The 72,089-nt window shown below is 43.2% G+C and overlaps 1 protein-coding gene and 1 pseudogene across 1 annotated transcript; one reads left to right on the forward strand and one right to left on the reverse strand.

Moving 5' to 3' along the window:
• The window catches only part of LOC140468663 (NACHT, LRR and PYD domains-containing protein 1-like), a 63,330-nt pseudogene extending 62,247 nt beyond the window's left edge, over window positions 1–1,083 (forward strand).
• A 20,613-nt stretch (window positions 1,084–21,696) lies between these two features.
• Window positions 21,697–50,849, reverse strand: LOC140468453 (uncharacterized). The gene is made up of 8 exons (XM_072564543.1): window positions 50,754–50,849; window positions 46,916–47,158; window positions 44,494–44,641; window positions 42,405–42,457; window positions 35,800–35,913; window positions 32,940–32,996; window positions 30,643–30,744; window positions 21,697–21,977 (listed from the first exon to the last, which is right to left on the reverse strand). The coding sequence occupies exons 1-8, from the start codon at window positions 50,760–50,762 to the stop codon at window positions 21,861–21,863; spliced, it is 843 nt and encodes a 280-aa protein (XP_072420644.1). The 5' UTR covers window positions 50,763–50,849; the 3' UTR covers window positions 21,697–21,860.
• Between the last annotated feature and the right edge of the window lie 21,240 nt (window positions 50,850–72,089).

Consider the following 72,089-nt stretch of genomic DNA (forward strand, 5'->3'; position numbering starts at 1 on the left):
AGATTCTCGTTATCTCATTTCTGAAGGCTACTTATTTTCCAGCCATCCCTTTACCTGTGAACATCTGCCTCCAATCAGTTTTCGAAAGTTCTTGCCTAATACCATCAAAATTGGCCTTTCTCCAATTTAGAACTTCAACTTTTAGATGTGGTCTATCCTTTTCCATCACTATTTTAAAAGGAATAGAATTCTAGTCGCTGGCCCCAAAAGCTCCCCCACTGACACCTCAGGAGAAAGTGAGGACTGCAGATGCTGGGGATCAGAGCTGAAAAATGTGTTGCTGGAAAACCTCAGCAGGTCAGACAGCATCCAAGGAGCAGGAAAATTGACGTTTGGGGTGTAAGCCCTTCTTCAGGAATCCACTGACACCTCAGTCACCTGCCCTGCCGTATTTCCCAAGAGTAGGTCAAGTTTTGCACCTTCTCTAGTAGGTACATCCACATACTGAATCAGAAAATTGTCTTGTACACACTCGAAATTCCTCTCCATCTAAACCTTTAACACTATGGCAATCCCAGTTGACGTTTGGAAAGTTAAAATCCCCTACCATAACTACCCTATTATTCTTACAGATAGCTGAGATCTCCTGACAAGTTTGTTTCTCAATTTCCCTCTGACTATTGGGGGGTCTATAGTACAATCCCAATAAGGTGATCATTCCTTTCTTATTTCTCAGTTCCACCCAAATAACTGCACTGGATATATTTCCGGGAATATCCTCCCTCAGCACAGCTGTAATGCTATCCCTTATCAAAAATGCCACTCCCCCTCCTCTCTTGCCTCCCTTTCTATCCTTCCTGTAGCATTTGTATCCTGGAATATTAAGTTGCCAGTCCTGCCCATCCCTGAGCCATGTTTCCATAATTGCTATGATATCCCAATCCCATGTTCATAACCATGCCCTGAGTTCATCTGCCTTCCCTGTTAGGCCCCTTGCATTGCAATTTATTAGTTTAATTTATTACTCCTACCTTGTCCCTGACTGTTCTCAGCTGTACCCGTCTCCAGTCGATCTCTTTCCTCACTATCTCCCTGTGTGTCCCACCCTTCCCCTTCTCTTCGCCCCCCCCCCCCCCCCCCCCCCCCTCCAACCACCACCCGTTCGACTTTAGGTGCAATCCGTCCTTCTTGTACAAGTCACTTCTACCCCAAAAGAGATTCCAATGATCCAAAAATGTGAATCCTTCTCCCATACACCAGCTCCTCAGCCATGCATTCATCTGCTCTATCCTCCAATTCCTGCCCTCACCTAGCTCGTAGCACTGGGAGTAATCCAGATATTACTACCCATGTGGACATCCCTTTTTAAATTTCTGCCTAACTCTCTGTAATCTCCCTTCAGAGTCTCAACCTTTTCTGTTCCAATGTGGACAATGGCCTCTTGCTGGCCCCTCTCCCTGTGAGAACATTCTGCACCCTCTCTGAGACATCCTTGATCCTGGCACCAGGGATGCAACACACCATTCTGCTTTTTCCCTGCTGTCCACAGAAATGTCTGTCTGTACCTCTGACTACAGAATCCCCTAACATAATTGATCTCTTGGAAGCCAACGTATCCCTAGTTGCATTAGAGCCAGTCACACTACCAGAAACTTGGCTGTTTGTGCTACGTTCCCCTGAGAATCCATCACCCCCTATATTTTCCAAAACAGAAATGGGTATATCCTCAAAATGGATATATCCCTAAGTGCTGACCTCTCTCACCCTTCTTGGAGTTGACCCATTTATGCGACTGTATCTGAGACTTTTCCCCCCTTCCTGTAACTATGACAGTCTCTTATTCAATATGCTTTGTTCTATTTATGAATTGTATTTTATTAACGTTGCTGGGTGATCCGAGGTATTTGTTCCATCTCCCTGATGTGGGATTACATTACCTGTCACACAGACAATCACGGCATGATCCCCTCTGCTGAGGATTGACATCCATAGAGTCCAGCAGAGGGCGATTACTTTTGGTAGTGTGCATACTGTAATTGACTCTGTCCTGAGTCTAAGCATGTTGAAAACCATTTGTGTCAAGCAGCTATTTCTCGGCATTGACTATCAATGAGCTATTAATAACAAAAGCAAAACAGCCTTGAAGTATCACTTGGCATATTCCTAGAAATGAAGTACGTTGTTCAAAAGTGTTGTGTTCAATTCCATCATACACTTCTGTTCAATTTTGTAAACACCAACTTGTATCTATTTGTTTAATAATCTTTGTGATCAGTTGTAAATATGGTGTGTTAATTATATACTCTACTTATCATGATTTTGGCTGAAGCTCAGTCATTAAGCTTGCTGACATGTTTGTTTTAGTTTCATAACTTTATGCTAAGAATCTTTTGCTCAATTGTCCAAGAATTTTTTGTGTTCATTTGTGAACTAAACTTGTACCTTACTTGCAAAAAGCTTGATGTTTGTTTGCGGAATAAACTTGTTCTCATGAAGAAGTGCTCGCTCATTTGCTGTCACACTCTCACACGCGTGCACACATTCGCTCACACAGTTACACAGGCACATGGAATGACCAAATATATTGGGATTTTGAAATATTAAAGCTCCATGAAAGAATCCCTGTGTGCCAGATGAACATAGGCCATTCACACAACTGGGTCACTCTCAGGACTCCCTTCCTCTATTGGAGTCAGATCCTGTGCTTGGGAGCATGACATGGCACAGGGCATGAGGAGGGCAGTCCATGTGGCTGTTCACACCCAGCAATCGAGCAGGGGGTCAGAACAGAGAATCAAACCAAGACCTTGGTGTTGAATTTTTGGAGTGAGTTGAAATCTGCATCTCTCATCAGATTATACCTGCTGTTATTTTTTTTTCTGAGTGTGATATAATTAAGGAAACATTGAGCTTGATAGAGTAATGTTTTACTTGAGCAGGGAGGGAATGATGAGGGCAGTGTAGAGGGAACTTCATTCTGTATCTATCTCCATGATGCCCCTTTCCTGGAAGTGTTTAATGGAAATACAGTAAAGAAAGCTTTACCGTGTACCTAACCACATACAATCCCTGTCCTGAAACTGTTGATGGGAACAGTGTGGGATTTAACCTGAACAATTGATCCAGGTATGCTATTTTGGAAAATGTAGGGGGTGATGGATTCTCAGGGGAGCATAGCATGAACAGCCAAGTTTCTGGTCGTGAGACTGGTTCTAATGCAACGAGGGGTACGTTGGCTTCCAAGAGAGAGTTCCAAACCTCTCCCTCCCTTTGTGATTGAAAGTGATTCCTAACACCTCCCCTGAATGCTCTAGGCACACATTCTCAGACTCTGTTCTCTCTTTTTCTAGAATCTCCAACCAGTAGGAATCATTGCTTTGACCTACCACTTGTCCTTTTCATATCTTGAAGCTAACGACCAGATCACTCCTCAAGCTTCTTAATTCTAGAGGAAACTGGCCACATTTATGCAATCTTTCCTCCGAATGCAACTCCCGAGGTCCAGGATAATTCTTGGAAATCTCCTTTGTGCTCCCTCTTTGTTCTCCGATCTGATAGCTACACACTTGCTTGCATTGAACTCCATCTAACACAGTTTTCCCCATTCACCCAGTCTATCAATCTTCCTTTGTAGTTGGTGGTACTATCTGCACTGTCTACAGTGCTGCCTAACGTTGTCACAGAGTCATTGAATCAGAGTCCTACAGCACGGAGATAGACCCTTCAGCCCCAACTGGTCCATGCTGACCAAAATGTCCATTTACACGAACCCCATTTTCTGCATTTGGTCCATATCCTCCTAATCCTTTCCTATCCATATATCTGTCCAAATGCTCTTGAAATACATTACAAATACATTAAGGGCAAAAGAGTAACTGGGGAGAGAATAGGGCCCCTCAAAGATCAGCATGGCAGCCTTTATGTGGAACCACGGGAGATGGGGAGATACTAAACAAATGTTTTGCATCAGTGTTTACTGTGGAAAAGAACATGGAAGATGTAGAATGCAGGGAAATAGATGGTGACATCTTGAAAAATGTCCATATTACAGAGGAGGAAGTGCTGGATGCCTTGACACATATAAAAGTGGACAAATCCCCAGGGCCTGATCAGGTGTACCCTCGAACACTGTGGGAAGCTAGGGAAGTGGTTGCTGGGCCTCTTGCTGAGATATGTGTATCATCAATAGTCACAGGTAAGGTGCCAGAAGTCTGGAGGTTGGCTAAGAGGGTGCCACTGTTTAAAAAGAGTGGTAAGGACAATCCAGAGAACGAGAGGCCAGTGAGCCTGATGTTGGTGGTGGGCAGGTTCTTGGAAGGAATCCTGAGGGACAGGATATACATGTATCTGTAAACTCAAGGAATGATTAAGGATAATCGACATGGCTTTGTGCATGGGAAATCATTTTGACAAACTTGATTGAGATTTTTGAAGAAGTAACAAAGAGGATGGATGAGGGTAGAGTGGTGGACATGATCTATACGGTCTTCAGTAAGGCGTTCAATAAGGTTCCCCATGTTAGACTGGTTAGCAAGGTTAGATCTCATGGAATACAAGGAGAACTAGCCATTTGGATACAGAACTGGCTCAAAGGTAGAAGACATAGGGTGGTGGGAGAGAGTTGTTTTTCAGACTGGAGGCCTGCGACCAGTGGAGTGTGACAAGGGTCGGTGCTGGGTCCACTACTTTTCGTCATTCATAAAGATGATTTGGATGTGAGCATAAGAGATATAGTTAGTAAGTTTGCAGATGACGCCAAAATTGGAGGTGCAATGGACAGCAAAACAGGTTACCTCAGATTACAACAGGATCTTGATCAGATGGGCCAATGGGCTGAGAAGTGGCAGATGGAGTTTAATTTAGATAAATGTGAGGTGCTGCATTTTGGGAAAGCAAATCTTAGCAGAACTTATACACTTAATGGTAAGGTCCGAGGGAGTGTTGCTGAATAAAGAGACCTTGGAGTGCAAGTTCATAGCTCTTAAAAGTGGAGTTGCAGGTAGACAGGATAGTGAAAAGGCATTTGGTATGCTTTTCTTTATTGGTCAGAATGTTGGGTACAGGAGGTGGGAGGTCATGTTGTGGCTATATAGGACATTGGTTCGGCCACTTTTGGAATATTGCATGAAATTCTGACCTTCCTATCGGAAAGATATTGTGCAACATGAAAGGGTTCAGAAGAGGTTTGCAAGGATGTTGCCAGGGTTGGAGGATTTGAGAAATAGGGCAAGGTTGAAAGGCTAGGGCTGTTATTCCTGGAGTGTCGGAGGCTGAGGGGTGACCTTACAGAGGTATACAAAATCATGATGGACATGGATAGGATAAATAGACAAAGTCTCTTCCCAGTGCTGAGGGAGTCCAGAACTAAAGGGCATAGATTTAGGGTGAGAGGGGAAAGATATAAAAGAGACCTAAGGGCAACCTTTTTATGCAGAGAGTGGTACATGTATGGAATGAGCTGCCAGAGGAAGTGGTGGAGGATAGTGCAATTGCAACATTTAAAAGGCATCTGGATGGGTATATGAATAGGCAGGGTTTTGAGGAATATGGGCTGGGTGCTGGAAGGTGAGACGAGATTGGGTTGGGATATCTGGTTGGCGTGGGCAAGTTGGACCGAAGAGTCTTTCAGTTGCTATACATCTCTATACCTCTTAAATGTTGTTAACGTACCTGCCTCAACCACTTCCACATCTGCATACACCCTCTGTGTAAAAATGTTGCCCCTCAGGTTCCCTTTTATTCTTTCCCCACTAACCTTAACTTGAGGCCCTCTAGTCCTCAATTCCCTAACTCTGGGGAAAAGACTGAGTGCATTCACCCTATCCATGCCTCTCTTGATCTTATAGATCTCCTATGCTCTAAAGAAAACAGTAATGGCTTGTCCAACCACTCCCTATAACTCCATCTCTTCAGTTCTGGCAATGTTTTTGTAAATTTCTTCCCATTCTTTCCAGTTTAACAACATCCTTCCTATTGCAAGGTGACCCAAACTGAACACAATACTTCAAGCGCAGCCTCACCAACGTCCTGTATAACTACAACATAACTTCCTAACTTCTATACTCAATACCCTGACTGATGAAGGCCAGTGTACCAAACGCCACCTTCCTGTCGACTTATGACTCTCCCTTCAGAGAACCATACACCTGAACAGCAGAGTCCCTCTGTTTCCCTGCACACCTTCAGGCCCTACTATTCAACATGGAACTCCTACCTTGATTTGACTTTCCAAAAATGCAAGACCTCGCACTTATCTATATTAAACTCCATTTGCCATTTCTCATCCCACTACCCCAGCTGATCAATATTCTGATGTAGTTCAGATATTCACTATCCACAATACTGCCTATTTTAGTGTCATCTGTAAACGTACTAATCATGCCTTGTGCATTCTCATCCAAATCACTGATGTAGATAACAAACAGCAATGAGCCCAGCACCGACCCTGAGGCACTCCACTAGTCATAGGCCTCCAGTCTGATAAGCATCCTTCCACGATTACCCTCTGCTTCCTACCATCAAGCCAAGTTGTATCCAATTTGTCAGCTGCCAAGAGATTCCATACGCTCTAAACTTCGAGAACAGCTTACCATGTGGAACCTTATCAAAGGCCTTACTGTAATCCACAGTAGAACTAGTCTACCATCCTGCCCTTGTCAACCTTTCTTGGTCACTTCATTAAAGAACTCTAACACGTGTGGGGCATGATCTCCCATGCACAAATCCGTTTGTACCTAACCCCATGCAGTCCCTGTGCTGGGAATATTTGATGGTGGGGGGGGGGGGGGGGGGGGGGGGGGGGTCAGTTTAGAGGGAGCTTCACTCTGGATCTAACCCCGTGCATTCCCTGTCCTGGGAGTGTTCGATGGGGACAGTATAGAGGGAGATTTACTCTCTATCTAACTCAGGGCTGTTCCTTATCTGGGAGTGTTTGTTGAGTTCAGTGCAGAGGCATCTTTATTTTGTAAATACTCACACTTGGAAAGAGGATTTTTCTTTCTGGTAAAACATGTTCAGTTTAATAATGACAGAACAGGGCTGCTAAATCTTCAATATATCAGAAGAGGAGACACCATGACAGACATTGCCTGCCGATTTGTTTTCAGCGGTTAAAAACATTATTCAATGTGGCTCATGTTCAGCGACCATAAAGGCTCATAACTGGGTGGGAACTAAAGTGTCAAATGTTAGCGGTAAGTGTTTGTTGACGGTGTCAGCTCTTTGCCGTGTAAAACCACATCCTGCACCGAGCTGTCCTTTCGCAAAGGAAGTTGTGCATTTCTCTGCAATTAATTTTCTTGCTTTCCCTCCCATTTGTCTTGAGATGCCATTTATGTGCAAAACAGGGAAAAGTGAACCATTCACTCCCATGTGAGACACTCCACTGTCTATGTGCTTCTTATTCAGAACTGGGTGTCTGCCCGATACGTAGTGAATGATTCACCCTCGATCTCCTCGTGCCAGCTCCGGTAACTCAGAATCTAGCAGTGTATACAGGGTTGTTTTGCTGTGTGTGGTACTGGCTCCATTTACGTGCAAGACAACTATTCCACTTCCCTATTTCTTTCTGTGGCCTTGTGCTTATAGGGTCATACAGTTGTACAGCATAGAAACAGATCCTTCAGTCGAACTTGTCCATGCGGACTGAATATCCTAAAGTAATGTAATCCCATTTCGCCCATATCCCTCCAAACCCTTTTTATTCATGTACTCAGCCAGATGCCTTTTAAATGTTGTCATTGTACTAGACTCCACCACTTCCTCTGGCAGCTTGTTCCAAATACACACCACCCTCTGTGTGAAAGAAATGCCACTTCAGTCCCTGTTAAATCTTTCACCTCTCAACCTAAACCTATATCCTCTAGTTCCAGTCCTGCCTGCTCCAGAGGATTGTCTTAACATCTCTGAATTGGGTTGAACTTTGTTGTTGAAAATCTGAATCCAGGATCTAGCCCAAACAATATACAATTTAAAACATATCCTGGTGTTAAAATGTACATTAAATACGTACAGTGGATTGACCATTTGCACAAAATTCCTTTATGAGTCTGGTCGCTCACAGTCATAAGAAAACAGAAATTGTTACTTGGTCATTAATTCAGCTGCTGGGCAATATTAGGAACACAGGGTTGGACAAGCACCAATGTTCGTTCCAAAGTAGATATTATTGTTGAAAACAGTGGCTGAAAATGCTTAATATTCACAGAAGACGTCTGTTATAAAAGCAAATGTCAGAAAAATGCTGTAACTTTCACTTCTGCCTTACATGCAGTGGTTAGAAGCACAGCATATGATAATTGCATTTAAAACCACAAAGGGCTTATATGCTGTGTGAATAACAATAAAAAGTATACGTTGTAAATATCTTGCGTTGTTGATTTGAAACCACATCCTTATCACAGCTGCAAATATTATGCAGCCGGCAAAATCTTCTCATCTATGACAGAGAGTAAAGAGCACTGAGATGTTGCATGTTGGTTGAGATTACTTACAGTGTGGAAACAGGCCCTTCGGCCCAACAAGTCCACACCGCCCCGCCGAAGCGTAACCCACCCATACCCCTACATCTACATTTACCCCTTACCTAACACTATGGGCAATTTAGCATGGCCAATTCACCTGGCCTGCACATCTTTGGACTGTGGGAGGAAACCGGAGCACCCAGAGGAAACCCACGCAGACACGGGGAGAACGTGCAAACTCCACACAGTCAGTCGCCTGAGGCGGGAATTGAACCCGGGTCTCAGGCGCTGTGAGGCAGCAGTGCTAACCACTGTGCCACCGTGCCACCCAGTCTTTATTGACTGCCTTTCTCTCTGTGATATCCATATTAGGATCACTCATACTGTGGGACATGGCATGTTGCTCGCAATGATTGTAACTTTGACAGCACCAGTTATGTGGGTACATTTCCAGCCTCAGGCAACTGGCTGGATGGAGCTTGCATGTTCTCTCTCTGTCCATGTAGGTTTCCTCTGGGTGCTCCAGTTTCCTCCCACAGTCCAAAGGTGTGCAGGTTAGGTGGACGAGGTAAAACTGAGGATTGCAGTTGCTGGAAACCAGAGTTTAGATCAGCATGATGCTGGAAAAGCACAGCAGTTCAGGCAGCATTAGAGGAGCACGAAAATCGACTTTTCAAGCAAAAGCTATCAGGAATAGAGGCAGGGAGTCTTCATGGTGGAGAGTTAGGTGGACTGGCCTTGTTAAAATGCTCATAGTGTCCAAGGGTATGTATGCTATGTGGGTTGGAGGGTTAGTGTTGGCTGAATGGCCTCCTTCTACACTGTAGAGTTTCTATGAGATGCTCAGTACCTCTATTCATGAAGCTCAAAAGCTCATGTGCTTTGTCAGGGGCATGTCCTCTTGTTTTCTATCTCTTTTCACATGTTTATACTTGCCCTATCAAGTCTACCACACTGCCCTTCTGCTCAATGCAGCAATGTGCATTTCCCTGTAATAACTGTCATCCTTTGGATGTACATCACATTCAGCTTCTCTATATGTACAACAGGGAAAATGGAGCAATTTACTCCTGTGTGTTACATCATGTGGCACCTTGATAGTTTGTGATTTTGTTCACTATATAGGCGAGTAAAGTATTATTATTGCAACCATTCTTTTTATTTTTATTCACTCATGAGATATGGGTGTCATTGGCTGGGTTCAGCGTTTATTGCCCCGTCCCTAGTTGCCCATTGAGAAGATGGTGATGAGCTGCTTTCTTGAACTGCTCCAGTCCATCTGTGTAGACAGACCCACAATGTGCTTAGGAAGGGAATTCCAGGACTCTGACCCAGCGACACTGAAAGAATAGCCGATATATTTCCAAGTCAAGATGATGAGTGGCTTGGAGTGAAAATTGCAGGGGTTGGTGCACCCATGTATCACCTGCTCGATGGAAGTGGTCGTGGATTTGGAAGTTGCTGCCTAAAGATCTTCGGTGACATCTTGCAGTGCATCTTGTAGATAGTACACACTGCTGCTATTGAGCATTCACGATAGAGAGAGTGGATGTGGATGTGGTACCAAACAAGCGTGCTGCTTTGACCTGAAATGCATTGAGCTTCTTGAGTGTTGTTGGGCCTGCGCCCACCGAGGGAAGTGGGGAGTATTCCATCACACTCATTACTTTTGCCTTGTAGATGGTGGACTGGATTTGGGGAGTCAGAAGGTGAGCTATTCATTGCAGAATTCCTCACCTCTGAACCACTGTTGAGGACACAATATCACAATTCAGTGATGGTAACATCACTGAATATCAATGGGCTGTGGTAAAATTTGCTTTAGCTGGAGATGGTCATTCCCTGGAAGTTGTATCCTCTGAATACTACTTGCCATTTTTCATCTCATTCCTGGATATTTTCCGGATCTTTTTGCATTTGAATATGTTCTGTTTTAGTATCTGAGGAGTCACGAATGGTGCTGCATATTGTGCAATCATTGCTGAAAATCCCCACCTTTGATCTTATGATGGAGAAAAAGTCATTAATGAAGCAGCTGAAGATGGTTGGGCCTAGTGCACTACCCCGAGGAACTCCTGCAGAGATGTCCTGGAGCTGATTTAACTGACCCCCAACAACCACGACCATCTTCCCAAGTGTCAGGTATAACTCCAACCATCCAGTTAGACCCATAACCAATACTTAGACTCTCACCCCCTCTCTTCCATCCCATGACATCGATTGGGTTCCCCTTCTCCTCACCTACCATGTCATATTCAGGACATCATTACCGCTATTTCTATCACCTCCAGTGAAATGTCACCACCAGACAGATATTCCTCTCCCATCCCTTGTCTGCCTTCCACAGGGGCCATTCCGTCTGGCACTCCCTGGTCCATTCTTCCTTCACTCCTAACAAACCCCACAGCCCCAAGACACCTTCCCCTGCAACCGCTGAAGGAGTAAAACCTGCCTATTTACCTCCTCCCTCCTCAGTACCCAAGGACCCGAACATACCTTTGACGTGTAGCAGAGATTTACCTGCACTTGTCACAATCTAGTCTACAGCATTCGCTGCTCATATTGTGGGTGACTGCTTCACAGAACGTCTACGTTCTGCCTGCAAAAATGACCCTGAGCTTCCAGTTGCCTGTCATTTTAACACATCACCCTGTTCCCTGGCCAACATTTCTGTCTCGAGCTTTCTGTAGTGTTCCATTGGAAGAACAATACCTCATTTTCCATTTGGGACCTTGCAGCCTTCTGGACTCAATATCGAGTTCAATAATTTTAGGGCCTTACATCTCCCACGTCCTTTCCCCTACCCAACATACCAGGCCTTGTTAACTAATGGTGTACTATTATACACCACCCATTGTAAACCACTAACAGTCTCCAGTAACAGCTATTCATCCTCCCAGCCAGATTATAATCCACTCCCATGTCTGTCCAAATCTTCTTCTCTCTTTTTGCGCTCATTCCGAGCATTTACTCCTTATTCTGCCTCCTATAGCTACCTAGACTACACGTCTTCCCATCCTACTTCCTGTAGTGACCTAGACAACACCGCCTCCCCCCCCCCCCCACCTCCTGTAGCTATCTAGACTACACCTCCTCCCAGCTTACCTTGTGTAGCTACATAGATTATACCTCCGCCCAGGAGAAAGTGAGGACTGCAGATGCTGGAGATCAGAGCTGAAAGTGTGTTGCTGGAAAAGCGCAGCAGGTCAGGCAGCATCCAAGGAACAGGAGAATCGACGTTTCAGGATGCTGCCTGACCTGCTGCGCTTTTCCAGCAACACATTTTCAGCTTATACCTCCTCCCACCCTGCCTCCTGTCGCTATATAGACTACACCTCCTCCCATCCTACCTCCCTTAAGAACACCATTCCTTATTCCCATTTCCTCCGCCTCCACCACATCTGTTTCCAGAATGACCAATTCCACCACATAAAGTCCCAGATGGACTCCTTTTTTCATGATTGCAACTTCCCTTCCCATGTGGTTGCCGACCACACGATGTGGTCTCCTTTACATCGGAGAGACAGGATGCTTTCTTGTGGATCGTTCCAGAGAACATCTCTGGGACACCCACACCAACCAACCCCAACGCCCCATGGCTGAACACTTTAAATTCCCCTTCCACTCCATCAAGGACAGGCAGGTCATAGGCTTCCTCCATCATCAAACCATTACCACCCGATGTGGGGAGGAGGAACACCTCATTTTCCGCCTTGAAACCCTGCAAACACATGGGGATAAACATGGATTTCAACAACGACCTCATTCCTCATCCCCCCCCTCCACCCCCCCACATTATCCCAGTCCCAAGCCTCCAACTCAGCACAATTTTTGGTCCCGTCCATCACTGCCCCCCTGACCTATCACCTTCACCTCACCTTTTACTGGATTGGTGGTGCTGGAAGAGCACAGCAGTTCAGGCAGCATCCAACGAGCAGCGAAATCGACGTTTCGGGCAAAAGCCTTTCATCAGGAATCATTGTCCACCTATCACTTTCCCAGCTACCTCCCTCCAACCCCACCCCCCTCTCATTTATTTCTGAGCCCCTACTCACAGGCCTCATTCCTGATGAAGGACTCATGCCCAAACTCCTATTCTCCTATTCTTCAAAAGCTGCATGACTCGGCTGTGCTTTTCCAGCACCATATTAACTCTGATTTCTCTTCACAGACGCTGCCAGACCTGTCGAACCTTTCCAGCAAATTTTGTTTTTGTGGACGGAGAGTTTGTCCCTTTTTCCATCAACTCCTGTTTTGTTCTGGATCCTTGATCCAGTTGTTGTCAAGGCATATCACTCTCATCTCTGGCTCTTTTCTCCATGTTTATGTTAACTCTGTAATGAAGTCAGGAGTAAAGTAGCTCTAACAGAATGCACACAGAGTATCCATGAGAAGGTTTCTGCTAATCCAATCTTGCTTCATAACACGAGAAGCATGTTTATTAATCTATATTTAATCATACAACAATCACTGAATACCACACATAGCCATCTCCCCACACTCAGCCATGATTGAATGGCGGAACAGATTAGATGGGCCGAATGATCCTTTATGTCAGGGGTGGCATGGTGGCTCAGCGCTTAGCATTGCAGCCTTACAGCACCAGGGACCCGTGTACAATTCCAGCCTCGGGCGACTGTCTTTGTGGAGTTTGCATGTTCTCCCTGTGTCTGCTTGGGTTTCCTCTGAGTGCCCCGGTTTCCTCCCACAGTCCGAAGATGTGCAGGCCAGTTGAATTGGCTATACGAAATTGCCCATAGTGTCAGGTGCATTGGTCAGAGGGAAATGGGTCTGGATGGGTTACTCTTTGGAAGGTCGGTGTGGACTTGTTGGGCTGAAGGGCCTGTTTCCACACTGTAGGGAATTAAATCTAATCTTGGTCTTCTCATCACTGGAAATATCACCGAAATTGAACTGCACGAGCCATATATATATTTTGTTTACAAGAGCAGGTCAGAGGTTGGGCATCCTGCAGCGAGTAACTCACCTCCTGACTCCCCAAAGCCTGTCCACCATCTAAAAGGCACAAGTCAGGAGTGTGATGGAATAATCCCTACTTGTCCTGGATGAGTGCAGCTCCAACAACACTCAAGACGCTTCACACCATCCAAGACAAAGCAGCCCACTTCACTGGCACAACATCCACAAAAATTCAATCCCTCCACCACCGATGCTCAGTAGCAGCAGTGTGTACTCTCTACAAGATGCACTGCAGAAGTTCACCAACGATCCTCAGCCAGCACCTTCCAAGCCCATGGCCACTTCCCCGTAGAAGGACAAGGGCAGCAGTTACATGGGAACATCACCCCGTTCAAGTTCCCCTCTGAGACACTTCCCGTCCTGACTTGGAAATATATTGGCCGTTCCTTCAGAATATCTCTCAGAATCCCGGGGCACTGTAGCTGAACATGTGTCTGTGTGGGTGCCCCCAGACACAAAGGAATGTCATGATAGAAGAAGGAAACTCATCACAACCTGCCAAAATGTCAACTGGGTATTGCTAATAAGAATTGTAGGAGGGTCACTTTGAGAACTCTTCACATCTTGTTCTATCTCACTCTTACTCTCTCGTTCATCTATGACTACTCTCACCACTGACACATTTGGTCTTCCTTATCCTCTTCCCTACCATGATACCTTTTCAATATGTTTATGAGTTCAAGGTTTACATAAAGATTTCTACCCTGGCTGATGGTTGCCATGATTATGGATATGATCGCCGAGCTGGGGAGTTGGTTTGCAGACATTTCATCCTCTGTCTAGGTGACATCTTCAGAGTTTTGGACCCTCGTTGTAGCAACTGTGAAAGCACTGAAGATGTCATGAGACAGGGGACAAAACGTCTGCAAATCAACTTCCCAGCTCAGCTAACATACCACAACCACGGCATGTTTATGTGTCCTAACTGATTCTTATTCTTAAACAATTATCAGTCACTTTACCATGACTCTTGATTAATTTGCATGGGCCTCTGAAATTTGCTTTCCAAGCTTATCTGAACTGAGCCAGGTCTTTATGAAGTCTATGCATTGTGAAATGCTTGGTTATCAATGCCTACATTAGTCCTATACGCCCTACCATTGGAATTTTATATGCTTCTCCCAATTCCTCGTTACTCTGTCTGAGCCGTAATGCTACTTAATGAATACCGTCTTTTCTTTGTTTGTATCTGTGAGGATATCAGTACTTGCACATCAGAATTCCTTTTTTCTGACACAGTCCCAAACTGGATCTTCTCCAGCATCAGATTCAGTATAAGCTAACCATACTCACTTATTCAACTCGGGATCAGCATTCAAGTAACACCGACTTATCAAACACTTCTTTTGAATTACCTTCAAGTCTTAATAAAGTTTCAGCTACCCGAATAATGATATTACTGTGGTCACTGCCGATAGACTTTGTTTAGCCATTGCTCTGGTCACTACACACAAATAACTAAAGATTCTTCCATCTCTTTAGCCTCAGCTGGATTTACTTTTGTGACTGAAGACGCAGCTATAATCTTCATTTCTGATAAATCATTCCTCAGAAGTAAACAACGCTGACCACAGACAATTTCTAAACTTCCTGGATGACAGCAAGTTGCACTCTAATTGGACTTTGTACAGTGGAACTGGGATACACTCTCCATCCATTGCATCCTTCCTGACCCTGTGTAGTTCAGTAGTTCTTTTATCTTGGAGTATAGTTACAGGATGTTTTCTTTGATGGAAAGATATGTTATCGTCCCTTTCGACCAAATTTCATATTTCTCATCTCCACTCTATGTACTTCTTCTGCACTCACAGCAGTGCTTATCTCCTGTCTCTTAATTGTCAGTAAAGGTGCAATCTGATCCATGGCCGTTTCCTTTAGAGTTTCCTTTTTGGACTCATCATTATGAACACCATTAAGTCCCATGAGTTTCCCTCATAATTTCCATCATTCTTAACAACTGTGTCCCACATTGTTACAACGTGGCTCCAGATTTCCGTCTCCATCCTCAGTGCCTCCTTCTCCAATCTGAATATGAGACCGTGGCGCGTTCCCAGCTCTCCATTCTTTACTATGGCTACTAGCCTTCCTTTCGCTCCCCCCATTTGCAGTCACTTCCGACTGCAGGAGGGTGACTGAGAAAAAAAAACAATTTTCTTTATTAGCTCCGAATCGTTAGCCATTATCGCTGCCTGCCTTCCAGTGACCTCAATGTAGATCTTTAGAGCGGGAGGTTAATAAATGGCTTCAGCTTTCAATGTTTGGGTCCTCTTGTCCAAATTCTTCAGCATCGTGATGAGTCTGGCCCACGATTCCCGGGTCGAGGAGGTTTTGCTCATGTATCTTTTACACAGGTAACTGAGAGGGCACTATAAGTAGCAACTCGTAATCTTTTCACTGCATTTGTGTCAGCCCTTGTGACAATAAAGCTAATTCAATTCAAAGTACCTTGTTTAATCCTTTCAAATTCAATATCATTTCTCCTGACTCTTTCTTTAATTTCCAGATGCTTTGTCTATATGCCTCAGGCACCATTTCCTTTGCATCTATTACAGTTTTCTTTTCAGCTCTATAATCCCAAGCAACAAAGAAGTATAAATGTTCTTGTGTTTTACCTGTTAACCTACTCAGCACGAGCAAGTGCAGCTCTATTTCGCCTAATTACTTTGTCTAAATATTTTCTCAATTGAAATGAGTTATACCTCCACATTGTTTTCATCAACTAGGTAACCATGCAAACTTCAACATTTCTTCCTGGACTTCAGTGTATCTACAGTGGAGCATACCTTAGCAAATGACATCTAATGTTAAGTTTATATTCATGTTCTCCCTTTACAAATCTGAATCTAATTTTCTCCTATCCCTGTCTCTCTCCGGTCTTTTTGTTTCGCCTGCCTTTCCTTGTCTTTATCTATCACCTCTCGTTTCTTCATTCTTTCCTCAAGCTCAAACTCCTTTAACAGTTATTGAAAATGACCTTACTCTGAAGTGTCACCGAGCAGAGTGCTCAGTCTTTCTTGCATTTCCGCTCAAGCCAGAAGCTGTGCTCGTACCTGAATTATTTTTGCATTTGGAGCCATTGCAAAAAATTTTTAAAAAACTGAGCTCAGTGTTCATGTGTTGTAAGTTCAATATCATAGCAACAAATTTGGCACAAAACAGGTTCACATTTTCTGTGACACGGAAAAAGAGACATGGTAAAACATTTCATCGTTATTACAGGCGATACTGGTTTTCAGGGGTATGTCAATGTCAGTGGAGCCGTTTTACTTGGATCATGGGAGGAGGTAATGCTTTAATAATGGCACCAGAGCAGTAATCCTCAAATTCAGGCGAACACGAGGAGTGGGAGATGGAGTGTAATTTTGATTAATGCGTGGTGCTGCATTTTGGGAAAGCAATTTTGAGCAGGACATGTCGACTTAAAGTCTGAGACAATGTTGTTGAGCAAAGAGACCTTGGAGTGCAGGTTCACACTTCGTTGAAAGTAGAGTCACAGGTAGATAGGATAGTGAAGAAGGTGCTTGGTATGTTTTCCTTTATTGGTCAGAGTACTGAGTATAGGAGCAAGCAGGTCATGTTCTGGCTGTACAGGACATTGGTTAGGCCACTGTCGGAATATTGCGTTCAGAAAAGATTTACAAGCATGTTGCCAGAGGTGGAAGATTTGAGCGAGAGGAAGAGCCTCAACAGGCTGGGGCTGTTTTCCCTGGAGAGTCAGAGGCTGAGGGATGACTTTATAGAGGTTTACAAAATTATGAGGAGTATGGATAAGATAAATAGACAAAGTCTTTTCCCTGGGTGGGGGAGTCCAGGACTAGAGGGTTTAGGGTCAGAGGGGAAAGATATAAAAGAGACATAAGGGACAGCATTTTCTAGAGGGTAGTGCGTGTATGGAATGAGCTACTAGAGGAAGTGATGTAGGCTGATACAATTGCAACATTTAAAAGGAACCTGGATGGGTATATAAATAGGAAGGGTTTGGAGGAATATGTGTCGGGTGCTGGCAGGTGGGACGAGATTAGGTTGGGATACCTGTTCAGCATGGGCGAGTTAGACCAAAGGGTCTGTTTCCGTGCTGTACATCCCTGATTCTGACTCTGACTGTGTGGGCAAGAGTGAAAATCCTGCCGCGTGAGTCATAAGAAAATCTGCAACTGAAAACTAGTCTTAGAAATAGTATCGAGACAATCAACCACCTCTTGGAGAGCTAAAATCGTTCCCAAATGGGGAAAGTATGCCATTTACTTGCTGGGTGTATGTGTGACCTGGTCCATGGTAATGCGATTGACTCCTCTCAGCTATCATTGGCAGCTCGAGCTGGGCAGGTGGTGGTAGATTTGATGGTTATGTTCACATACCATGAAGGGATAAAAAAGAAGCCATGTTTTTGCAAGGTGAGGATCACATGAGGTAAAAATGAGCCACCCTAATGAAAAGATGGATTGCAAAATGAATTGTGCCAAGAGTGACAAACTGGAGCTCAAATCAAGCCTATTCATAAAACGGGACAGGAAATTAAGTGTAATAAAAATGTAAGAGATCGGAACAGGAGGAGGCCATTCAGCCTCTTGAGCCTGCTCCAACATCAAATACCATCATGGCTGATCTCTACCTAGCCTGAACTCCACTTTCCTTTCCCTATCCCCATAACCTTTCAAGGTATTACTAGTTAAAAATCTGTCTATCTCCTACTTAAATTTGTTCTGTGTTCCAGCATTTCTACGGGAGTGAATTCCACAGATTCGCAACCTTTTTAGAGTAGGAATTCCTGCTCATCATTGTTTTATATTTGTCAACCTTTAAAACTATATGATCTCCAATTCTAGAGTGGGGACACATCCTCTCTCCATTAATTTTGTCAATTCCTTTTAGTTTTTTCCATACTTCAATTAGATCTTCCCCAATTCCCCCTAGTAAATCTGGGTCTAAACTGTTCAGTCTCTCCTCATAAGATAAGCCTTTCATCTCTGGAATTAACCCAGTGGATTTTCTCTGAACTGCAGTCAGTCTTATTCCAGTTATGTCCTAGTGTTCAGGAATGCCATGTAAATTACATTTGAATGGTTGGAATCGATTTGAACTAAACTTATTTTCCATATGCCATAGAATTGCTTTATTTATTTGATGCACATAGAATTTATTGTAGAATTGAAAGATAATACGCTACAAGATCACTTCACATTTGCCTGGATTGAACTCCATATCTGCGACTTCTCCGCCCAACTCCCCAGTCTATCTATATTCTCCTGTATTCTTTGACAGTAAAACCATAACCCTCACCCTAATGTTATGCGTAATTGGCACAGAACCACTCTGTGATCATAGATTTCAAATCTATTGAGGTATATATTGGAATAGCATGATTTAAAATAGCAAGAGGAAACAACAAATTCCCTTGTGAAATAACTCAGAGAAGAATCAACAACTAAATTTCATGCTGAAACCATTCAAAAGGAAAGAAATACTGGTCAAAAATTGATCACAAATGGAATGATAAAGAACATGTCTAACTCTGAACTGTACACTTTCAAGAGTTAAAGCAATACCCTCACTTCTCTAAAATTTTGTAACTATCTTAAAAAGTGCATTCTCTGGTTTATTAACAATCATTTCACATTGTGTAAACGCTGGCACAATTGTGGAGTCTGTAATATGTAGGAAACGGTGGAGAACATATCAATACACAGGTGATCAGTTCAGAATTTGCAGTAGACTTAACAAAAATTACGCTGCAATGAAGCAATCAAGGAGCTCACAGAATTCATTACATAAGCAGGCATTTTTCCCTATCCCCATAACCCTTCAACGTATTACTAGTTAAAAATCTGTCTATCTCTGACTTAAATTTGTTCTGTGTTCCAGCATTTCTACGGGAGTGAATTCCACACATTCATAACCTTATTAGTGGAAGAATTCCTCTAAGCAATAACATAAGCAACAACATTGTTGATTTTGAACACATAATCACAGTTCAGGAGAGGTGGTGAAAATCTTGTTTAAAATCTGGGTTTCGAATGGAGAATGGAGGTGAGACAATGGGTGGTGGAAGGGGAACCTTATAACTTAGGTCACATGCCTGGGCAATGGTGGCACAATTAAAATCTGGGACTAAAACACATAAGATGTAGAGAACTGCAGAAATAGTAGAACAAAGAACAAAAACAATTTACAGCCCGGGAGCAGGCCCTTCAGCCCTCCAAGCTTGTGCCAATCCCAATCCATGTCTAAACCTATCTCCCAATTCCTAAGGATCTGTATCCCTCTGCTCCCCACCTATTCATGCATCTGTCCAAATGCAAGTTAAATGAATCTACCGTGCCTGCCTTTACTACATCTGCTGACAATGCATTCCAGGCACCTTCCACCCTAAATGTAAAGTACTTTCCGCGTGTATCCCCGTTAAACTTTTCTCCTCTCACCTTGAATGCGTGCTCTTTCGTTATTGGATCCCCCACCCTAGGAAAAAAAGCTTATCTCTATCCATCCTGTCTATACCCTTCATGATTTTGTAGACCTCAATCAGGTCCCCCTTCAATCTCCTTTTTTATTAATGAAATAAGCCTAACCTACTCAAACTCTGTTCATGGCTAGCATCTTCCATAGCAAGTAACATCCTTGTAAACATTCTCTGCACCCTCTCCAAACGACCCACATCCTTTTGGTAATGTGACGACCGGAACCGTACACAGTATACTAAATGCAGACTAGCCAATGTCATGTACAATTTTAACATGACCTAGCAACTCATAGAGGCAATACTCTGTCCGATGAAGGCAAACATTCCATCTGCCTTCTTGACCACTCTATCCGTCTATGCAGCCACCTTCACGGTACATGGACCTGAGCTCCCAGATATCGTTGCTCATCAACTTTTTCCAAGGCTCTTCCATTTACAGTATAGTTCGCTGTAGAATTAGACCTTCCAAAATGCATCACCTCACATTTGCCTGGATTGAACTCCATATATGCGACTTCTCTGCCCAACTCCTCAGTCTATCTATATTCCCCTGTATTTTTTGACAGTCATTATGCTTTGTGATACTCCACCAATCTTCGTGTCATCTGCAAACTTACCGATCAGACCACCAATCCCAGATCATTTATGTATATCATAAACAACAGTGGCCCCCCTGGAATGATCCCTGTGGATCACCACTGGTCACCTTTCTCCATTTCGAGAAACACCCATCAACTACTACTCTCTATCTCCTGTTGCTCAACCAGTTATGTATCCACCTAGCTCGAACACCTTGCGCATCACGTGACTTCACTGATCCAGGGTTGGACAATTTTACAGGGATTAGCAGTGGTGGAAATAAAAAGGGATATGTCAACAAGATTTCTTTAAGCATGATTGGTCCCATGACTGGTCAGTCTAGTAAGCCAGTGGGCAATAATTTGACAAGTGAACAGGACATTTTAAATGTTAGGATACAGTGACTGAGATTCTGGTGAACTGGGAAAGGTTTTGATGTAGGTGACATGAGAAAGACAACAGTATATAATGTGATGATGCTGCTCCTTTATGAAAGTTATGTTTTCCTTGTTGTTGTTTTTTCAAAAGGGGTCTTAAAAGGCAGAGGTGCTGATTTGTCTGAAACGATGCCTAACAGGATTGCCTAAGGTAATAATCAGAAAAAAAACATTTTCGGTTCTTCTTAAAAAAAACATACTGGTACAATGAAACGGGAGTGACCAGTTCTCCCGGTTCAGGGGTTTTTCTAGTTTGATTTAGTTTTCAGCTGGGGACCCAAAGAAACAGCTACAGTGAGAAGAGGCTCCATGCTGATTCTCTCTCTGACATCTCTCTTATCGGAACGTGTATTTGAATTTACCTTTTTTGCTAAGGGGTGTGTTTATGGGGATATTGTAGGAAATTAGAACAGCATCATTAAGTTGCGATAGAGTCAGTTGGGCTTTCAGATAGGTTTGAAGTTATTCCATATTCTATTCTGTTTTGTTTGTGTTTCATCTGCTAGTCTGTGAACAAATTCTGTTTTGTTTAAAGCTGAGTCGTTTAACGAGCTGCATCACTCCTGGAATATCCACTATACACATGCTTAAAACAATTGGAAACACGAGGGCCTCAGCTACATTGTTGAAACGTTGGAGGGAGTCTGTTCTGGTCCCTAATAATAAGCATTTTAGCATTATACGTCGTAATATGTTAGATGGGTGACATTCTGGGGAAAAAAAAATCTCTTTTTCTTATAAGAGAACTGACTCACTGGACAAGGTTATAACTTGGAGTTTCAGGGAAGCTATGCATCAATGGCTAATATAACACAGCACATCAAACCAATACTCCCCACACTGGAAATTGGAAAGAAAAATGGCAAGACTTGGAAAATATTCAAAAGGCAGCATTTGCGAAGACAGAATATTGGTGACCTTTCAGCAGAACAATGCAGAGCCTGGAGCACTTTCATCGCAAACGTATATTGACTGAATCACTTCTGATCAGGGAAACGGAAACCTTCAATTATTGAATTCCTTCTCTAACCAGAAGCTGGTGAGACCGATGTTCCAGCCAGAGAGGGACACTTGAAAGGCAGCAAAGAAAATTATTATCCAATGATAACTGGCCATGCAAGTCTGTAAGAGAACAGAAACATTGCCATGAACGGTGTGACTATTGCGTAATTACCCATCCCGAATAAACCAGAGGGCAGTTAAGAGTCAACCACATTGCAGGGGGGGAGGGCTGGAGTCACATAGAGGTCAGACCAGTTAAGGATGAGTTGATAAAACATGGCGCTGGAAAAAGCACAGCAGTTCAGGCAGCATCTGAAGTGCCAGAGAGTTGACATTTTGGGCATAACCCTTTTTCAGGATGAGGTATGGGAAAGAGGGCTGAGAGATAAATAGAGGGAGGGAGAGTGGGGCTAGAGAAAACGTAGGTGGGATGGGAAAAGGTAGATGATTGTGATAGGTTGGTGGGAGGTGTGGATCGGATAGGTGGAAAGAAAGATGGTCAGGGCAAAAGGGCGGAGCTTGAAAAGAGGTTTGGAGGGATGGGTAGATTTGGAAACTGGTGGATTCAGTGTCAAAGCCATGTGATTGTTGGTTCTCGAGATGAAAGATGAGGTTTTCCTCCTTCAGTTTGTGGGTTGCTTTGAGTAGGCGGCGAAGGACGCCCAGGATGGACATGCCATCGAGGGAGTGGGAGGGGGAGTTGAAATGGATGACTACAGGAATCTAAGGTTAGTCAGTTGTAAGGATCAGGGATGGTCCCTGACCTGTTCTGCGATTTCAGCAAACAAAAACAAATTACCACAGAAACCCAGAAGGCCTGTCAGCATCTGTGGAGAGAGAAACAGAGTTAACGTTTCAGGTCGTCGTTCTGAAAACGGGTCACAGAACTCTGAAAGTTATTTTCTCTCCCCACAGATGTGGCCAGACCTGCTGAGTTTCTCCAGCAATTTTTGTTTGCATGTTTCAAATCTCCAGTTCCTGATTTTGTTTCAGGTAAAGTAAGTCGACGTTTACCCGAATAAACCCTTCTTCAGGAATGAGGAGGGTGTTCCAAGCAGGCTAAGATAAAAGCTAGGGAGGAGGGACTTCGGGGAGGAGCGTTGGGAATGCGATAGGTGGAAGGAGGTTATGGTAAAGGTGATAGGCCGTAGAGGGGGTGGGGGCGGAGAGGTCGGGAAGAAGATTGCAGTTCAAGAAGGTGGTGCTGAGTCTGAGGGTTGGGACTGAGATAAGGTGGAGGGAGGGGAACTGAGGAAATTGGAGAAATCTGCATTCATCCCTTGTGGTTGGACGGTTCCTAGGCGGAAGATGAGGCGCTCTTCCCCCAGGCGTCGTGTTGCCATGGTCTGGCGATGGAGGAGGCCAAGGACTTACATGTCCTTGGTGGAGTGGGAGGGGAGTTAAAGTGTTCAGCCACGGGGTTGATGGGATGTTTGGTGCGGGTGTCCCAGAGGTGTTCTCTGAAACGTTCCGTAAGTAGGCTGCCTGTCTCCCCAATGTAGAGGAGGCCACATCGGGTGCAGTGGATGCAGTAAATGAGGTGCAGGATATGGAAGGATCCCTTGGGGCCTTGGGGGGGAGTGAGGGGGGAGGTGTGGGCACAAGTTTTGCATTTCTTGCGGTTGCAGGGGAAGGTGCCAGGAATGGAGATTGGGTTGGTGGGGGGTGTGGATCTGATGAGGGAGTTATGGAGGGAGTGGTCTTTCCTGAATGCTGATAGGGGAGGGGAGGGAAATATGGTGGTGGGGTCTGTTTGGAGGTAGAGGAAATGACGAAGGATGGGTACAATGTATCTGGAGTTTGGTGGGGTGGTTAGTGTGAGGTTCTGTCCTGGTGGTGATTGGAAGGGCGGGGTTCAAGGGCGGAGGAGTGGAAAAAGGAGGAAATGTGGTGGAGAGATCCGTCAACCACGTCTGTGGGAAAATTGCGGTCTTTGAAGAAGGAGGCCATCTGGGTTGTTTCGTATTGGAATTGGTCGTCCTGGGAGCAGATGCGGTGGAGGAGAAGGAATTGGGAATATGGAATGGCGTTTTTACAGGGGGCAGGGTGGGAGGAGGTGTAATCTAGGTAGCTGTGGAAGTCAGTCCCAGGAGGACCAATTCCAATACTGAACAACCCAGATGGCTTCCTGCTTGGCACACCTTCCTCATTCCTGAAGAAGGGCTTATGCCCGAAATGTCGATTCTCCTGCTCCTTGGATGCTGCCGGACCTGCTGCACTTTTCCAGCAACACATTTTTCAGCTCTGATCTCCAGCATCTGCAGTCCTCACTTTCTCCTCAGGTAAAGGTAGCAGTTTCTGGCATGAGTGAACTACTTTTTTCCCTGATGATCAACAACGTTCTTTGGCCCTTCCCCATTTGACTTAATTCCGGGTTTTTATTCAGTTCCATTCAACCATGACGGGTTTGAATGCAGTTCCCCAGAACTTTACCTTGGTTTCTGGTTTCACAGTCTAGCAATAATGTCATTAACTCATCACTTGCCCAGTCAGTGAGGAGTTTAGCTTTGTTGACAGTATTCACTGTATAGGCAAAAGTGAGTACTGCAGTTGCTGGAAATCAGAGTCCAGATTAGAGTGTTGCTGGAAAAGCACAGCAGGTCAGGCAGCATCCGCGGAGCAGGAAAATCGATGTTTTTGGCAAAAGCCCTTCATTCTGTTTCCCTCTTGACAGTTGCTGCCAGACCAGATGAGTTTCTGTGAGCAATTTCCATTTTGATTCCAGATTTCCAGCATCCACAATTCTTCATTTCACTCCAGAAATTACACACCTCTGAAGCATGTGGGATTTAACCCTGGGTCTCCTGATGCAAGGGTAGGGACACTATCACTGCATCGTAAGTGTTCTCAGCCAATGATGTACAATGCTAGGCACACTGAGATTAATCGATTTGGCCAGAAAATCTGTCCACCTTTCATTATTCACCATCAGCTGTCGGCATCCCTTGATTCTCGAGAGAAGGAATCTTGTTTCTTCTTATGCTCATTTTACTTCATACAATAGCAGAGACGAAAAGATTAAAAGTTAAGCTGCAAACCATTTGATGACGTTCTCCCGTAGCCAACAGGTTACAGAGTGAGATGTTGAACCAGAATTGTCCTAGAAGAATAGAATCCTTACTGTGCGGAAGCAGGCCATTCAGCCCATCAAGTCTACACTGACCTGCCAAAGAGCATCATACCGACCCTATCCCTGTAACCCCTGTATTTGCCATGGACAATCCACCTAGCCCACATATCCCTGTACCCTATGGGGCAATTTCGCATGGCTAATCCCCCTAACCTGCATGGCTTGGGACTGTGGAAGGAAAGCAAATGGAACCCACATAGACACAGAGAATGCGCAAACCTGCATGCAGGCAGTCACCTGTGGGTGGAATTGAACCTGCATTCCTGGTGCAGTGAGGCAGCAACACTAACTTCTGAGCCACCATACCAATTACGCTTGAAGTATGAGAAAGAAAGTCAGACAGCAAGCCCAGAATTATGTATCAAAAACGAATTTGGATGACCTCATTCACAAAAATACAAAGCATCTTTCGACATTAGTAGGAAATGTAAATATGGTGGCGTTTTGTTTCCTGTACTCTTCTGGCAACGGATTGGGGTGGTCCTTTGAAAAATAACAATTGTGAAAGGACTTGCTGGGGTTTTAGAAACAAGTTACTGGTACACATTGGTTTCATGTTCACACCATTGGTTTTGTTTCAAACAGCAGTGAAAGCCCTTGGTCAGTTTTCCTCGAAGGAAAAATGAAGCATGAATCCAAGGATGTATTTTTACTGGAAGCATAAAAAGGGGTGGCATGGTAGATCAGTGGTTAGCGCTGCTACTACACAGTGCCAGGGAGCCGGGTTTGATTTCAGCCTTGAGCGACTGTCTGTATGGAGTTTGCACGATCTCCCAGTGCCTGCGTAGGTTTCCTCTGGGTGCTCTGGCTTTCTCCTGCAGTCCAAAGATGTGCAGGTTAGCGTGGAGTGGCCAAACTAAATTGTCAATAGTGTTCAGGGATGTGTAGGTTAGGGTAGATTGGCTGTGCTAAACTACCCATGGTATTCAGTGATATGCAGGTTAGGGTGGATTGGCTATGCTAAATTGGCCCGCAATGTTCAGGGATGCATAGGCTAGTGCATTTGCCAGGGGTAAATGTTGAGTAATAGAGTCAGGGAATGGGTCGAGGTGGGATACTCTTCGGAGGATCAGCGTGGAGTTTTGGGCGGAGGGTTTGTTTCCACACTGTAGGGACTCTATTTAAGGGCATTGGTGGGTCCATACCCACAATATTATGTCCTAATCTGGGCCCTATACGTTTTTGAGGAATGACTGGTGGTATGGTTTTGAGGAACTGCAAAGTCTGATTATTGACTTCAGAAAGAAAGCAGGAGAGCAAGACCCACCTACAACAATGGAACCGAGGTTGAGAACATCAAACTCTTGGGAGTGACAATAACTGTCAATCTGTCCTGGACTTACCAAGTAGATGCAATAGCCAAGAAGGCACAACAAAGGCTCTTCTTCCTCAGGTGGCTCAGGAAGCTCAGCATATCCAAAGGATCCTCACCAACTTTTACAGATGCACCATTGAAAGTACAGTGTCCAGGTGAAGAACAGCCTTGTATGGCAACTGCTCTGTCCAGTACTGTCAAACACTACAGAAAGTTGTGTGCACCAGCCAGACCATCACAGAAGCGAAGCTCCTCCATGGACTCTATTTACACTTCTCGTTACCGTGGAAAGGCTGCCAACATCGTCAAGGAGTCCTCCCACCCCCCATTGGTGCTCTCCTACACATCTCCTCTATCAGGCGGAAGATACAGAAGCTTGAACACACGCACCAGCGGGCTCAGGAACAGCTTCTTCTGTGCTGTTGTTAGACTGCTGAATGGATCTCTCTAACTTCATATAATGTCAATTTGGCTCATATTGATCTTGCTTGAGACACGTCCCATGCAGTGTAACTTGTATGACTAACTCTGGAGAAGCAGTCTATGATCTGTATGCAACCTATGATCTGTCTGTCCTGCTCGCAAAACAAAGCTTTTCACTGTACTAAGGTTCATCTGAGTACAATAAATTAAAATCAAAATTCAACGTCTGAGCATATTGAAGCAATACTGCTTTGGTATGTGGGTCTGATTTTACTGAAACATTCGGAAGAAATGCAGTGAAACATAATGAGATAGAGAAGACAATTCTACTCTTGGGTGAATCCAGAAATAGCAGGCACAGATTTGAAATAAGCATTTGAGATCGAAATTAAGAGAAGTAAATCTTAGAGAATGGCATCAATATATGGAATTCCCTACCCCAGAGAGCTGCGCAGATTGAGTCACTAAATGTATTAAAGGCTGAGAATAGATGGCTTGCGAAACCATACAGAAAGTAAAAGCCTGGGGAACAGGGTGGTTGATAGAGTTGAATTCAGTATTATGGCTTTCTTGATCCTATTGAATAGGACATATTGGCCGAGCCCAACTCCTAACTATAATGGTCTTCTCTTGTCACAAAGCTGGTCCTTTTTTTTTACTAAAAGCTGCTCCTTTTCTTTAAGATGCTGCATCTTTGTTTTTTCTTAGATCGCTCGTACAGGTTCCAGTTCCAATTTGACTGGTTTGGTACAGAGATTAAAGGGTATTGAGAGAACTTTTTGTTTGTATGTAAACAGATGCGACTTCAGGCCAAAGTGGTCATGTTTTAGAAGTGACCTGTATAATGTTAGCGGAGTGGTCAGCTCTCTAGCAGAGCAGTTCAGTCCAGCAATAGTTAGTAGTTCAACAGTGAGCTGTGGGGAAACAGGCTCTCTCCCCCTGCCTGCCCTTCTAACTTCAACCTGTAAGCATCTGTTCCAGTTTTAGTGTTTTTTTGGGGGTGGGGGTGGGGGTTGCTTATTGGGACTGTTGTGCACATTCAGAACAGCTTAATTAAGTCTAATTTGGATAGACTGATTTCTGTAGGGGTTCTTGCTATTTAATTGCGTAATTTTGTGAATAATTTTTTGTCTGTTTTAAAACCTGGTAGTCAACCTAGATAACCTACTCCAGGTAATTTTCACTGTACACTTACCGAAAGAAATAGCAAAGCTATGATCTGGGATGCTTACTTAAGAATATTTTGAGCAGTCTGGCCTAATCCAAAACACTCTCCTGGACATTGTGCAATTGTCTAATATGTGTGATCGCAAATATTTATCTCTTTCATTTACTTGACTTGAGTGAACGCAAAATGAGCTGAGATGTAAAGCAGTTTGCATGCTTACTATTGCCTTGTTAATAGCATGATCATGAGACCTCGGAGCATAGAGTTATATAGTAGGGAAACAGACCTTTCTGTCCAACCCTCCATGCTGACCAAGTTTCCCAAACTAAACCATTCCCACTTGCCTGTGTTTGTCCCATATCCCGCAAAACCTTTCGTATTCATGTTCCTTTCAAAATCTCTTTCAAATGTTGTAACTGGACTTGCATCTACCACTTCCTCTGTATGAAAAAGCTGTCCCACAGGTCCCTTTTAAATCTTTATCCTCGCAACTTAAAAATATGGCCCCTGGTTTTGAACTCCACCACCCTAGGGTAAAGAAAAAAACCTTTGCTATTCACCTCACCTACACTCCTCAATTTTATTAACCTTGGTAAGGTCACTCCTCAACCTCCTGTTCTCCTGCGAAATAAGTGCCAGCCTATTAGTTTAGAAATCAACCCTCCAGTCCTGACAACACCTTGGTAAATTTGTTCTGAACCCTCTCCATTGACTCATCAAGTCTTTCCACCATTCAATGAGATCATGGCTGATCTGGCAATCTTCAGTTTCAAACTCGTGCTTTTTTCCACAAAGTCCATAATTTCTACACTGATTCAAAAAACTGTTTGTCTCAACATTCAGTAATGACGCATGGGATACAAGGAAATCTGGCTTTCTGGATACAGAATTGGCTGGCCCATAGAGGGTGGTAGTAGATGGAAAACAATCAGCCTGAAGCTCAGTGACCAGTGGGTGCGCCAAAGGGGTCTGTTATGGGACCTCCGCTCTTTGTGATTTTTCTAAATGATTGGATGAGGAAATGCAAGGATGGATTCATAAGTTTGCCAACGACGTGAAGGTTGGTAGAATTGCAGATAGTGTGGAGGGCTGTTGTAAGTTGTAACGGGACATTGACAGGATGCAGACCTCAGCTGATAAGTGGCAGATGGACTTCAACTTGAAAAAAGTGTGAAGTGATTCCTTTTGGAAGATTGAATTTAAATGCAGATTACAGGGCTAAAGATAGGATTCTTGGCAGTGTACAGGAACAGAATGATCTTGGGATCCACATCCATAGATCCTTCACAGTTGCCACCCGAGCTGATAGGATTGCTAAGAAGGCGCATGCTATGTTGACATTCATTAGCAGGGAGATTGAGTTTAAGAGTTGCGAGGTTATGCTGCAGGTCTATCAAGCCCTGTTGAGACCACACTTGGAATATTTTGTTCCGTTCTGGTTGTCATATTTTAGGAAGGATGTGGAAGCTTTTAGAGAGGGTGCAGAGAAGATTTACCAGAATGGCTTTCTGAAATGGAAGGCTTGTCTTATGAAGAAAGGTTGAGGGAGCTAGGGCGTTTTTAATTGGAGTGAAGAAGGATGAGATGTGACTTGATAGTGGTGTACAAGATGATGAGAGGCATTGATAGAGTGGACAACCAGAGACTTTTGTCGAGGGTAGAAATGACTATCACGAGGGGACATAATTATAAGGTGATTGGAGGAAGGTTTGGGAGATGGCAGTGGTAGGTTCTTTACTCTGAATGGTGAATATGTGGGGAATACACTGCCCGCAGAGGTAGTACAGTCAGATACATTCGGGACATTTAATCAACTCTTGCATAGGCACATGGATGTTAGGAAAATGAAGGGTAAGTAGGTTAATTTGATTTTAGAGTAACATAAAAGGTCGGCATACCATCGAGGGCCGAAGGGCCTGCACTTTGCCAAACTGTGATATATTCAATGTACTTCACAATGTAACTCTACAGCAGTTTGCAGTGAGAAATGGCACAGATTTACTGTCTCCTGAGAGATGAAATATATCTTTATCCCTGCCTTAAATGGGCACTCCCTTACTCGGGGGTAATGGAAACTAGACCTAGGCTGTCTGGCAGGGAGAAGAAATGCCTCAACATCAAGTCCTGCAGCATGAAATCAGGCTGATATCTAGAAGCAGTGTCTATTAGGATAGGAAGCTGCATGTCAAAGAGGAGAGATTTAGTGTCAACAATGCTACTGTCAGGCAAGAGTTACTGTTTACAGGCATCTCATCATTGCCCAGCAAGAATCTCAGTTCAATACCTCCAGCTTCGGTGGAAAATGTAGCTTGTTCCTCCAGACCTTGAGATAGGCCTCGTTGGCTGTGGGAAATAATCTCCCAGATTATTTCCCACAGCCCTTATCAGTCAGGCCCTTATCAGACGCCACCTTTAGGGAGAGGGAAGACCAGGGGACAATTATAGGATGATCAGACCTATCATCAGATTTGGAAAAATGCTGAGATAGTGAAGTTGTAAGGCAAGACGTGGTCACAGAGACAGAATGAAAGGCATTTAAGGTGAAGAGGTTTGCATTCAAGCATTTGATATAACCAAATACAACAAACGTAAGTAAATATATTAACTGCAGAGGACAAATACACCCGATTAGGAAAGTATTTAACAAGACATTCTGCTACTAATATCAATAAGCATCAATAATATGTATTTAATTTAACGAAGGAGCTTCACACTTTAGGAAAATGCAATCCGTATTGAACATTCTCACCTTAATGTCTCTAGTCTGTTCAATTCCATTCCAGATTGATAATCCAATTGACGCTAAAGCAATCAGCAAACCTATGATGTTCGAGACAAGTACAATACGTAACTGGAAAGGAAAGGTCAATCATTGGTTAACACGAGTCATTGAGTCGTGCAACATGAAAACAGAACCTTCAGTCCAACTAGTCAATGACGAACATAATCCCAAACTGATCTAGTCCCACCTGCCTGCTGTCCACCTGCCCATATCCCTCCAAACCTTTTCTACTCATCTACTTGTCTTTTAAATATTGTAATTGTATCTGCATCCTTCATTCCACACACGATCCACTCTCTGTGTAAAATATTTGCCCCTCATGTCCTTTTTAAGCCTCCCTGCTCTCACCTACTGTTTCTTATGACCCTGCCTCAGTAGTTGCCTGATGAAGGAGCAGCGCTCTAAAAGCTATGTTATGAACTAGGCTAGGCCACTCAAAACATTCTTAAGCAGGCAGCGCAGACCATAACTTTGCAATTTGTTTTGGTAAATGCACAGTTAAAATTACCCAGAGGAAGATAGCGAGGTTGACTACTCGGTTAAAAACAGATAAAAATGTATTCACAAAATTGCACAATGAAACACCAAGAGCAAAATTAGGAACTGCTACAGAACTCAGTCTATCAAAATGAGGCTTCATTATGCAGTCCGGATACGCACAACATTTGCAATAAGCGAACACCCTTAGAAACCAGTATACATAAATGGAACAGATGTTTAGATGTTAAAGTTAGAAGGGGAGATAGATAGATAGATAGATAGATAGATAGATAGATAGATAGATAGATAGATAGATAGATAGACAGACAGACAGACAGACAGACAGACAGGCAGGCAGACATACAGACAGATAAACAGATAGACAGATAGACAGACAGACATACAGACAGATAGACAGTCAGATAGATAGATAGATGGATAGAGAGAGATTGCTTCCAAACAGCTCACTCTTGAACTCCCAACTAGCTGGAGAGCCCTTTCATTCTCGAGGTCACTTCTAAAACAGTGGCCTGAAGTCTTATCTGTTTATATATAAAGAAAAAGGCCTATCAATACCATTTAATCTCTGTACCAAACCAGTCTAATCAACACCGAGAGCGGCTTATTACCCCTTTGAAAAAAAAAACAAGGATATAGCATCCTTGAGAAAAGGAACAGCTCTTAGAAATAAGATACAAGCCTTGTGACAGCTAGTGCTTCCAAATACACCTGTTGGACCATGACCTGGTGTTGTTGCACTTTTAACTTTGTTCACTTTAAAGGCGTGACCCCTAGTCTTAAAAATGTCTTTCCTATGGAAAAGACAACTATCATTAACTCTATCTGTACCACTCATTATTTTATAAATGTGTAGAAGGTCGTCTCTCAAACTCTTACACTCCAGTCAAAAAAGGTCCCAGCCAACCAGCCTATATTATAATTCAAACCCTCCATTCCTGGCAACAGCCTGGTAAATTTCTTTTGAACGTTCTCCAGCTTAATAATTACCTTCATATAACAGGGCAACCAGAACTGGAGACAGGACTCCAGAAGAGGCCTCACCAATATCCCATACACCCACAATCCTATACTTCCCAAGTCTTATATAATGAACTGAGCAATGAAGGTAAAAGTGACAAATGCCTTTTTATCCACACTGTCTACATATGACACGAACTGTAAAGAGGTCTACAGATGCAAACAGCCCTTATCCCTGCTGCCCAGTATTCACAATTAAACTACTTCCATTTAGAGTCATAAAGATGGCAGCTTGTTCCATACACACACCACTCTCTGCGTGAAAATTATGTCCTTCAAATCTTTGTCATTTCACCTTAAACTTCCTTTGGACTCTCCTACCCTGGGATAAAGACCTGGGAAATTCACCCTATCCCTATCCCTCTCACGATTTTATAAACCTCTATAAAATCGCCCCTCAGCCTCTGATGCTCCAGGGAAAACAAAATCCCCAGTCTATTTCTGCCTGTCCCTGCAGCTCAAACACTCTATCCTTAAAATATTTTCTGAACCCTTTCAAGTATTATCTTTCCGACAGGAGGGAGATAAGAATTGAATGCAGCATTCCAAAAGTGGCCTAAACAATGTCCTGCGCAGCCACAACATGACCTTTCAACTTCTATAGTCAATGCGCAGGCCAGTAAAGGCTTGGGTGTCAAACACTTCACTAAGGATAGAAAGAAGGTCATTTATGAAGCACCTGAAGATAGTTGGACATTATTTTACATTAAATAAACTCGACCACTTAATCACCAAAGATACAATACCTTAAATTTTTCACTTTTCCTGAGGGGTACCAAAGGAATCATTCCTATGACACAAAACTGCAACAGAAAAGAGGAAACACACACAAATTAGATAAAAGAATTGTGATCTCTTGTGTGTCAGACAGAAATCCTCCCTCATATAAATTGTCTCAGTCAATGCAACTGCAGAGTTTGCATTTAAAATTGTTTAAAACAAGGTATGTCATTAATCAGAAGAAACATTGCCCATTCTGATTGCTTGGTTTCAGCTCAGTCATTCTTTTGAGAGATGCATGGTTACAACTCCTCAGATACTGAAGAAGTTTATGTCCAAAAGCAGCAGGAACTGAACAATAGCTGGACTTGGAATGGAAAATAGCAAGTATAAAGGTTTATAAAATCTTGAGGGGCATGGATAGGGTGAATCGACAAGGTGTTTTCCCTGGGGTGGGGCAGTCTAGTACTGGAGGGCATAGGTTTCGGGTGAGAGGTGAAAGATATAAAAGAGATCTAAGGGCAACTTTTTCTTACACAGTGGTTGGTGCGTGTATGGAATGGGCTGCCAATGGAATACGTGGAGGCTGGTACAATTAAAAGGCATCTGGCTGGGCGTATGAAAAGGGGGTTTAGTGGGATATGGGTCATGTGCAGGCAAATGGGACTAGATTAGGTTACGATATCTGGCCGGTATGGACGAGTTGGACCAAAAGGCTTGTACCTGTCTCAGGCTCGAAGACTAAGTAACATTCAAGCATCAGTCAATGACTGGGCACTGCATGTTGGCATAAGGTTAAGATTATATTTCAAATCAACTTGGTCAACATGCCACACCAAAACGAGATGTTTGCACTTCTCCATTTAATAGTGCAGCAAATTATAGAATTACAGAGGAACACAGCAATAAAGGTAAGCCTACACTATCAGAGCAATTCCAAAGTGATGACACTACCTCGAGGACTCCCATTAACATGAACCCATGTCAATCCTATCCAACTCCTACTGATCAGCCCTGAATCAAAGACCAAGCCTACTTCTTGTTTCCTTCCAAAGTCTCCCACAACCCCGCATCAACTCTACAGCAAGAGTATTGTGTGCAGTTCTGGAATCCACATTGTAGAAGGGATGTGATGGCATAGGAGACGGCGCAGAGGAGAATTTTACCTGGACTGCAATCACCAACAACAATTGGACATACTTGGGTTTCTTTTCCTTAGAGGAGACCAAGAGAGGATGTGTCAGAGGTGTGTAAAATTATATTGGATACAGACAGGAAGGAACATTTCCGGTTGGTGCAGGGGTCAATGACTGGAGCATAGATTAAAGATAGCATGTTCAGAAATGATGCGTGGAAATCATTTTTTTACCAAGAGGGTAGTGGGAATCCGCAACTGTACGAGTGGTAAAGGCAGAAACCGTCATATCTTTTAAGAACTATTGATAAGGCATGCAAGCCTGTGAGCTAAGTGCTGCAAAATGGGATCATTATAGAATCATCAAGTTGTACAGTTGAAACAGACCTTTTGACAGTGCTGACCAGATATCCTAAATTAATCTACACCTGTTTGCCAACTTTTGGCAAATATCCCTCTAAATATTCTATTTATGTACACATCCGGAGGCCTTTTAAATGTTGGAGTTTTCCTAATCTCGATAACTTCCTTTGGCAGCCCATTCCATACATGGACCACCTCTGTGTGAAAAAGTGATGACTCAAATCCCTTTTAAAATTTTTCCCTCTCACCCTAAGCCAATGTCCTCTAGTTCTGGACACCCCCACTCTGGACAAAGACCTTGGCAATTCACCCTATGCATGCCCCTCAAGATTTTATAAACCTCTATTAGCCTCTGACGCTGCAGTGAGAACAGCCTAAACCTATTCAGCGTCTCCCTGTAGCTCAAACCCTCCAACCCCGGCAACATTCTTGTAAATCTTCCCTGAACCATTTCACGTTTAACAACATTTTTCCTATAGCAGGGAGACTAGAATTGATTGCAGTATTCGAAGTGCCCTGTACAACCACAACATGACATCCCAACTCTTCTACTCAATTAGGTGCTTCTTTTTGACTGGTGTGGACATGATGTGATGATTGGCTGAAGGGTCTTTTTCTGTAGTAGATATCAATGAATCTATCACTATATTTATCACTATAAAACATAGCTTCTAATGATATGTGAGATCCTTGACACAAGTAAATCTGTCCTGCTCCACCCTGTATCTCTGTATCAGTCCTAACCCAAATCACCGTCCAGTTTGCTACCATTAGACCCCTTTAATTTTTCTTTAATTAATTTGATTTATTATTGTCACGTGTACCTTGGAAAAGTTTTATTTTGCGTGCAGTACAGGAAAATCATATCATACGAAGTGTATGAGTAATAGAACAGAGCGAGGAATACAACATTACTGCTGCAGAGAAGATGCACAAAGACTGAGACCAGCATGCCATTTAAAACTCGAAAGGGTCCAATCCGAAGTACAATAACAGCAGGGAAGAAGCTGTCCTTGACTCTGTTAGTATGTGTGTTTAAGCTTTTGTATCTTCTGCTGGACGAAAGGGGTTAGAAAAGATTATAACCGAGTGGGAGGGGTCATTGATGTTAGCTTCCTTCCTGGAGTAGCAGGAAGTATAGGTGGAGTCAATAGATGGGATGTTGATTTATGGATGAAGAATGTTTTTCCCATTTTTTTCTATAGCTCTAAATCAATTACAAAGCAAACCTATCCCAGTAGTCCCATAATAGTCGTTACTGAATCCAAATTAATCCTACTGCCCTAATTCCTCTTCTTAGTTCTGTATCAATGCAAATTAAGTTCAATATCAGGGTCCAGTCTGAGACCCTGATCAATCCGCAATAGGACCAATTTAAAGACTCTTACCAGAATGCCAGTCCACCATGGAATGCGGGTTTGTGCAAATGGGCTCTGGGGCGTTAAAATCGCCGATGCAGCTCCCAAAACACTGATTGTGAAGCCCAAGTACATTTGGCTTATCTGAAGGCAAGTACCAAAGCAATGAACAGACATAAAGGTTTGGTGATTAGCAGACAATCAATAATTCAACGGTTTTCTAAATCAACATCAGGCACATGGTATTTCTAACTGAATAGACACCAAAAGCCCAAATTTGAATGGTTATGCTCCATATCGGAACAGACATTTAACAAGCATTTGGAGGTAACGTTCTTGAGGTTTTGTGACTGGCCTAACAATTCAGAAGTCCATAACAAAGTTTGGGATATAGAACATAGAACATAGAAGAATACAGCGCAGTACAGGCCCTTCAGCCCTCGATGTTGCGCCGATCAAAGCCCACCTAACCTACACTAACCCACTATCCTCCATATACCTATCCAATGCCCGCTTAAATACCCATAAAGAGGGAGAGTCCACTACTGCTACTGGCAGGGCATTCCATGAACTTACGACTCGCTGAGTGAAGAACCTACCCCTAACATCAGTCCTATATCTACCCCCCCTTAATTTAAAGCTATGCCCCCTTGTAATAGCTGACTCCATACGTGGAAAAAGGTTCTCACTGTCAACCCTATCTAACCCCCTAATCATCTTGTACACCTCTATCAAATCACCCCTAAACCTTCTTTTCTCCAATGAAAACAACCCCAAGTGCCTCAGCCTTTCCTCATAGGATTTTCCTACCATACCAGGCAACATCCTGGTAAACTTCCTCTGCACCCGTTCCAGTGCCTCCACATCCTTCCTATAGTATGGCGACCAAAACTGCACACAATATTCCAGAAGCGGCCGCACCAGAGTCTTATACAACTGCAGCATGACCTCAGGACTCCGGAACTCAATTCCTCTACCAATAAAAGCCAGTACGCCATATGCCTTCTTCACTGCACTATTTACCTGGGTGGCAACTTTCAGAGATCTGTGTACATGGACACCAAGATCCCTCTGCTCTTCCACACTACCAAGTAGTCTACCATTAGCACAGTAATCCATCTTTTTATTACTCTTACCAAAGTGAATCACTTCACACTTAGCTACATTGAACTCCATTTGCCACCTTTCTGCCCAGCTCTGCAGCTTCTCTATATCCCGCTGTAACCTGCCATATCCTTCCTCACTGTCTACAACTCCTCCGACTTTCGTATCATCCGCAAACTTGCTCACCCAACCTTCTAACCCTTCCTCCAGGTCATTTATAAAAATGACAAACAGCAATGGTCCCAAAACAGATCCTTGCGGAACACCGCTAGTGACGGCACTCCAAGATGAACCTTTGCCATCAACTACTACCCTCTGTCTTCTTCCAGAGAGCCAATTCCTAATCCAAACCTCCAACTCACCCTCAATGCCATATCTCTGTATTTTCTGCAGTAGCCTACCATGGGGGACCTTATCAAACGCCTTACTAAAATCCATATATACCACATCTACCGCTTTCCCCTCATCTACCTCCTTAGTCACCTTCTCAAAGAATTCAATAAGGTTTGTGAGGCACGACCTGCCCTTCACAAAACCATGCTGACTATCCTTGATCACATCATTCTTATCCAGATGTGCATAAATCCTATCCCTTACAATTCTCTCTAAGACTTTGCCCACAACAGAAGTGAGACTCACTGGCCTATAGTTACTAGGATTATCCCTACTCCCCTTCTTGAACAAGGGAACCACGTTTGCTAGCCTCCAGTCCTCTGGCACTACTCCTGTCGACAAAGAGGACACAAAAATCAAGGCCAATGGCTCTGCAATCTCCTCCCTTGCTTCCCAGAGAATCCTGGGATAAATGCCATCAGGCCCAGGGGACTTATCTATTTTCACCCTTGCCAGAATTTCAAACACCTCTTCTCTACATATCTCAAAGCCATCCATTCTACTTATTCGTGCCTCAGTATTCATATCGACAACAATGTCCTGTTCCTGAGTGAATACTGACGAAAAGTATTCATTCAGCGCCTCCCCAATCTCTTCAGCCTCCACACGCAACTTCCCATTACTATCCTTGATTGGACCTATTCCTTCCCTAGTCATTCTTTTATTCCTAACATACCTATAGAAAGCCTTAGGGTTTTCCCTAATCCTACCAACTAAGCACCTTTCATGTCCCCTCCTTGCTGCTCTTAGCTCTCTCTTCAGGTCCTTCCGGGCTACCTTATAACTCTCAATTGCCCCTATTGAACCTTCACGCCTCATCTTTACAAAGGCCGCCCTCTTCCATTTAACAAGGGATTCCAACTCCTTATTAAACCACGGCTCCCTCACACGACCCTTTCCTCCCTGCCTGATAGGTACGTACTTATCAAGGACACTCAATAGTTGCTCCTTGAACAAGTTCCACATATCAATTACGCTCTTGCCTTGGAATCTACTTTTCCAATCCACACATCCTAAGTCATGACTCAACGCATCATAATTTCCCTGCCCCCAGCTATAACTCTTGCCCTGTAGTACACACTTATCCCTCTCCATCACTAGAGTAAAAATCACCGAATTGTGGTCACTGTCCCCAAAGTGCTCACCTACCCCTAGTTCTAATACCTGGCCTGGTTCGTTACCCAGAACCAAATCCAGTATGGCCTCACCTCTTGTTGGCTTATCTACATATTGTGTCAGGAAACTCTCCTGCACACATTGCACAAACACTGACCCATCTAACGAACTTGAGCTATAGCTTTCCCAATCAATATCAGGAAAGTTAAAGTCTCCCATAACAATCACCCTATTACTGTCACTCTTCTCCTGAATCATCTTCGCAATCCTTTCTTCAACGATTCTAGGACTATTAGGAGGCCTGTAAAAGACTCCTAACTGGGTGACCTCACCTCTCCTATTCCTAACCTCAACCCAAACTACCTCAGATGGCAAATCTTCGTCCATCTTCCTTTCCACCGCTGTAATACTATCTTTGACAAGCAAAGCCACACCCCCCCCTCTTTTGCCCCCACCTCTGACCCTACTAAAACATTTAAACCCTGGAACCTGCAACAGCCAATCCTGTCCCTGATCTAGCCACGTCTCCGTAATAGCCACAACATCGAAGTCCCAGGTACCAACCCACGCTGCGAGTTCACCTACCTTATTTCGTATACTTCTGGCATTAAAGTATACACACTTCAAGCCACTCTTCTGTTTACAGGCACCCTCCTTTAAGATTGATGCCATATTCCTAACCTCCCTACACTCCAGGTCCTGCACCCTACAGCTACAGTCTGGGTTCCCATGCCCCTGCAGAGTTAGTTTAAACCCCCCCCAAGAGCACTAGCAAACCTCCCCCCAAGGATACTGGTGCCCCTCAGGTTCAGGTGCAGACCATCCTGTTTATAGAGGTCCCACCTTCCCCAGAAAGAACCCCAGTTATCCAAGTACCGAAATCCCTCCCTCCTGCACCATCCCTGTAGCCACGCATTTAACTCTTCTCTCTCCCTATTCCTCGACTCTCTATCACGTGGCACGGGTAACAAACCAGAGACAACAACTCTGTTCGTTCTAACTCTGAGCTTCCAACCTAGCTCCCTAAAAGCCTGTCTAACATCCTCAGCACTCCTCCTACCTATGTCATTGGTGCCAATATGGACCACGACTTCAGGCTGCTCCCCCTCCCCCTTAAGGACCCGGAAAACACGATCAGAGACATCACGTACCCTTGCACCTGGGAGGCAACATACCAAACGTGAGTCTCTCTCGTTCCCACAAAACCGCCTATCTGTGCCCCGAACTATCGAGTCCCCAATTATTATTGCTCTGCTCTTCTCCACCCTTCCCTTCTGAGTAGCGGGGACAGGCTCCGTGCCAGAGGCCTGAGCCCCGTTACTTACCCCTGGTAAGTCGTCCCCCCCACAAGTATCCAAAACGGTATACTTGTTCTTGAGGGGAACGACCACAGGGGGTCCCTGCACTGGCTGCTTCCTCCCAGTCCCCCTCACTGTCACCCATCTATCTGCCATCTTTGGAGTTACTACTTCCCTATAGCTCCGATCTATGACCCCCTCTGCCTCCCGAATGATCCGAAGTTCATCCAACTCCAGCTCCAGTTCCCTAACACGGTCTTGGAGGAGCTGGAGATGGGTGCACTTCCTGCAAGTGTAATCAGCAGGGACGTCCATGGCATCCCTCACCTCATACATGTTGCAGGAGGAACATTGCACTGCCTTCACTGCCATCCCTCTAAAGCTAACCTTTATTTTAAACAAAAAACTAGCATATGAATGCTAGTCCCACCAGGCATCTGTAATGAAATCATGAAATCATAACCGATTGTTGTAAAAGCCCAACTGGCCCGTATATGCATTTTAAAGGAAATAAAATCAATCTTCCATTCCTGTAATGACCTACTACAACAATGTAGTCGCCTCTGACATGCCTGTACAAGACACATCCATTAAGGACAATAAGGGATGGGTAAAATTAGCAATGCCCTTGAAAGGAAATATTTTATTTGGTTTACTTTAAGAGAAGCTGCTGAATACACCATGGATAGTGTGAACTTATTGTGGTATTAAAGCGTGCACTTTTTTTCCCTGTTTTTTTTGAAGAGAGATTTTAAGGCAGAGGTGATGAGCTGTCTACCACAGTCAAGAGGATAAACAGCCCAGCGAGGCGTTGAGTTTTTATTTTTAAAAAAATGGAACCATAGAAGCAGCCTGAAGGGGTGTGGGAAAACTCCCATTGAACCAAAGCTTTCTGGGTTAGCTTTCTGCAGTTGCCACTGGGGTCTTGAAGAAGAGAAAGCTATTTTTTCTCCCCCTCTTTCAGTTACAGTCAAAAGCTGGGCTGTTCTTTTATTGCTACAGGAGTTGCATGTGACACCGTCTGTTTTTGAATTTACCTGTTTTTACAAAGCGTAAGTTTGTGTGACGTTATTTACATTGGAACAGTTAATTCGTAATAGTTACTGATCTATCATTCTATTAAATTTTCAGGTGGGGTAATGTGAACCCAATTCCTTCTTAGTTTGTTGCATTTTAACAATAGTGGATGAATAAAGTGTGTTTGCTTAATGTCAAGTGTATGACAAATCGAATTGCATCTAGAGCGTAACACCTCACATGTATCTTTAAAAAAGAGGAAATGGTCTAGACTTCCTTCTGAAAAGTGTGAGGGGTTTTGGTCTGGTCGACAATAAGTTGATAACATTATTAATGGAATGGAGTTTTCCTTCTGCAACTGATTAGCGATGCTCATGACAAAGAAGTGCTATGCTACAGTAGTACGGTGGCAATTTTAGTTTTATTGAAAAAAAATGGGCACTGAAACATTTATAATGTTTTTATGGACATGGCACAAAATTAAAATGGTAGAGGCCTTTATATATCCTTCTGCTCAGAAGTCTAAAACGAATTAAAAATATTCAGTCTGTAATGGACACCGGAACACAATTGCATTTATACTGGAATGGGATAAAGTACGGAACACATACTACGCTGATAATCTTTATTAAGATTTGTTTTCATTCATTCACAGGATGTGAGTAGTAATGGCCAAGATAGAGTTTGTTGGCTATGCCTAATTGCCAAGAGGGCAGTTCAGAGTAAACCACATTGCTGAAGCCACCTGAAGGCCAGACCAGGTACGGACAGCTGTTTCCTTCCCTATTGGACAATACAGGACCAAATGGGTTTTCCTGACAATGTTCCACAGGGATCCGTTCTATGTCCTCTCTTGTTTCTCATGTATATAAATGATTTGGATGAGAATATCCAAAACATGACTAGTAAGTTTGTGAAATGTTGTGTACAATTCTGGTCTCCTTCCAATCTGAAGGATGTTGTGGAACTTGAAAGGGTATAGAAAAGATTCACAAGGATGTTGCCAGGGTTGGAGGATTTGAACTACAGAGATAGGCTGAATAGGCTGTGGCTGTTTTCCCTAGAGTGTCAGAGGCTGAGGGGTGACCTTATAGAGGTTTATAAATGGTGAGGGGCATGGATATGATAAATAGACAAGGTCTTTTCCCTGGGGTGGTGGAGTCCAGAACAAGAGGGCATAACTTCATGGTGAGAGTGGAAAGATTTAAAAGGGACCTAAAGGGGCATCTATTTCATGCAGAGGGTGGTGCATGTATGGAATGAGCTGCCAGAGAAAGTGGTGGTGGCGGCCACAATTATAGCATTTAAAAGGCATCTGAATGGGCATATGAATAAGAAGGGTTTGGAGGGATATGGGCCAAGAGCTCGCAAATGGGACTAGATTAGGATATCTGATCAGCATGAACGTATTTGACTGAAACAGCACTGTTTCCGTGCTGTACATCTCTATGAGTCGAAGACAAAAAGGTTGGCGGCATAGTAGAAAGTGAAGAAGGCTTCGTAAGATTACAATGGGATGTTGATCAAATGGATCAATGGGCCGAAACATGGCAGATAGAGTTTAACCTGGATAAATGCGAGATATCCCATTTTGATACAGCAAACAAGAGTTGGGCTTACACTATTATTGATAGGGGCAAACGTTGTAATTAAATTCTCATTGAGCACCAGTGGGACCTTTTTGCATCCATCTTTTGGAATACTCACAGAAGGATATCGTAGCTTTCCATTACGTCCATAGTTTTTGGCTTTATTTTTACCTGAGAGAGATCAATGTACATCATCAGAAAATCAAAATGGGTTTTTAGTATTCTATCAGCAATGTTCCAGCGCATTATTTGATCTTGCTTTAAAGCCCTATCTCCCGCCCAGATGAGACAAGAGTTTACTTCGAGGCATACAACATAGACAGAACACTTTGGTCCATCGTGTCTATGCCAAACACCAAACATTTACCTGGAACTTGGTCGATAACCTACTGCACCCTGAAACTTGAAGTGCTCAGCTCAATGCTTCATAAATGCTGCAAGAGTTTCTGCCAGTTCCACTCTCTCTGGAACATCTGCATATTTCTTCAACCCTCTAGGTGAAAAAAATCTGCCCTCAGATCCCAATTACACATTACTTTAAACTTATACCCTCTTTAGGTACCTCTGCCATGGGGCGGTAATTTCCATGATGCACTCTGTGCTGCCTTACATACATTCTATTTCTGGGCCTGACCTTCAATGGAGAGCTCTGCCTCAAAATTCTCACAGACAGCACTTCCATAGCAGTCACTCGGCACTTCCTGTCACAAGACAGGAAGGTTCGAAGGACACAAAACTTCAGTGAGAGGCGACCAAATGAATGCATGTGTGTGAGTAAGATGTGTAAGCAATTTGATAGAGTAACAGGACAGCTTGTCAACTGAGTGAGGGGCCAGGATGGTAACGTGTATGAGAGGCTTTAGAGTCATAGACATGTACAGCACAGAACCAGACCCTTCAGTCTAACTCGTTCATGCTGACCAGATAACCAAAATTATTCTAATCTTGTTGGCCAGCACTTGGCACATATCGCTCTAAACCCTTCTTATTCATATACCCATCCTGATGTCTTTCAATTGTACCAGAATATTCATACACCCAGATGCTTATAAATGTTGTGCCAGTCTCCACCACTTCCTCTGGCAGCTCATTCCATACACACAACCCACTCTGTATGAAAAAGCTTCCCCTCAGTTCCTTTCTAAATCTTTCACTTCTCACCTGAAACCCATACTCTCTAGTTTCGGAATTCCCCACTCAGGGAAAAAGATCTTGGTTATAGACTCTAACCAGGCCTCGTATGACTTTTATAAACCTCCATAAAATCACCCCTTCAACCTCTGACACTCCAGGGAAAACATCTCTAGTCTATTCAGCCTCACCCTGTAGCAGAAACACTCCAACCCTGTCAACATCCTTGGCAATCTTTAGAAGGAGTGTGAAGTGAGGACAAGGGGAGAATAGAGGGGATGAACAGGGGAGGCGGCGTGGTTGATGAAGAGAAGGAGAGGGGAAGGCGATAAGTGGGGATGAGAGAAGTGGAGGTTAGAGGGAAAGGGTTGAGGAGAGGAAGTGGGGCGAGGTGGAGAGTAGAGCAGAAGAGATGAGAAGTGGGAAAGTAAGAGGTAGAGGGGAAAGGGAAAGGGATGAGCAGGGAGAGAATTGAGTGTAGAGGGAAAGGGATGATGTGGGGGAAATGGCGGAGGGGAGGGGAGAAGGAAAGGGGTGAGTTTGGAGAAAGGTTGAGTGTAGAGGGAAATGGATGAGGTGGGGTAAAGGGAGAGGTGGAGGGTGAGTGAAGGATGAGGAGGGCAAGGGATTGGATGAGGAGAGTCATAGGGAGGGGAAACGAAGGTGAGGGGTGGGGATGGAAGAGGAGGGAAAATAGGTAAAGGAACGGGGAGGAAGACTGAGTTTGGATTGTCGGTTGATGGTGTTTGACATACTTTCATGCTCTAACTTTTCCTGGGTTGCTCTCCAAGTAATCGTTTTTGAATCCTTCGAAGCTCCCTGACTCCAGCCTTTGATTTAATGGTTTCTGATACAGAGTAATCTGCCAATCATAAGAACAACTGTCAGGCCATCTCCACGTAATCAGTGCATTGGAACCTTGGTGGGGCTAAACCTCCATCATTCCTTGGCGTGATTGTTTTTCCAATCAGCTGGCTGTGTATCCGAATTTTGACAAGTATGGCCAATACATTTTTTTGCTCACCAGACAAGTCCCTCACAACTTGAGATGCTGACCAGAATGTTTAAATACTCACAGACATTTGCTTCTACATTTCCCTTATTGATTGGCTGCTTTAACTCTGAATCTTGGTCATGATCAGGGCTCGCTCCTGACAATGCTTGTTTTTGATGACATAAGTAGTCCATTGATTGTTTCCTGCATCCATCAAGTTCATCAAGGTCCTGCACAGATAGGAATATCACTGAAGCTCTGTAACAGTATTCTGGATGTAAAACCACCACATGAACTACAGAAACTGCAGGGAGATTGATTATGCATTCCACATTCTCCAGAACAATGAAGGATGGGAAAAAATTGAATTCCTCTCTCCCACACCCACCAGTCCGACCACCCACCCCCCACCCCCACCCCCACCACACACACACACACACACACACACACACACACACACACACACACACACACAAGCAAAGAGTTCTGAAAGGCAAATCTCTGAGGTGTGGAAGGAAAAAGATAATCTGAACAGAATTCATAAGGCAAGATCTTGTCCAACTCGTAGAGTTGAATGTTTGAGAAGTTTAAAGGGAGAGTTGGTGGAGGCAATGCATTTGATGTGGATGTTCTAAAATCTATTGATAAGATTCCACTAGTTTGGAAAATAAAACCTTACAAGTCAAGAGAACAGAGCAAATCAGATTGGAAGTTGTCTCAAGTCTACACAGCTACCTGCATACTTGACATACTTCCCCATTTCAACAGCACTAGGTCAATGTTCCACACACTCAGTGACTCATTCATTGATATCAGAACTGAACCTATTAAAGGTATTTCCATGAAGAAGCATAACTGGTCTTCCCTGTGTTTTACTCTACTCCTTCGGAGGTTTCCAATGGATGCTGTACACCATACTTGTGGCGAGGTGGAGCTCATAAACATAGTGTGAAGTGGGGCTGGTGGGAAATCAAAGTGAATTGAACATAATGACAGTTGACTCAATTGTAACTGATTAAATTTGAATACGGCTTGATGTAGGAGGCAGAGAGAGGTTGTTGGCTCTGGTTTTGGAATAGTTGATGAGGATGTGGGGACGTGAAACTGTAAGATTGGGATTAAGTCATTTATGACCAAGCTGAGGAAATATTTCTTCATTGAACAGCTTTGGATTTGCCTCTGTCAGATTGTTGCGACGCTATTTAATTTTATCCATTATCGATGAATTAGTGCCTGTCAGGAAATTCTTAACTGTACCATGTTGTCAGAGACCCTTAGTCAGGATCTTGACGGAACTGGTTAAAGGAGCAATATGATGTGCTCCTACTCATATCAGTTATGTGCTTTGCATTTGTTTCTTTTTCTGGAAAGAGGCACAAATTCACAGGAAATGTTAACCAGCTTCACCGAATTGGTTTCTGTCACTAAGATCTTTGCTAGTTGCAGTAAATAATTGAATGAGACCTGTTTCTGGAGAAGGATAAACTGCTGGAAACCCATGAAATCCCAAGGGTTTTCACTGTATTGAAATTGCTTCCAATTAGTAAGGCACACAGACCAAGGGATACAAGATCATAAAGACCACAATATGTAGGAGTAGAATTAGGCCTTTCAGCCCATTGAGTAAGCTCTGCCATTCGATCATGACTGATATGTTTCTCAATCCGATTCTCCTGCCTTCTACCCGTAACCTTACTAAGCATGAACCTATCTATCTTTGCCTGAAATCCAATCAATGACTTGGCCTCATCAGCATTCTGCGGCGATAATTTCGATGGATTAACCTCCCTCCAGCCCTGGATGTTCCTCAGAAACATTCCTCAGCCCCATGGGACCGAAATTCAGAAACCTTTTCTCACGGAGAAGGTTGAATTACATCCTCCAGCAACCTCTTATATTCAAGAGACAGCTCGGATGTATGAAGAGAATGTGAAAGAAATGGAAAACCTGAAAAATGTGGAGTTGATCCACACATCATTATGACAACAGGAAATGGGAGGTCACAATGAAGAGAATCCGTACAGCATGGAAACTGACCATTTGGCCCAACAAGTCCACGCCAACATTCCGAAGAGCATGCCCCCCCCCCACCCCCCGAAACACAGTCCCCACCTACCCTAACTCTGTCGCCCTGCATTTCCCAATGGCGAATCTACCTAGTCTACACATCCCTGGACACTATACCCTGTTTAGCGCGGCCAATCCACCCAGCCTGTACATCTTTGGATTATGGGACAAAACCAGAGCACCTGGGGAAAACCCACACAGACACGGAGAGAAGGTGCAAGCTCCACACAGACACTTATCTGAGGCTGGAATTGAACCCAGGTTCATGGTATCGTGAGGCAGCAGTGCTAACCAGTGAGCCCACAATACTCTGCGGTGTTAACTTAGCACAGAGCAATCTACAGTTGCAAAGCAATCGCTTAGCTCAAAATACTCAAAACCTCCGGCTCTGGAAAAAACACCAGTTGAGTTTTTGAGGAAGGAAACTTGAAATTTACCTCTTTCCCGATGAGCCTTTCCACCAGATCCATTCGTGGAATGGTTCTCAGAATATTCACAACCACGTTTAAAGCTTTCTTCTTGTCGCGGTAGAATTTCTTCAGCAGCTCCGCCACCTTCCAAGAATTGGCATTTTCTAGTTTGCCAGCTGGTATGCGATGATCGCCCAATAAGTACCTGAAGTGTTTCATCTCCTCGTCTGTCAAATCCTCTAAAATTTGCTGAACTTTCTCCATGACTTCCTGAAAGAAATAGGATGACGCACTGTATTTGTCATACAATATCATATTGTATAATTTTCAAAGGGGATAAATAGTAGACTGAGAGTTGGCAAATTAACTTCAAAGCTTGATTCAATGTGACTGTGTCTAATTTCCAATCGCCCTGTGCACATATCTCGCACCCACGATTTATAAAACGTTATCAATTTCAGTTTTGAACACTCCAAAGATGACTAAAGAACATAAGAGCCAGTAGCTGGAGTAGACAACCAGGAGGCTGGAAGACCACAACAGGTGGCACAGTGACTCAGTGTTTAACACTGCTGCCTCATAGCACAATGGTCCCAAGTTTGATTCTGGCCTCAGGTGACTGTCTTTGGTGAATGTAGCATTTGCGCATCCTCCCTGTGTCTGTGTGGGTTTCCTTCAGGTACTCTGGTTTCCTCCCACAGTCCAAAGATGTGCAAGTCATGTGAATAAAGAGGGTGGGGAGGGCAGGGTTGTGAGGTGGGGGTAGTTAGGCGGTATGACCTGATTGGTTGATGGGAGGAATGAGTCCTGTTGGTGTCTGGAAGGAAGGGTCGATGAGAGGAACGGGCTGAACAGGACTAGGCCATTCGAATGTGCTTCACCATCAATGCGACCATGGCTGATCATATTTTGGCTTCACCTCCACTTTCCTGCCTGCTCGCCTTAACCATTCAACCTGCTACTCATTCAAAATCTGTCTATCGCCTCCATAAAATTAATCGACGTCCCTGCATTCACCGCACTCTGGGCTAGTAATTCCACCGATTCATGAACCAAGTACATTCTCTGTTGCAAATCTGCTACCCCTAATCCAAAAACTATGACCTCTCCTAGAATGACCTACATGAGGAAACGTCCTTTCTATATCGACTTTGGCAATCCCCTTTATAGACTTCAATTATATCTCCTCTCAATCTTTCAAACTCTAGTGAACATTGACTTAAACTGCTCAATGTCACTTTTTAAGACAAACTCCTCACCAAATTTCATTGCAAGCCTATTACAAGTCAACGTAGACCAGTCCTTCAGTTTTGAAGATCTATCATTGAAAAATCAGTCTCTGGCTCAGACTGGTTTATGTCCTGGCTATTTCAATCTTCTCTCTTTAGACTGAGCTCTGACAGACCTCTGACACTGCCACAAGCATGAAATTACTGCCATATTTTATTAAACTCAGAACATAGAGTAGATCCTGATTCTCTCTATGCCCCGGTATGTTACAGCTGCACTAAGCAAATTCTGTTTGAGGGCTTCCTTCACTCTCTCCCCTTCCGCTGTCAGCTGCACTCAACTTCTGATGTCTCTCACAGATGTGTGCTGCCTGAAATCCCTAAATGGTGACTTGTATGGCCTGAAACCTGTTCTTTCACTTATGGCCAATTCCAAGCTCCAACCAATGTCGCCCTGTAAATACTCCAATCAAATCAAACTAAAAAATACTTTTTAGCTCGATTCATCTGCATGACAAGCTAGCCTTTTCCAGATGAATTAGCACTTAAGAATGACTGTTGAATGCTTAACTTTCTTTCTTTATTTTTCTGCATTGTCCCTGAGCTTTTGTGCCTAGGTCATTTTATGTCTAAGAGGGTGCTGGGAATGGAGACATTGTATACTTTTTGCTGTTCTCACGTGCTTCTGTATACGTGAAACAAATTCTGATTCATGAAATCGCTACAGTGAGGAAACAGGCCATTTGGCCCATCATGTACGCACTGATCCCTCAGAGCATCCAACCACTCTACCCCAACCCTGAATTTCCCAAGGCTAATCCACACAGCTGTCAGATGAATGATGAAGCAGACTCGATGGGGGCCAAATGGCCTACTCCTGTTCCTGTTTCTTATGGTCTTCTAGTCGTACACCACTTCCTGAACAACTTAATTTGCATTCATCTGGAATGGGCAATTTGTTAATTGTCAGTGCTCTGAAGTGCTCAGTTATTTCTCTCTGTCAATTTTAAGTTCTGAGCAATATTTCTGTCCTTGTTCTCCTCTCTGCTGTACTACCACGGGCTTCACCCTTTTTAGCTGTGAGGTCAACTGTATAGCTTGTATTCCTTATTTCAGATATAGCCATCAGAAATCCCCTTTTCTCACCCCTAGCTATCAACATCAAACACTTAATAGTTGGTTCATTTTTACTTTTGCAATGAAAAATACTTGCATTCCTGCAAAGAATGATCGCTGCTCAATCTGTCACATTACTCTTCCTGTGTGGTTTCTCAATGCGTTGTTCCACAGACTGCATAGTGCATGATTTCAACTGAAAACTCTACGTGGATATAGAACATGAAATAGCGCAACAGCTTTTCGGTCATCAGTGTTATGCCGGCAATTTATCCTAATGTAAGATCAAACTAACCTACAAAGCCTTCAATTTACTGTCTGTCATCCATGTGCCTGTCCAGGAGTCGCTTAAACGTCCTTAATGTGGTTGATTGCACTAATACCACTGGCAGTGCATTCCATGCACCCACCACTCTCTGAATAAAGAATCAACCACTGACATCTCCCCTGAACCTTCCTCAAATCACCTTTAAATTATATCCCCTTGTGATAGCCAATTTTGTCCTGGAGAAAAGTTTCTAACTATCCACATTATCTTTTGATTTCAGCCACAAGCGATTGGCTGTGTGGAGTTTGCACATTCTCTCCGTGACTGTATGGGTTTTCTCCTGGTGCTACGGTTTCTTCCAAAACTACAAGAATATGCAGGGTAAGGGTGAATTGGCTATGCTAAATTGCCCATAGTGTTTAGTGATGTGTAGATAAGTTGCAAAAGTCAGCGGTAAATGTAGAGTAATAGCGTAGGTGGGATACTCTTCGGAGGGTCAGAGTGGACTTGTTGAGCCAAATGGCCTGTTTCCACACTGTAGGGATTCAATGAATTCTATTTTATGAATTCTATTAATCTATGCCCCTCATTATCTTGTACATCTCTATCAATTCACCTCTCACTCGTCTTCATCTGGATGGGTATATGAATAGGAAGGATATGGACCAAGTGCTGGCAAATGGGACTAGATGGGGTTGGGATAACTGGTCGGCATGGAGGAGTTGGACCGAAGGGTCTGTTTCCATGCTGTACATCTCTATGACTCTGTGACCGAAGGGTCTGTTTCTGTCATTTACGTCTCTCTGACTCTGTGAATCTCTGACCGAAGGGTCTGTTTCTGAGCTGTACGTCACTATGTCTCAAAAAGTTAAGTTCACCACATTGGTTTCTCTGAAATTAATGTTTTTTTGATTACAAAAAATCAAGACATTGGTAACAATTTCTCCTTATTCATTCTATTCAAATAGCTCAAACTTCTGAACAATGCAATTTTAAAAAAGTTTAATTAATTATTTGCATTCTCAAGAAACACGTCTCTTGTTTAAAAATCACGTATTTACTGAAGTGAACAATTTTCCTGATTGTTGCCGAACTAGTGCACCTTCTCAAAAATGTTTGATTGTTCCTGAAGCTTTCTTATTTCTCTCAGATTTGGAATTGTAGTAGTCTGTTCCATAATCCTTAGCTTTACTTAGCAATATGCTGAATTAAAGTCTTCTCTAACTGTGATGATACGAAGGGAAGTTCTTACCTCATTCATAACACAAAAGCTGTTCAGTTGTCACGCAGTATAAAACAAAATTTAAAATGTGTCCTCGACGATGAAATATCGATCCCAAATGAAAATGAAACAAGGAACAGTGGATACTGAAGAGCTGAAGCAAAGGGAGAAATCCCTGGAGAAACTCTGCAGGTGTGGCAGCAGTTGTGTAGAGAGAGCAGAGTGAACCTTTCGTGTTCAGGGACCCTTGTTTAGAACAACCTACCCTGCTGAGTCACACAGTCATTGCGAAATAGTAGTGGCAGACATTCGAGAACGTGAGCTGTTTGAACAAGAGAGACACAGCAGAGAGTCTGCTAACAAAGACGGAGACAGCAGCTAATCACAGACAACTCAAAAAAATTGCCCCGAAGAAAATTAATTGGCACTTCGGAAAATACCAGCTGATTCATTTGGACAATGTATTTGGTAGGACGGTGTTGATGTGGTGATGCAATTAATGTGTATAGGGACATTGAACAGTGCATCATAGAGTAAGGTTGCAAGCAGGATACATGGCACCATATGGTAACATTGATTGATCCCAGTTTGTCTGATGGCACATGTGGTGAGTGGTTCATTTAGTCTCGAAGGATAACACAAAGCTGCACTCAAACTCCAGGGAACTGAAGCTCATCGTCTAAAGATCAGATACAAACTGGGTGCTTTGAGTGTCCAGGCGCTTCTTCAAACATTTCTTCAAGGACCAGCAGATGGCTTCAGTAGAGCAAAGTCCTGGCATACAACCACAGCATTGAACGGGCAGAGAATTGGGACTCTCTAATGCCCTGTTGTATGTGCTTAAGGACAATACAAACTTAAGGACAATACAGACTGCGCCAAACTTCTGAGGGAGCCTTTCAGCTCGAAATGAGCCCACAATCCAACTTCAAAGTGGACTTAAATGCGAGAATAAAATTACAACTGCGGTAAAAAAAAAGTTGCTGCGTTCCTTCGCTGTCCCTGTAACACTTCAAGTGGTCTCATTTTAAATTTCCTCTTTGCAAATAACACTGGGTTTATAAAACCATGAGGGGCACAGGTAGGATGAATGGTAGCTGTCTTTTCCCTAGGTTTGGGGATTTGAAGACGAGCGGCCAGTGTTTTAAAGTAAGAGTAGAAAGATTTTAAAAACACACGAAGGCCTCTGTTTTTACACAAAGAGTGGCTGTGGATAGAGGAAGTTGTGGGTATGGATAAAATGTTTAAAAGATACTTAGGTAATGACATGAATAAAAAAAGGTTTGGAAGAAAGTGGGCCAAGCGCAGGCAGGTGGATAAGTTTAGTTTCGGATTATGGTCAACATGGATTGGTTGGACCAATGGATCTGATTCCCTCTTTGACTCTATGAGTTTACAAAAACAGTAGAGATTCTCCCATTCCTCAACTTTTGTTTATATCTAAAGTTGCATCAGGTCCAAACTGATGATCTGACCTGTTATCTAACCGTAGCTGGTGGTATCCGACTGTCTGAAAAATGTGGACCCTGTATCCTCTGGCACCCGTCATATTACTTTGAAACTACTTGATTGTGTGACGAATGCTATATCTTGAGAAATGCGATTTCTAACGCTCTAACTATGAGCAACACCACAAACACAAGGAGTTCAAACACCAAATTTTTTATTCTCCTCACAAAATGTGGGCACAAGGTGTTTTTATTTGAAAATGTTGCAACTCCTCAGTTAAAATTTTAAAAAGGCATTGCTGGAGATGGATTCCAGAAATCGATAAGCTTGGATTTACAAATACAGCCAAAAATATCACAGATGCTGTTGAGTTAAAAAAACACACAGAAAATGCGGAAGGATTTCTTCAGGTCTGGCAGCCTCTATGGAGAGACGGACAACAGGAAGATTTTGAGTCTGGGATTTTACCTGTTGGGTTGCAGAATGTGGAATGCCCATCTACTTTTCAATCAGCTGCCTCGAACTGATTTTGATAGAACCTCGTTACAAATCGATGAGGTTTCTCTTACTGATTTTTGCTCACTGTGTGCCAGGTAAGTGCATCACTGTGTTGCCTCTGTCCTCGTTAAATGATTAATGCACAGGTAAATCTGCAATGACAAATTTTCATTTTCACCATCAACTTTCCAGAACAGTTTCTTCCCTGTTGTTATGATTCTTTTGAATGGAGCTCTCATATATTAAAGTTGATCTCTCTCCGCACATTCTCTGTAGCTGTAACACTTAATTCTGCATTCTGTTCTCTTACTCTGACGTAAGGTATGATTTGTTTGGACTGCACCAAATGAATGCTTTTCACTGTGTCTCAGTACATGTGACTCTAGCCAAAGAAATCAAAATCAAATCAACGAAATAATTTTAAAACTGCATAAAATGTCATATTCTCACTGTCTAATGGACTGTCCTTCCACCCCTAAGTTGAACATTTGAGTAACTTCCATTGTATGCTTTTGGAATCACAGAAAGACACAGCGCATAACAAAAAGACCATTCACTCCATAAACTGAGTAGCTTTCTGAACTGTAACCCATTCCATAGACTAAAGGTCTGTCAACAGGGAGAAATGCATATTTATGTTGCAGGGAGTTGGTGAAGACATAATGGGAGTTTTCTGTTCAGTTTTGGTCACCTTGCGAGAGGAAGGACGTTATTAATCTGGAAACAGTGCAGAAGAAATTTACAAGAATGTTGCCAGGACTCAAGGGAGAGGTTGGACAAGCTAGGATCTTTTCTTTAGAGCATATGAAATAGGGAAAAATCTTTTAGAAGTCTATGAGATTTTAAGAGGCAAGGATATGATGAATGCACTCAAACTTTTTCCCAGGGTTGGGGAATCTATGATGAGAGAACATCAGTTTAGGTTAGAGGGGAAAATATGAAAGGGAACCTGAGGGACAACGATTTTAAACAGAGGATGGTACACATATGGAATGAGCTGCCAACGGAAGTGGTTAAGGCGAGTACATTAACAATGTTTAAAGGGCATTTGGGCAAAGACATGGATCAGAAAGGATTAGAAGGATATGGGCCAAGTGCAGGGAAATGGGGTTAGCATGGATAGACATTTTGATCAGCATGGACTTGTTTGGGCTGAAGGGCCTGGTTCTGTGCTGTAGGATTTTATGAGTCTATAACTGGGAGCAAGAGTAGGCAATTCAGTCCCTCAAACGTGCCCGGCTATTTATTAGTCCTCTGCAGTGACATCAAGAAGTCAGGTAGCCACTGGAAGTCCCAACACTTAATCAATTGCAATTTTCTAGTAAGCACTGTGCCCTTACTATTTTATTAAGAATTGTACACTTGCAGACAGAATGCCTTTAATTGAAAGGCTTGACTTATCTATCCTTTTCAAAAAAAGGCAACATCATCTCTCTGGCAATTACATGTCTCACATTAAACAAATATTTGAAATAGAAATACACGGGAATGTGGAACATAATAACATACCGGCATTTCGCCCAAATAGTCCATGCTCAGTGTGATTTCCTTTCCCAACCTCATCTACCTAATCCTATCTGCATAACCAACAAAATCATAATCCCAATGGAGGGAAATGCCAGAGTGCTTCAGTGCAGGGAAATCTCGATGTCCATGTGCATGGATCACAGAAAATTAGTGTACAAGTACAGTGAGCAATAAGGAAAACAATTGGAGTGTTATCATTTATTATGAAAGGAATACAATATAAAACTAGGGAAGTGATCTATGAGTAGACAAGGCATTAGTGAGACTGCACTTGGAGTATTGTCGATAATTTTCGTCTCTTTATTTGAGGAGGGCGTCGTTTTATTGAAGGCAGTTCAGAGGAGGTTCACTCGATTGACTCCAGAGATTAGGAGTTTGTCTTATGAAGAGAGATTTCTTAGGCCGGCACTTCATGGAGTTTTGGAGAACAAGAGGAGATCTAATTAAGGTACATAAGATGATGCAGGGGATTGACGAAGGAGATGTTTCCTCATGTGGGGCAATTTAGAGCAATGGGTCAGTGATCTAGCAGATTTAAAATCTATTAGGATAACATCACCTCTGTCAAAGGGTCTTGGATTTGTGAAATTCTCTTACCTAAAATACGGTGGATGCCAGGACACTGAATAAACTGAAGGAGGAAGTGGACAGATTTTTAATTCGTAATGGGCATGATACAGAGTGGAGCTGAAGACTATGAAATAAACCACAATGGCACGGAATGGTGGAGCAGGCTAGAGGAGCTGAATAGCCTACCCCTACCCCAAGCTGTGGATAAATATACCTGCCTGCGCTCATAAGGTCAGAGAGATGTACAACATGGAAACAGACCCTTCATTTCAACATGTCCATGCTGACTAGATAGCCGAACCTAAACTAGTCCCATTTGCCAGCACTTGGTCCATATACCTCTTAATCCTTCCTATCCATACACTCAGATGCCTTTTAAATGTTGTAATTGCACCAGCTTCCACCACTTCTTCTGGCAGCTCATTCCATACACGCAACCCCCTCTGTGTGAAAAGTTGCCCCTTTTAAATCATTCCCCTCGCACCATAAACCTGTGTTCTCTAGTTCTGGGTTCCCCCGACCCACGTAAAAGGACTTGTCTATTTATTCAATCCATGTTCCTCTTGATTTTGTAAACCCTTATAATGTCACCCCACATCGTCTGATGCTCCAGAGAAAACAGCCCCAGCTTATTCAGCCTGCCCCTATAGCTGAAATCTTACAAACCTGGGAACATCCTTGTAAATCTTTTCTGAATCCTTCCACATTTCCCCCCTAAGGAGGGGGGGGGGGGGGGGGGGGGTAAACCAGAATTTCATACTGTAGTCCAATGACCTAACCAATGTCCTGTACAGCTGCAACATGACCTCTCAACCCCTGCACTCAGTTCTCTGATCAATAAAGGAAGGCATACCAAATGCTTTCTTCACTATCCTATCTACTGGAGACTCTACTTTTAAGAAGCTATGGACCTGCAGTCCGAGGTCTTTTTGTTCAGCAACATGTCCCGGGACCTTACTATTAAGTGTATAAGTCCTGTCCTGGTTTGCCTTTTCAAAGTTCAGCACTCACATTTATCTAAATTAAATTCCATCTATCACTCCTGAGCCCATTGGCCAATTTGATCAAGATCCCGTTGTACTCTGAGGTAACCTTCTTTGCTGTCCTCGACACCTTGAATTTTGTTGTCATCTGCAAACCTACTAACTATCCCTCTTGTGTTCACATCTAAATCATTTATATAAATGACAAAAAAGTAGTGGACCCAGCACCAATCCTTGTGGCCCACCGCTGACCATAGGCCTCCAGTCTAAAAAAATAAACCTCCACCACTACCCTCGGTCTTTTACGTTCGAGCCAATTCTGTATCAAAATGGCTAGTTCTCCCTGTATTCCATGTGATCTAACCTTACTAACCAGTCTACCATGAGAAATCTTGTCGAATGCCTTCCTGATATCCATGCAGATCATGTCCACCGCTCTGCACTCATAAATGCTCTTTGTTACTTATTCAAAAAAACTCAATCAAGTTTGTGAGACATGATTTCCTGTGCGCACAGCTATGTTGACTATCCCTAATCAGTCATTGCCTTTCCAAATAAATATAAATCATGTTCATTAAAATTCCCTCCAACAACTTGCCCACCACCGATATCAGGTTCACTGATCTATAGTTTGCAGCTTGTCCTTACCACTATCTTAAATAGTGGCACCACGTTAGGCAACCTCCAGTCTTCCAGCACCTCAACTGCACCTTTTGATGATATAAATATCTCAGCAAGGGACCCAGGAATCACTTTCATAGCTTCCCACAGAGATCTAGGTACACCTTATCAGGTTATGGGGATTTATCAACATTTATGATTTTTAAGACTTCTAGCATCTCTTCCTCTGTAATATGGTAATTTTTCAAGATGGCACCATCCGTCTCGCCACATTCTATATCTTCTGTGTCCTTATCCACAGTAAACACTGACGCAAAGTCGTCATTTAGTATCTACCCCGTATCCTGCAGTTCCATGCACAGGCTGCCTTGCTGATAATTGGGGGGGGGCGGGGGGGGGGGGGGGCTAATCTCAAAGAGAAAGTGAGATCTTCAGATGCTGGAAATAAGAGTCAAGAGTGTGGTGCTGGAAAAGCACAGCAGGCCAGGCAGCAAAGGAGGAGCAGGAGAATCGACGTTTCGATCAGGCAAGTGGCTTTTTGCCAGGGGGACTCCGAGATAAATGGGAGTGAGGTGGTAATGAGGGAAAGGTAGCTGGGAAAGTAATAGATAGATGAAGATGGGGGTGAAGGTGATAGTTCAGAGAGGAGAGTGGAGTGGATAGATGGGAAAGACGATGCACAGGTCAAGAGACAGCGTATGCAAGAGGGTCAGAGAGAGAGCAAGAGAAGGAGGGAGAGAGGGGCAACGTGTACAAGAGAGCCAGAAGATCACAGAGAGAGGCAGCGCACATGAAAAAGTCAGACAGTGTGCGAGTGTCAGATAAACAAAGAGAAAAAAAACGATTTTAGTATTAACACTATTACTTATAATAATGATGATGTAAAAATTCAAATATCCAGATATCACATATCGACAGGCGTAACTGGAGATGAGAGTCGAAAAGTGTGGTGTTGGAAAAGCATAGCAGATCAGGCAGCATCCGTGGAGCAGGAGAATCGACGTTTTGGGCATATGCTCTTCATCAGGAAAGTGGGGATGGGCGGCAGGACAGGGACTGAAGGATAAATAGAAGCCACAGCCGAAGATACCACGAGCACCACATGCAACTTTACCTCTGCTCCCGCAGATGACAATGAACAACACGCTAATGTCTCCCCCCACCGACCACCACGGTATAACTGGAGTAGGTCATTTGCTCCCTCAGCTTGCTTTACCATTTAATGTGATTGTGGCTGATCAGTTTGTGTTTTGAACTCTACATTCCCATTTGCCCTCAGTAACTTAGATTCTTGTTACTGCAAGGTTTGTGAAGGTTTGTAGCTCAGGTTGAGGTTTAGGGTGTAGGTTTGCTCGCTGAGCTGTAGGTTTGATATCCAGACATTTCATTGCCTCGCTAGGTAACATCATCAGTGGTGCCCTCCAAGTGAAGCGAAGTTGTTGTCTCCTGCTTTCTATTTATATCTTTCTCATGGATGGGTTCCTGGGGTTTGTGGCGATGTCATTTCTTGTTCGTTTTCTGAGGGGTTGATAGATGACAACTAGATCTATGTTTTTGTTTATGGCGTTGTGGTTGGAGTGCCAGGCCTCTAGGAATTCTCTCGCATGTCGTTGCTTAGCCTGTCCCAGGATAGATGTGTTGTCCCAGTCGAAATGGTGTTTTTTTTCATCAGTGTGTAGGGCTATGAGGGAGAGAAGGCTAGCCGGTGTTCGTGGATCCTGGTGGCTAACTTTCTTCCTGTTTGTCCTACGTGGTGTTTGTGGCAGTCCTTGCATGGAATTTTGTAGATGACGTTGGTTTTGTCCATGGGTTGTCCTGTGTCTTTTAAGTTTGTTAGTTTTTGTTTGAGAGTGTCGGGTTTGTGTGCGACTTAGATTCCGAGGGGTCTTAGTTGTCTCGCTGTCATTTCTGAAACTTCTTTGATGTATGGTAAGGTGGTTAGGGTTTCTGGCTGTGTTTGGTCTGCTTGTCGTGGTTTGTTCTTGAGGAATCTGCGGACTGTATTTTTTGAGTATCCGTTCTTCTTGAATAGGTTTTCCTCTGTTTTCCAAAGTTCTTCTGTGCTGCAGTGTTCTGATACAGCTTTGTTTGTGTGTGTTGGGATGGCTGCTGGTGTAGTTAAGTATTTGGTCAGTGTTTGTCGGCTTTCTGTAGACGCAGGTTTGTAGTTCTCTGTTATCCTTTCTTTCGACTGTGACGGCCAGGAATGTGAGTTTGTTGTCGGTTTCTTCCTCCTTGGCGAACTTTATGCATGTGAGGGTGTTGTTGATGATGTTAAATGTCTCTTCTATCTTGTTTCGTTTTGTGATGACAAAGGTGTCATCTACGTAGCGGACCCAGCTTTTTGGTTTGATGGTTGGTACGGCTGTTTGTTCTAGTCTTTGCATTACTGCTTCTGCTATGAAGCCTGATAGCGGAGATCCCATGGGTGTGCTGTTGGTTTGTTTGTAGACTATGTTGTTGAAAGTGAAGTGGGTGGTGAGGCACAGGTCCACTAGCTTCTTGATGTTTTCGTTGGTAATGTGATTGATGGTGGTTGGTGTGTGTGTGAGATGGTCTCTTTGAAAAGTGTGGTAAGTGTTTCCTTTGCCAGGTCGATGTTGATGGAGGTTAACAGCGCTGTTATGTCGAATGAGATCATTTTTCGTCTTCCTCTATTTTGGTGTTTTTGATGATTTTTAGGAATTTTTAGGTAACAAAATTACATATCTCCTAACAAAAGTGTACAATTTCGGACAATTAAACAAGATGGAATTCCAGAAAATGAAACCCGACGGGACCAACACCCCACGATTCTACGGACTACCAAAAATCCATAAACCAGGAGCCCCCTCAGACCAATAGTCTCACTACCCGGAACATCAACTTACAGATTGGCCAAAGAACTACACGCAAGACTGAAATACATAGCAGAAGAGTCACAGCACTCCATCCACTCCACCCAGGAATTCCTATAATTCATCAAAAACATCAAAATAGAGGAAGACGAAGCAATGATCTCATTCGACGTAACAGCACTGTTCACCTAAATCAACATCGATCTGGCAAAGGAAACACTTGTCTCACTTTTAGAAGAGACCATCTCACACACACACCCAACTAACATCAATCACATTACCAACGAAAACATCATGAAGCTAGTGGACCTGTGCCTCACTACCCACTTCACTTTCAACAACATAGTCTACAAACAAACCAACGGCACACCCATTGGATCCCCGCTATCAGGATTCATAGCAGAAGCAGTACTGCAAAGACTAGAACAACCATCAAACCAAAAAGCTGGGTTCGCGACATAGATGACACCTTTGTCATCACAAAACAAAACAAGATAGAAGAGACATTTAACATCATCAACAACGCCCACACAGGCATAAAGTTCACCAAGGAGGAAGAAACTGACAACAAACTCGCATTCCTGGACGTTACTGTCAAATGAAAGGACAACGGAGAAGTACAAACCTGCGTATACAGAAAACCGACAAACATGGACCAAGTACTTAACTACACCAGCAACCATCCCAACACACAGACGCAAAGCTGTATCAGAACACTATTCCAACGAACCCCCACACACTGCAGCACAGACGACCTTTGCAAAACAGAGGAGAACCACCTATACAACGTATTCAAGAAGAACGGATATTCAAAAAATACAGATTCCTCAAGAACAAACCACGACAAGCAGACCAAACACAGCCAGAAACCCTAACCATCTTACCATACATCAAAGAAGTTTCAGAAGTGACAACCAGACTACTAAGACCCCACGGAATCTTAGTCGCACACAAACCCACCAACACTCTCAAACAAAAACTAACAAACTTTAAAGACCCAGGACAACCCATGGACAAAACCAACGTCATCTACAAAATTCCATGCAAGGACTGCCACAAACACTACGTAGGACAAACAGGAAGAAAGTTAGCCACCAGGATCCACGAAAATGAGCTAGCCACAAAAAGAAACGACCCTCTCTCACTTGTAACTCTACACATGGATGAAAAAAAACACAATTACGACTGGCACAACACATCTATCTCGGGACAGGCTAAGCAAAGACATGCCAGAGAATTCCTAGAGGCCTGGCACTCCAACCATAATGCCTTAAACAAACACATAGATCTAATGCCATCCATCAACCCTCAGAAAACGAACAGGAAATGACATCACCACAAACCCCAGGAACCCCATCCATTAAAAAGATGTAAATAGAAAGCGGGACACAACAGCTTCGCTTCACTTGGAGGTCGCCACTGATGATGTTACCTAGCCAGGTAATGAAACGTCTGGATATCAAACCAACAGCTCAGCGAGCAAACCTACACCCTAATCCTTGTTACTCAAAGGAAAATAACTAACTGTGACTTAAAAATAGTCAATGACCCCAACCTTTCTGGGATAGAGAGTTCCAAATTCACACCACCCACAAAAGAACTTCTCCTCATCTCTATCCTAAAAGGGCAGCCCCTCGTTTAAAAAAAAATGCCCCATCGTCCTGAACTCGCCCACAAGAACCACGATCCATTTAACTTCCACTTCATCAAGGCCCTTAAGGCCTTTATACATTTTGATCAAGACACTCATAAACCTGTCTGAACCCAATGGATGTTAGCCCAAACTATTGATTCAAAGTATTAATCTAGTAAATCTATTCAGAATTGCCTACTTATATCCTTTTTTTAAAAATGAGACTGAGGTTAGAATGAATTTAGACTGTGAGGGTTAAATAGTAATTATGATAGTTAAATTGAAAAACAGGTTATAATTAATTAACCTTATACCAAATTAACTGATGCAGCCTCGAGCAGGAATTTAAAAACAGCAGTTTGTTCCATCAAAACATTGCAGAGGGGCCTTGGGGCCAGAAAAGGTTTAGACACAGGGAGATGAAGGACATTGATAAGAAATGAGGCAAAACAATAACGGTCTAAATGATTCTTGACTGAGTGAAAGAGACATGCATGTCATTAATTTATAATCTGGAACAGAAATCTCTTTTCCGTTTGTATGAAGCAAGATTAGATGCTTCTGGTATAAAAGGTCCTCAATCTTTCTGTATTCTCCAGAATCTCACTCTGGAGATGCGCTCCCTGCGTTGCTTGAAGAATACAACTGTAATCCTGTACTCAGTCTCCAGTGGTCGATTAAATTACTGCAGCAGAGAACAAAATTAGACACACTGTCTGAGATGTGATTTCACAGGCCCTGTATAACTGAAGCATATCATTCTTACATTTCCATTCAATTCCACTTGTAGCAAAGCATAATTCCTCTTCCTTTTAAGTAAGATGCTGCAGCTGTAACTCGTGTACTAGAACACCAAAATCCGTCAACACCTCAGAACTCCTGAGTCATTCTGCCTTTAAAGGAAAATGATGTTTAACCAACATATTAGACTGGATCGAAGGATTATTATCTGCTTTGGATAAGGGGAGTCAGTGCACATACTGTTACTGTGTTTGATATCCTTAGGGTTTCCTGCCTCCTGCCAATCTTGAAGAGAGGAATTATATTGGCAGATTTCAAGAGGAATAAAGCCACTCTTGAATCTTTTGAAATTTGGAAATTTGGAAATTCATGTCAATATGTCTCCAACCTCATTAGCAATCTCCTTCAAGGCCCTGTGATGGAGTCCACCTGGAGCGGGAGACTGGTCAGTCCCTTATTTCATCAGTTTACTGAGTAAAGTATCCTTAGAGAATCTAATCTCACTATGTTTCTCCCTCTCACATCTTGATTTTGTTTTATCTTCTACAGTGACAGAGAAGCAAAATATATGGTCATTTCATTAGCCATATCTTCAATACCTATCATTTACTCCATGTTCCTACTCTCCAGAGGACCAACATTTACTTTTTGTACACATTTTATTTTGATAATCCTTTGGAAACTCTTGCTTTGTTGTTTTCAGATTTCAAACTTGCTTTTTCTCATATTCTAATGTCATCCTCCTGATTAACCTTTGAAGCATTCTCTGCCATTCTTTATTTTTAGATCAATCATCTGACTTACTTTCACCCTTTCAATTGCATCAAATTGGATGATTTTTCTCACGTCTTTAGCTAATCACAGATAGAGAGTCCTCCATCTAAAATGTTTTACTTTAGTTTGAAAAGACTTATTTTGAAGTATCCTCTTAAATGTCACCACTATTAGCATAAATCTATCTCCTTGCTTATTATGCCATTCTCTTCAGCGAGCTTAGCTTTCATATGCACATTTTATTTAAAATTAAAATACCTGTCCTGGACACAATCTTCTCTCTTTCAAATCTGATGCAAAATTAAATCATGCTGTGATTGCTGCAACCTGGGAGTGTCTTTACTCGGAGATTGTTTCACAAATCCTGTCACATCACACAATTCCCAAGATATGATAAACGTATAACCTGCTGCCTGATTGCTACAAAACATGCAGCTCGAAGAAACTCTCTCAACAGTAATCGATAACTTCTCATCCAGGCTACTACTGCTAAACTGATTTGCACACTTTATATATAAATTCAGGTCAATAATGATTATTACCGTCCCATCATCACAAACACCAAATATTTAATCTTGTCTACCTAGTCCTACACGGTGATCACCATTAGGGGGCCTGTAAACCATGCCTATGAATTACTGCTTTCCTCTAAGAGTCCTCGTGCCATAATGATTTACCTCAATGTGTGCTCGGAATTTATTCACTTTGTTATGGAAGACATGGAGCTATCACTTTTCTCTTTGTTTACTTTGTGACGTTAATTTTGATGGTTGTTGTATTCCCAGCTTTCTTTTATTTTTCTGTCCCTTCCTGTAATTCTTTAACTCTCATTTCTGATGTTTTCATTTTCCTTTCAACTTTTTTTTTGATAAATCACCTCTTTCCATCTCGGAATCCCTTGCACCCATTATTGAGTGTCAAAGCCACTCTCATTCCTGGTGGGTGGAAGGTCGCCCAGTGGTTAGCATTGCTGCCTCACAGCACCAAGTACTCTGGTTCAATTTCAGCCTCGGCTGCCTGCCTGTGGGAATTTGTGCATTCTCCCCACGTCTGCGTGCATTTCCTCCGGGTGCATCCGGTTTCCACACATGTGCGGTTAGGTGAATTGGCCATGCTAAATTGCCCATAGTGTTCAGGGACGTGCCGGTTAGGTGCAATGCTCAGGGGAATTGTAGAGTCGTAAGGAAGGGGAATGGGTTTAGGATGGTATATCTTAGGCGGGTCGGTGTGGTCTTGATGTTCTGTTGCATATCTCCAAGTTTCAGATTGGGGCTGAATTACTGTCACAGTGGGGAAATGTCTCAAAAGCCGTTTACTGTCCTGCATTAATGCATCATCAAAACATGAATTCCCTTGGAAGATAGGAAATGGAGACAACTCATTGAAGGTGTCTGTATCGCTATGTGTCGTTCTGTCTGTGTATGTGTTTCTGTGTGTCTGTATGTGTCTGTTCGTGTGCGATTCAGTATGTGCATTCAATGTTAACTATTTTCAACCTGTATTGATGCTGCTATTCGCTTTTGCGTTTTCTTATTTATAAAGTCAATGTCAGTGTTGTGCTAACATAAAATGTTGGCTGTGGACAAATCTAAGATGTCTACAGGACTCATGTTTGGGTCAGGAATGCTTTCAGCAAGGGAGAGGGGGCTATGTGTTCACTTTGTGACTCACTCACCATTATATGTTATTCTACACAAAAATCTTCACACATCCCTCGATTAGATTCCAGTTTGTAACTCACTCCGGGGTATCTGTTATTGTGTATATAAACCACCCTGAAAACTTTGATTAGATTCTTGTCTGTAACTCACTCTGGTGTATCTGTTTTTTCTGTATATAAACCAACCTGAACCCCTTGATTAGATTCAGTCTGTAACTTACTCCGGAGTATCTGTTATTCTGTATATAAACCACCTTGAACCCCTTGATTCTATTCCACTCTCTCTCATGTTAAGCTCATGTCCCCAACACAATCTAATCTCAATTATTCTCAATGTATCACTTGTCCTCCTATCTGCTGGCACTACCATCATGTTAACGTTCTGATGTTTACGTACAAGATCAGCGAAAACTTTGAACAACAAAGTTTCATAATTTCTTACCATATTGCACAAACATTCTGCTTTTTCTATTCTTCCTGCACATCACATTCCAGTATATTCTATTCCACCTGCCAATGTTTTGAACATAATTCACCAAACACTGACAGCAATGTAGATGACATGATGGGATGTAGCAAACTCTGTTACATTCAGTACCTTCATGTTGCAGTGTAATAATATAGTTAGAAACCTTCCCTCCCTCAGAGACCAAACGTCCCTGGCTCTGGAATTGGGGACAGGGTAGGGAATGGGGATTTTAGTCTGCCACTGTGTTAGTTTAGAAATCTGTGCTACACATGGACACTTCTCCACATTATTTTCCATCTGCCTATGACTTGCCCACTCAGTGAAGCTGGCCATTGCGGGTCACAGCGTGTTTGGTCGTCCCCACACCTTTCTCGCGCACCTAATGAGGGTTGTGTCAGTGTGTAGCAGAGGCTGACAACAGAACAGACAGCATCAAACAAAGAACTTGATGTTGAATTTGTAGAAGAGTTCAGTAACTTTTGAGAATGTTGAGCCACTGATACATTGACCCATTTGTACTACAGTTCAGAATTCAGGAGTGTGTGTGTGTGTGTGTGTGTGTGTGTGTGTGTGTGTGTGTGTGTGTGTGTGTGTGTGTGTGTGTGTGTGTGTGTGTGCATGTGTCACTGTGCGTGTGTTGCTGCGCTGCGTCTATATGCAGATGATAGACAAATGTCAATGTAGTAAACTGGAAGGAGCAGTAAACTTGAGGAGGATTTAAGCAGACGCTGTTTACTGTCAAGGTACCTGCGGATGAAGGTGGTCCACAGGATTGCTGATGTCATCTCAGTAAAAGACTCAGTGAAACTTCCTTACTGTTCTTGGCCAATTGATATGAAGGACAGAATTCCTATGAAAAACGCAGGTGAGGGTTATGTGCTTTCTGTTTGTCATAAAGAAGAAAGCGGTCAACCAATGTGCAAGTGCAGACACACACACACACACACACACACACACACACAGAGAGAGAGAGAGAGAGAGAGAGCTATGGAATGCGTAGATATATTGGAGGCATATTGGCTTTAATCTAATCCCTGTGCTGTTACTGTCTCGGCAGTGTTTGATGGGACAGTGGAGAGGGAGGTTTACTCTGTACCTAACCCTGTGCTGTCACTGTCCTGGGAGCGTTTGATGGGGCAGTGGAGAGGGAGATTTACTCTGTATCTAACTCCATTCTTCCCAGATTCAGATGGAGGAAGTATAGGTGAATATTAATGGAGCTGCCCAAAGTGTGTTTGATGGGGACAGCGTTAGGGAGGTGGGAGATTTTATTAATACCCAAGGCCACACAGTTTTGCCCATTCACACAGTCCATCATTCTTCCTTTCTAATTGATGGTAGAGACAGAGAATTTTAGTTGTTACTGGTAGATAAATGTTCATATTTTCATTCTGCATAGATGTTGCCAATCTCTCTTGCATTTCCCTATTTATAAAGTCAATGTCAGTGCACTTGTGTAACCCATATGCTTGTCGAATTATCACATTATTGAATTTTAATGTACTGAAATTCCAATTGCTTTAAATTCTGGTGGTGTCAATGTTTTGACCTAATGATGAGTGGCATGTAGACTATTGCAAGTTTTGTTTACTGTTTCGGATGAACACTTGGCTCAAGTGGCTCTGTCATGCTAGCAGTATTTGTTAGTATAGAACACGAGGTTGTAAGTTAATGGCTGTGATATTATAAAATGGTTTTCTCTGACTCATTATTCTTGGTAACTAAACTATCCACTATATGGATCTGCCAACAAGTTATACACAACCAACCAATTGCACATAGAAAAACATTGCTAATTGGCAATGCGTGTGTGAAGAGAATTACATACACTGTTTGGAAAGTAACAAATATTTGTTATTTATTAGCCAGTAAAAATTCGTGAAGTTCTGTTACAATACCATAACCGTCTATGATATATCTTTTATTCTTCTGAGCTTAGTTACGAGAATAATTTTATTTGAATAATTGATCCACCGCTCTGGAATGTTCCTTAATATGAGTGTTTAATTTTAACTAGGGAGTATTATTGACCTATGATTATTCATTATACAACTTGCACAGCTTATTGAAATCTTATCCGTCAGTTCTTATCATCATTTCATGTGTTGGTGTATCTGGCTGGTCCCATGCTTGCCTTCAATTATTTGAGCTGTATTTGTACGTCGAGGACAACTGTGAACAGAGTTTCATAATATGCAGATCAAACCAGGCAAGTAAATAAGAAATAATAATTGCACAGGAACTATTAATAATCATGAAATATATTTATGCACCTCATAGCACTGCTATCATCCTTTTTGGAATAATTGTACTTCCTCAACAATATCAGTTTCAGTGGGGTACGGAGACACTCTGAGGAAGTCAGCCTTGGGTGGGGGGGGGGGGGGTGCGGGCAGGTGTTTGTCTGTTGTGTCGGAGTCCTAGAGATATTTTGGACTCCTTGAAAGAATCAAAGAAGCTTTTAGTTTGACACCTGCCACACCCATCTGCCCCAGGATGTTTGATACGGTTAGTGTGAGGAGACTAGAATTTATTTGTTTTCTGTTCCAATGAGAAGAAATTCTGTCTGAATTTTAAAACCTCCTTATTCATGTTCTGAGAGTGCTCAACGGGGACAGAGATGAGGGGATTTGACTTTTTGTTTCCTACTTTCTTTTTGAATGAATAGAGGAAAGTTTTGTCAATAATTTGATCCCTTGTTGTCCGTACCCTGAGGGATAGAGTCAAGGGAAAGTCATTCTTTATTTTCAGAATGGAACGACCTTTATTTTGTGTTCAAGAGAGTTGAAAGACATAAAACATAGTATATAGAACATTACAGCACAGTACAGGCCCTTCGGCCCTCGAAGTTGCGCCGACCTGTCATACCAATCTGAAGCCCATCTAACCTACACGATTCCATATACGTCCATATGCTTAAAGTTGGCGAATCTACTACCGTTGCAGGCAAAGCATTCCATACCCTTACTACTCTCTGAGTAAAGTAACTACCTCTGACATCTGTCCTATATCTATCACCCCTCAATTTAATGCTTTGCCCCCTCGTGGTCGCCATCACCATACTTGGAAAAAGGCTCTCCCTGTCCACACTATCTAATCCTCTGATTATTTATATGTCTCTATTAAGTCACTTCTCAACCTTCTTCTCTCTAACGAAAACAGCCTCAAGTCCCTCAGCCTTTCCTCGTAAGACCTTCCTTCCATACCAGGCAACATCCTAGTAAATCTCCTCTGCACACTTTCCAAAGCTTGCACATTCTTCTTATAATGCGGTGACCAGAACTGTACACAATACTCCAAGTGCGGCCACACCGGAGTTTTGTACTGCTGCAGCACAACCTCATGATTCCCAAACTCGATCCCTCTTAATAAAAGCTCAAACACTTGTATTGACATCTTAACAACCCTGTCAACCAGGGTGGCAACTTTCATGTATCTGTGTACCTGTACACCGAGATATCTCTGCTCATCTACACTACCAAGAATCTTACCATTAGCCCAGTACTTTGCATTCCGGTTACTCAGACCAAAGTGAATCATCTCACACTTGTCCGCATTAAACTCCATTTTCCACCTTTCAGCCCAGCTCTGCAGCTTATCTATGTCTCTCTGTAACCTACAACATCCTTCATCACTATTCACAACTCCACTGACCTTAGTGTCATCTGCAAATTTACTAACCAACCCTTCAAGGCTCACATCTAGGTCGTTTAAAAAAATGACGAACAGCAGTGGACCCAACACTGACCTTTGCGGTACACCACTGGTAACTGGACTCCAGGATGAACATTTCCCATCAACCATCACCCTCTGTCTTCTTTCAGTAAGCCAATTACTGATCCAAACTGCTATGTGTCCCACAATCCCAATCTTCCGCATTTTGGACAATAAGCAACTGTGGGAAACCTTATCGAATGCCTTGCTGAAATCCATATTCACCACATCAACCTGTTTACTCTCGTCTACCTGTTGGTAACCTTCTCAAAGAACTCAATAAGGTTTGTGAGGCACGACCTACCTTTCACAAAACCGTGCTGACTATCCATAATCAAATTATTCTTTTCTGGATGATTATAAATCCTATCTCTTATAAACGTTTCCATCAATTTACCAACAACTGAAGTAAGGCTCATTGGTCAATAATTACCTGGGTTATCTCTACTCCCCTTCTTGAACAGGGGAACCACATTTGCTATCCTCCAGTCTTCACGCACTCTTCCTGTAGACAATGACGATTTAACGAGCAATGCCAAATGCTCGGCAATCTCCTCCCTGGCTTCCCAGAGGATCCTAGGATAAATCCCATCCGGTACATGGGACTTACCTATTTTCACATCAGCAGAATTTCTAATACCTCTTCCTTGTGAACCTCAATCATACCTAGTCTAGTAGTCTCCTCGACAACATTGTCGTTTTCTAGAGTGAAAACTGTCGAAAAATATTCATTAAGTGCTTCCCCTATCTCCTCTGACTCCACACACAACTTCCCACTACTATCCATGATTGGCCCTAATCTTACTCTCGTCATTCTTTCATTCCTTAAATACGTTTAGAAAGCCTTAGGGTTTACCCTGATCCTATCTGTCAACAACTTCTCATGTCTCCTCCTGGCTCTTCTGAGCTCTCTCTTTAGGTCTCTCCTGGCTACCTTGTAACCCTCAAGCGCCCTAACTGAGCCTTCACATCTCATCCTAACATAAACCTTCATCTTCCTTTTGACCAGAGATTCTACTTCCTTCGTAAACCATGGCTCCCGCGCTCTACAACTTCCTTCCTTCCTGACAAGTCTGTCCTTATTTAGGACACACAGGAGCTTTTCCTTGAATAAACTCCACATTTCTCATGTGTCCTTCCCCTGCAGTTTTCTTTCCCATCCTATGCTACCTAAATCTTGCCTAATCGCATTGTAATAACCTTCCCCTAGCTGTAACTCTTGCCCAGTGGTATACACCTATCCCTTTCTATCACTAAAGTAAACATAACAGAATTGTGATCGCTATCACCAAAGTGCTCACCTATGTCGAAGTCTAACACCTGGCCGGTCACATTACACAATACCAAATCTAATGTGGCTTCGCCCCTTGTTGGCCTGTCTACATACTGTATCAGGAAGCCCTCCTGCACACACAGGACAAAAACTGACTCATCTATAGTACTCGTACTATAGTGTTCCCAGTCAATATTTGGAAAGTTGAAGTCCCCCATGACAACTACCCTGTCTATCTCACTCCTATCGAGAATCATCTTTGCTATCCTTTTCTGGACATCTCTGGAAATATTCATAGGTCTATTGAAAACTCCCAACAGGGTGACCTCTCGTTTCTTTTTTCAAACCTAAGCCCATATTACCTCAGTTCACGAGTCCCCAAGCATCCTGTTTGCAACTGTAATACTGTCCTTGACCAACAATGCCACACCTTCACCCCCCCACCACCCCCTCCCCCCCCTTTTACCATCTCCTCTGTTCTTACTGAAACATCGAAATCCTGGAACCTGCAACAACCATTCCTGTCCCTGCTCTATCCATGTCTCCGAAATGGCCACAACATCGAAGTTCCAGGTATCAACCCATGCTGCAAGTTCACCCACCTTATTCCGGATGCTCCTGGTGTTGAAGGAAACATGCGTCAAACCAACCTCTTGCTTGCCAGTGCCATCTTACGTCCCTGAAATTTGATTTCGGACCTCCCTACTCTCAACCTTTTCTATACTCGAACTACAATTTTGGTTCCCTTCCGCCTACTGGATTAGTTTAAACGCACCCCAATAGCCTTAGCGAAATTCCCCCCCTGGATATTGGTACCCCTCTGATTTAGATGACGACTATCCCTTTTGTACAGCTTCCACCTACGACAGAGCCCCAATTATCCAAGAATCCAAAACCCTCCCTCCTGCACCATCCCTGTAGTCACGTGTTCAACTCCTCTCTCTCCCTATTCCTTGCCTCATTAGCACTTGCCACGGGCAACAAACCAGAGACCACAACTCTGTTCGTCCTAGCTCCAATGAGTCGAGGAAACTATTTTATTGTTTAACAGCAGTGGAGACATTGGCAGCTGGCAACACCCCTACATACAACAATAAGAATGGTGTTTTCAAAAGTTTGTTAAACGAATAGTAAATATTGTGTCAGAGGCCCAGGGTTAGACGTCTTGCACCATCAGGCTACGAGAAGTGATTAAAGACCTTTGCCCAGATAATGTTGGAAAGGATCCTTTTAGTTTGGAAAATTTGGTTGGCATGGCTGAGTTGGACCAAAGCCTATTTCTGTGCGTTATGACTCTATGTATAGATTAGAGTGGTGCTTGGAAAGCACAGCAAATCAGGCAACATCTGAGGAGCTGGAAATCGACATTAAGGGCAACAAACCTTCACCAGGAATGAGGCAGGAAGTCTCTGGGGTGGAGAGGTAAATCGGAGGGGGCAGGGCTGTGGAAAAGGTAGCTAAGAGTACAATAGGTGGATGGAGGTGGGGGTAGGTCAGAGAGGAGGATGGAGCAGATAGGTGGGAATGAGGATTGGCAGGTAGGCCTGATCATGAGGATGATGCTGAAACTGGTGTCAGATTGGCGAAGGGGAAATGAGGAAACAGGTGAAGTCCACATTTATACCCTGGGGTTGAAGAATTCCGAGACAGAAGCTGAGACATTCTTCCTCCAGGCGTCGGGTGGTGAGGGAATAGCGGTGGAGGAGGCCCAGTTGCTGCATGTCCTCAGCAGAGTGGAAGGGGGAGTTGAAGTGTTCGGCCACGAGGCGGTGGGGTTGATTGGTACAGGTGTCATGGAGATGTTCCTTAAAGCACTCTGCGAGGACGTGTCCTACCTCCTCTATGTAAAGGAGAGGGCATCGGGAGCAAGGAACATTATAAATGACATTGGTGGATGTGCAGGTGAAAGTTTGTTGGACGTGGAAGGTTCCTTTGGAGCCTTGGATGGAGATGAGGAGGGAGGATGTCATTCACAAGAGCTTGGGATGCACAACTCAGTGGGATGGAATGTGGGTGGATACAGGAAAACCTGTGATGGACCAAAACACTGAAATTGGTTTGCTATTCTTGAGCTTTGTCCCAGGCTGTGGAGTGTCATTGTCAGGCTCAAGTGAAGGTTGTGGGAGGATAGAAGTGAGGAGGAAGATTGAACGGGAATGTTGGAAGAGGTTGATAGATGCCAAACAAATTGGGAATATCTGATCTTCAGAGAACTTTCTCTTTTCTTTTACAGTTAATTTATTGGCAATTCTTACCATGCTTTAGGGAAACTGTGGCCTTTCCGCTTGCACTACTCGCTATTGTGGCCATGGCAGCATCGGATCTAACGTTCATTATCACTGAGACAGATCTATTACTATTATTTCCCAGTGGGCATCTTGGACATCACCTATGCTTGTTATATAGTCAATGACTTGTTTTGTTTTCTGTTTGGTTCACCATCACTTTCACCTTTGATCGACTTCTGGGTATTTGTTGCCAGAAGATTAATACTCAATATTGCATAAAGAAAACTGCGCATATAGTTTGAGTAACAATGTCTATTCTGTTCTGCTTTAAAAAACCCTTTTACTTTACTTTTGAACCTCGAAAGCTAGTTAAAAATGCTCTGTGGTTT

This window comes from Chiloscyllium punctatum, chromosome 47, assembly GCF_047496795.1.
Source record: "Chiloscyllium punctatum isolate Juve2018m chromosome 47, sChiPun1.3, whole genome shotgun sequence".
In the NCBI taxonomy this organism is placed as follows: domain Eukaryota; kingdom Metazoa; phylum Chordata; class Chondrichthyes; order Orectolobiformes; family Hemiscylliidae; genus Chiloscyllium; species Chiloscyllium punctatum.

Coding starts and splice junctions, on each gene's coding strand:
- LOC140468453 (XM_072564543.1), bottom strand. Junction 44,642..46,915: donor AAAGGCTCATCGGGAAAGAG/GTAAATTTCAAG, acceptor CTATCTGTGCAG/GACCTTGATGAACTTGATGG. Junction 35,914..42,404: donor GAAAGCTACGATATCCTTCT/GTGAGTATTCCA, acceptor ACTTGCCTTCAG/ATAAGCCAAATGTACTTGGG.